General features: G+C 47.9%; 1 long non-coding RNA gene across 1 annotated transcript; it reads left to right on the forward strand.

The window, feature by feature from the left end:
- The first annotated feature begins 13,777 nt into the window (after positions 1-13,777).
- On the forward strand, positions 13,778-46,468 carry LOC147098568 (uncharacterized). The gene is made up of 2 exons (XR_015074164.1): positions 13,778-13,873; positions 45,986-46,468. It is a non-coding gene; the product is annotated as an uncharacterized LOC147098568 (long non-coding RNA).
- Positions 46,469-72,089: the final 25,621 nt, after the last annotated feature.

Below are 72,089 nucleotides of genomic sequence, written 5' to 3' on the forward strand. Positions count from 1 at the left end.
CGCAAATTGGCTGCCGCATTTCCCACATTACAACAGTGGCTACACTTCATTGGCTGTAAAAGCACTTTGAGATGTCCGGTAGTCGTGAAAGGCGCTATAGAAATGCAAGTCTTTCTTTCTTTCTTTCTCTTTATTTGATCAACAGTGCTGTGCAATTGTTCCTCCGAGCTTTCCTCTCTCTTGTTCCTTGCTCGGTCCTTGTGATGGGCACTCTTCTCTCGTCTTGCATCCTCACCGAAATGAACACCCATCATACTGTCTCCTGCTCGACCCCATTTTTTGTACCTCCTGCCCCCCCCGCCCTCCTCAGTCTTTCCTTTAAAACGGAAACTAGCGGGGGCATTTTAACCGAACCCGCCAGTCAGGAAACGGGTGGGTTTGGATCAGCTGCCTGTTTTACACCTTGCCCCATTTACCTCTCCATTGACTTCAATGTAAAATCAGACAGAGTGTAAAACCTGCAGTCAGTTTCCCTCCGGGTGGGTTAATATTATCCCCTTGGTGCCACCTAAACATGACATCTCAATTTAGTTCATATTCTTGCATATTCACAAAGGTGTCAGCCGTGACTCAGTGGGTAACACTCTCACCTCTGAGTCAGAAGGTTGTGGGTTCAAGTCCTACTCCATGAGACTTGAGCACATAATCTAAGTTGATACTCCCAGTGCAGTACTGAGGAAGAGAAAGAGCCAGCATAGACTCCCGGGCTGGATTTTCTCAATGGAGACGTGCTGGAGGCGGGACTTCTGGTTTTCGGGTATCAGTCGCGATGTCTATCCAACCCACGCTATTTTACCTTGATTGGCCAGCCAATTAAGGGAAAGCCAGTGACAGATGACGTAAGCATATGACGCTTCATCTGGCAAAGATTTTTTGACAGCTGAATTGTCAGCATTTGACAGCTTTGAGAAGCTGTCAAACACTGACAATCTCTGTTCTAAGGTGAGCCCTTGCACAAAGGCTCACCAAACCTCTCTCCTCAGCAGAAAGCAGATGGCTGCTGCATCTGAGAATGCAGCAGCCATTCTGCCATCTCTGCCGTTGAGATGAGGCACCTCTGGATCCTCAAAGGTTGAAGCCTGCAGAAAGAAGCAAAGGTAAGGAAACTTTTTCCAACACTTTACACTCACCTCTCATACCTGTCCACACTTGCACCCATCACCTCTACAGCTGATATTTCGACCCCTCTCACCCCCGCAGTCCCACTGCTCGCCTCGTTGACCCTGGTGAGGTTCGCAGCCGTCGGAAAGTCCACAATTGCAGGCGTAAAATGGGGAAAAACCTCAAATCTGCCTGTTAACTACCTGTTAACAGGCAGTTAATTGGCTCTAATCCCATTCCCGCCTTGAGGAGACGGGTCCCTGCATGACTCGGGGACCCGCCTCCCAGGAAGATGGCACGGAAGCGGGTTGGGAGCGAGGTCGGTACCCGCTCCCAATTTCTGCCATTTTCCCGGCAGTCCCGCCTCCAAACCCGCCTCCTCAGGGCTGGGAAAATTCCCCCCGATGTGCCGAATGGCCTCCTTCTGTGCTGCACTATCCTATGATTCTGTAAGTGCTGCACTGTCGGAGGTGTCGTCTTTCAGATGAGAGATTAAACCAAAGCCCCATTTGCCTTCTCAGGTGGATGTAAAAGAAGAGCAGGGGCATTCTCCCCGGTGTCCTGGCCAATATTTATCCCACAACCAACATCATTAAAACAGATGATCTGATCACTATCACATTGCTGTTTGTGGGAGCTTGCTGTGCGCATATGGCTGCTGCGTTTCCTACATTACAACAGTGACTCCACTTCAAAAAGTACTTCATTGGCTGTAAAGCGCTTTGGGATGTCCTGAGGTCGTGAAAGGCGCTATAGAAATGCAAGTCTTTCTTTCTTTTCAACCTTGGTGGTGACTTGCAATATGCATCTGAGAGGAATAGGAATGCTGGACATCAGCAGGTCCTTTGCGGGGAAACTCTGATCTTGCCCCCTTTCGAATGAAGTTTTATATTGAAAAGAAAAACAATGCTCTCAGATTTGAAGGTGCCATGATCTAGAAGCAGAAACAGTCCAGTGTGAATCCTGGTTCATTTCGGGGCAGTGCCATAAATGGAAGGAGCTCAAAGAGGCAAAGAGCCAGCTTTAGGCTTATTACTGATTGACGTAATAAAACTCACTACGCACTTGGCTTGAGTATAAAGCAAGGCTTTAATCAACTTGTTTCAAAACATGGAGGTGTAGGAATGGAGGTTCCTATCCGAATAATGAAGTTCGACTCAGTAGAACAAAATAACAAAATTTATTAGACAAACAACTTAACTGGTAACACTACAGGAGAAGATGTACATAGCTCTGTGCAGCCTCCCAGCACCTCAAAGACTGCTGCAAAGTACTGGAAGCTGACGTCATGACGTCATCACGTTCTCCGCGCCAACTGGTGGTCACGTGATCGGCGTCATGACGTCATCACGCGGAAATGCAAGAAAGTACATGCAGTTTAAAGGTGCAGTCCACAGCTGCACTACACGGTAGTTAAAGGGATGATTACTAATTGCCCTGGGTCTCTTGGTGGCTCCGCCACAGGCACCCCCCCCCCAGAATTCTCTTTAACAGACAGTGTCAACCGAACAGGAGGTTTGATGATCCTGCCCGAACGACTACGAACTTCAGGTAGTGGAACGTTGGGAGACGAGCCGGTGCTTGGCTGTGTCTGAAGCGGCGCATCCAGGGTGGAGGAAACAGTAGCAGAAGGTGTGGGCCAGGATGAGGCAGAAGCAGGCAGTTCAATGGTGGGCTGCTGCATAACTGGTCTGGCAGTCAACGGTGGTCGTCCACGGCGAGGTGGCTGGGCGGCAACAATTGGTTCACTCCGATCTAGATGGGCTGGTTTAAGTCGGTCGATAGAGATGGTATCGGACTTGCCTCCCACTTCGACTGTGAAAATTTTTTCTCCCGATGAGATGACACGAAACGATCCAGCATAAGGTGGTCTGAGTGTATCTCTATGAGCGTCCTGCCGAATAAAAACGTAATCGGAACTCATAAGTTCTGCCGGAACATGAGGCCTCTGTAGGCTGTGATGCGAGGTTGGAATAGGCAGGAAATTCTTTGCCACCTCTTGATGCTGAAGGAACTGCTGAGCAGGTGACCACGGTTCTGTATGTGGAGGGAGGAAGTGCCCTGGTACTCGAAGTGCTTGACCGTAGACTAACTCAGCTGATGAAGCCTGGAGGTCATCCTTGGGGGCTGTGCGGAGGCCTAGCATCACCCAGGGGAGTCTGTCCACCCAGTTGGGACCACGCAAGCTGGCACGGAGGGACGCCTTGAGAGACCGATGAAACCTCTCGCATAGACCGTTCGCTTGCGGATGGTAAGCGGTGGTACGGTGCAGCTTGGTACCCAAGCCCTGTGCAACTGCGTTCCACAACTCTGGCGTAAATTGTGGACCTCGGTCAGAGGAGATGTCAGATGGCACCCCAAACCGGGCCACCCATGACGAAATAAACGCCCTGGATACGTCCGCTGCAGTGGTAGCAACCAAGGGAATCGCCTCTGGCCACCTGGTAGTGCGGTCCACTATTGTCAGGAGATGCATGAAACCCCGCGAAGCGGGGAGGGGACCCACTAAGTCCACATGTACGTGATCGAAACGGCGTTCTGGCACCGGGAAGATGGCCACTGGAGCCTTAACATGACGATGGACCTTTGATTTTTGACAGTCCACGCAATTGTTTGTCCAGTCCCGAACGTCCGAATGCATTCCCTTCCAAACAAATTTGCGGGACATGAGCCGTTGTGAAGCTCGCATCCCCGGGTGTGATAAGCCGTGTATAGCCTGAATAATCTTCTTACGCCATTCGACTGGCACAATGGGCCGGGGCACTCCCATGGATGTGTCACACAAGAGCGTGGTTCCTGCATCGGCCACCTGCAAACTCGAAGGCGTAGTCCGATACGCCTGAACTTCGGGATCTGCCAGTTGTTCTTCCGCCAACCCGACGAAATCAATTCCCAGGTGAACTGCCTGGACTGGGGCACGTGAAAGGCAATCAGCCACGAGATTATCTTTGCCGGACACATGTTGTAAATCCGTCATAAATTCGGATATAAATGTAAGGTGGCGCTGTTGCCGAGCCGACCACGGCTTCGCCGTTTTGGCCATTGCGAATGTGAGCGGCTTATGGTCCACGAATGCAGTGAACGGGTGCCCTTCTAGGAGAAAACGGAAATGCCGGATGGCCAAAAACAGGGCCAACAACTCCCTGTCAAAAGTGCTATATTTTCGCTCGTTCTTGCGCAGTTGGCGGCTAAAAAAAGCTAACGGCTGCCAAGTCCCGTCGACCCATTGTTCTTGAACCGCCCCAATGGCGTAATCGGAGGCATCGGCAGTAAGGGCGATGGTCGCGCCCGGGAGTGGGTGTGCAAGCATAGTTGCGTCTGCCAACGCCGCCTTGGTGTCCAGGAATGCCTGGTCCATCTGCGGTGTCCAAATGATAACATCTTTACCCGACTTCCCTTTGAGTGCTTCGTACAGCGGCTGCATCAACTGGGCTGCCTTGGGGACAAAACGATGATAAAAATTTACCATCCCCAGGAACTCCTGAAGAGATTTGAATGTGTGAGGCCGCGGGAATGCCGTAACTGCCTCTACCTTGGTGGCCAGTGGGACGGCGCCTTCTGAGGTAATCTTATGCCCTAGAAAGTCAATGCTGGTTAACCCAAACTGGCATTTGGCTAGGTTTATGATGAGGCCATGTTGGCTGAGATGGGCAAAGAGTGTACGCAAATAGGCCATATGCTCCTTCGTATCCTTACTAGCGATGAGAATGTCATCCAAGTAAACGAAAATGAAGGGAAGGTCCCGTAACACAGAGTCCATGAGTCGCTGAAAGGCCTGAGCCGCATTTTTCAATCCGAACGGCATTCGGAGGAACTCAAAAAGGCCAAACGGTGTGATGACCGCCATTTTGGGGACATCTTGAGGGTGCACAGGAACTTGGTGATATCCACGGACGAGATCTACTTTGGAAAATACTGAGTTGCCAGCCAGATGGGCCGAAAAATCTTGTATATGCGGTATTGGATACCTATCTGGCATAGTGGCTTCGTTAAGGCGTCTGTAATCCCCGCAAGGCCTCCATCCGCCACCTGGTTTAGGTACAATGTGCAGTGGGGAGGACCAAGGACTATCGGAGCGTTGGACAATCCCAAGGCACTCCATGGTCTGAAACTCCGCCTTTGCAGCTGCAAGCTTTCCGGGTTCCAATCTTCGTGCCCGAGCGTAAACAGGCGATCCCGTCGTGGTGATGTGATGCGCCACACCGTGCCTCGCGACTGCTGCCGAAAATGTAGGCCTGGTGAGCTCCAGGAACTCGCCTAGTAGGTGCATAAACCCTTCCTGCCATGGAACCGCACAGGCAACCGACCAGGAGACAGCGGTGCTGCGGTGGCAAGGCACCGCGTGGAAAGTGGACGCATTAATGAGTCGGCAGTGTTGGACGTCGACCAGAAAGCCGTTGGCACAGAAAAAATCAGCCCCCAGGATGGCCTGTGATACTTTAGCTGTTATAAACTCCCACACAAAATGCTGACCTCCGAGAGTTAAATTAACTGTCCGTTTACCTAACGTGCGAATGGCTGCACCATTGGCTGCCTCGAGGGAAGGACCGTGACCGCTGGATTGCAGATCCAGCTTTGAAACTGGCAAAATACTGCACTGAGAACCAGTGTCACACAGGAATCGTCATCCTGTCATGGAATCCATAATGAAGAGGAGTTTTCCCGCTGAACCGACTGCCATGGTGAACTGGGTATGTTTTTCAGACCCTGTCGTATTCATCGCAGCTCGCGGGCCTGCTGGAGATTTTTTTTCAGCGAAACTGCAGGGAGAACGGCAGCGTCGAGCCTTGGTGCCAAAACGGGCGTGGTACATACACCAGCCTGCTGAAGGAGGGCTGGACTTCGCTCGCATAGGGGAAAGGCGCCTCGTGGCTGCACAACTCTGCTGTGTGACCATAAAAATCTTGTCTGCCTCTGCAGCGAGCTCGGCACAGTCCGTAATCGCAGAACTGGCCAAGGCTGCCTGAACTGGTTCAGGTAGCTGGCAGAGGAAAAGTTCTCGAAACAAAAAACATTGAGGCGCCGAACCCAAAAGCGTGAGCATCTGGCTCATCAATTCCGATGGTTTTGAGTCCCCAAGGCCGGGCATAGCAATAAGTCTGCGTGCACGCTCCGACTTATTTAAACCAAACAGCTGTAGCAAACGAGTTTTTAGAGCTTCATACTTGCCCTCAGCCGGTGGATTGCCAAGGAGGCTGACGACCCGCGAGGCCGTGGCGCTGTCGAGAGCGGAGACCACATAGTAATAACGGGTCGAATCCACTGTAATCTCCCGGAGTGCGAACTGGGCTTCTGCCTGGAAAAACCATGCTGCTGGTTGCTGTTCCTAGAACTGCGGCAATTTAAGGGCGACGGCGTTCGTATTCATTATAAATATCTCCGACGAGATCGAGGTCACCAATGTAGGAACGGAGGTTCCTATCCGAATAATGAAGTTCGACTCAGTAGAACAAAATAACAAAATTTATTAGACAAACAACTTAACTGGTAACACTACAGGAGAAGATGTACATAGCTCTGTGCAGCCTCCCAGCACCTCAAAGACTGCTGCAAAGTACTGGAAGCTGACGTCATGACATCATCATGTTCTCCGCGTCATCACGCGGAAATGCAAGAAAGTACATGCAGTTTAAAGGTGCAGTCCACAGCTGCACTACACGGTAGTTAAAGGGATGATTACTAATTGCCCTGGGTCGCTTGGTGGCTCCGCCACAGAGGTCTAGTTGAACTTCACTAGTTCCTGTCTTACAAAATGTCCCTGGGCGAGCTGGGCCCACGCCCGAGTATTTATACTCCTTGGACGGCGCCACCAGCTGGCCATCCAGCGTTATTTCATGAGCAGTTTCTTTATGATGATGAGATTTATAACATTGATCATGAAGTCCAAGTCTGTGTGGATAAGGGAGGTCAAGCATTCGATGGGCATATTTTATATTCAAAGTTCCAGCTTACCTGTTCATTAATTCATGGCAGGGCACAAGACTCCGCTGCTTGACCTGCTTTCAATTAGCAAACACAAGGCAAGCCAAAAGCTGAATCGCTTCCAGACCTTTGAATGTAAATCTTCAAGCAGGATAGGGTTAACTCTGAAAGGAGCCCTAATAAAACAGACGTTGGTGTATTTACAGAAGATTTAAGTTTTCATCTAGCATTTAACAAAACCTCAAAAATGTCCTGATAATTAAGATAAGTTCAATTTAGCCGCAGATCTAATTTAGCTTTACTTGTCCCATTCAACTGATACTATCATTCGTGAGAGACAGAGAGAGCGACCACTGAAAGCGAGGTCATGAGTAAGACTTCATTCTTAGACTCTTCCAACCAACCAATGTGTAAGCTAAGATTTAAAACAAAAAGAATAGGGCTTAACGTTTCCATAACAGGAGAATGTGCAATATTAATCAGTCACGGGGCGCATGTGATCATTAGCCATGGGGGTTATGGCAGGCTGCTTGTTGAATAGCTTTCCATTCCTGCGCGGGTTTTAACGGATAGCTAAGCCTCTAATTTCATAATTACTTGGAGTCTGGCTTCTGTGTAATGAATTGACAGGATATTGCATTTGATTTTAGCCGGGCTCTAGCTCCAAATTAAAAATGATCAAATTGTTTCCTTTAATGAAGGAAGCTGGAATGAGTTATATCGGCAGAACAACTAGATACGGCAGAACAGATCGCACCAAGAATTTGATACCTATTATCTGTCTCCAAGTGCCAGGGATCTGTACACGTTCGGAACTCCCGAAAACATCATATGCCTCTGAAAGATGAAGGGGGAAATTAAGTTCAAAGCTGCTTCCTTGGTTTGGCCTGAATTGTAATTCATGTTATTGAATGGTACGAAAAATCAAAGTGAACCAAAGCCCTATTTACAGAGCAGCTGGAAATTTTCTGCTTGTTACATCAGATGCTGTTGAACTTGATGACATAGGTCAGACCATACAAGCTTGGGCTGAGCAAATGATAACATATGCCAAGCTTTTAAATTCATTAACATCCTGCTTTAAAAATGCAGGCTCATATCTTTATTACACTCTTGTGACTGTATTATCCTGCAGTGATAACTTCACATTAGCCTCTCACAGTCTTCGATCAATGTTGATATGTTTTGTGGATACAATATACTAGCAGATATCCCATGGCTTTGCTCAGGGTGAGGTAGATGACATGTTGTTTTATGACAGAAAAGTTGTAGCATGTGACGCACGATGGGGGAGAAATTCCCCTCGAGGGCCATTTGGGGCGCTAAGTCAAAAATATTTGAAAAGTTAGTGCCAGGCGCTAATCTTTTCAAACATTTGAGAAATTCCCTCTTTTTGCTCCAAGAGGGAAGTGGGGCGCTAAATCAAACGCTCCGCTTACCTCCTGGAGCGCAAGAGGCGGGGAATGTCCCGATCTGGGGGCGATGTGCTCAGCAGCGCCACATGTGGCCACATGTGGCGCTGCCGCATTGCAGGAGCTCTTCCCTCAATTAAAGGGAAGGGCCCCATGCTGCGAGCTCTGCGTTTTTTTTTGGCACCTGCTGGAACACCGGGGTTGCGGGAGCGCCGTGCGATCAGCTGAGTGCCGGGCTGACCGATCACGGCTCTCAGCCCGCGTCCGGCGCTCAGAAAAAGTTTTTTTTTAAATCGGCAATTTTTTTTTCATGTCGGCTGAACCACCGCGCCTTTAAATGGTGCCCTGCGAACTACCCCTGCAGCAGTCGTTAACATCGCCCGGCGCTGCTGCGGGGCGCGAGGGGGAATTTTTCTCCCGGGGCGCTGCACCCGGAGATAATGGCCTAGAAATTCAGTGGGTTGCACCAGCCGCTAACGCCATAAAAGGGCTATATTTCCGGCGCTAGACACTTAGCGCCGACGCCCAAATTCAGTTGACATTTAGCGCCGGCGCAAAGTGTTTGCGCCCGCTCAGGTGCGCGCGCAGCTTATGACGTCATATCGTCGTGCAACGCTGTTTGTGCGCCCCAAACCGGAAATTCAGTGGCGCCCGCCCAATGTGGGCGTGGCGCTGCTAAGAACTGTGAGGTGGAACGCAAAAGAGGCCCTGTGGGCCTCGGGGAGCGCAAATTAAAGGGCACTTACACTGACCTATAAAGCCCAGCCATTTTGCTGCAATGACTTTACTGCTTTGGATTTCTGGACAGAGACCAAGGGACAGAGCTTACTGATTTGGGACAACATAGGAGAGGTATTTTTGGCTTCTGGCCAGTGCTTTGACATTTGATTCATTGTGATTTATCTGTTCTCAACTTTATTATGGGGGCTGTACGGGGGGCCAACCCTCAGTTGCAGCATTATGTGCGAAGGGCTCGCAGACGCTGTGAGAGAGGGCCAGCCATGCCTAGACGCAGAGGGGCCATCAGGCGTTGGCAACGTAGGCCTTACCCACTCAGGCAATACCGGCAGCAGGTGCCCTATCTCACCATGACTGCGGCGCATTGTGTGAAGAGGCTGCGCTTCAGAAGGGAGGTGGTTGCAGAGATCTGCCAGCTGCTTCACACAGATCTGCGTCCACAGCTGATGTGCAGGACGTCTCTCTTGGTGGAAGTGAAGGTCACGGTGGCTCTGAACTTTTATGCAAGCGGCTCCTTCCAAGCCGCTGCTGCGGACATAGCGAACATCTCCCAGTTCGCCGCGCATCGCTGCATCCGGCAGGTCACCGATGCCCTTTACGCGAGGAGACACCAATTCATCTCCTTCCCCATGACCCGACAGAGGCAGGAGCAGCGTGCAGTCGGATTTGGCAGGATCGCGGGCTTCCCCATGGTGCAGGGCGCCATTGACTGCACGCATGTGGCTATGCGGGCACCTATCCACAATGCCGAGGATTACCGCAACCGGAAGGGCTACCATTCCCTAAATGTACAGCTGGTGTGTGACCACAGGCAGCGCATCCTAGCTGTCAATGCCCGCTTCCCAGGAAGCAGCCACGATGCATTTATCCTGCGCCAGACTACTGTGGCTGACATGTTCGAGGCACAGCCTCCACCAAGGGGATGGCTTATCGGGGACAAGGGCTACCCTTTGTGTACATGGCTCATGACCCCGCTCCGCGCGCCCAGGACCCCAGCAGAGGAGGCATACAACGAAAGCCATCAAGCCACAAGGAACATCATCGAGCAAATGATAGGCATCCTCAAGCAACGGTTCCGCTGCCTGGATCGTTCCGGAGGATCTCTTCAGTATTCGCCGGATAGAGTCTCCCAGTTCGTCATCGTGTGCTGCATGCTGCACAACCTGGCTATCCGCAGGACTCAGGCGCTGCCACCTGGCATTGCACCACCACCTCAGGAGGACGAGCAGGAGGAGGAGGAGGAGGAGGAGGAGGAGGACCAGCCCAGGAGGGAGCGACAAGGGCCAAGGGCCGTCCGCCGGGGGCTTATTGATCGACACTTCTAGGCCCCCTGTCAGGGAATGGCCTGTGGCAATGAACGCACCTGAGGCAGCCGCTCCGCAAGCCCTCAGCCGGTTAACGCAACAACCACTTCAAACATGACACCTGGACATGCTGAATAAATCAAAAGCTTTATTTCACAAACTCAGGGCCCTTCCCACATGAAACAGAAAAACAGACAAGACCCCCAAAAAACAGTCAAAAACATCTGTCACTCCCAAAACCTGGGGAGGACTAACAAAACTTGCCCATCCAAAAGGCCTTCAACAGCGGCCTTACAAAAATAAGCCCCCCCCCACAACAGAGACACCCCCATGAAAACAAAAAATGCCTTGATCCTCGGCCTTAACAAAATAATGCCCCCCACAACACAAGCCCCCCAATATAAAACAAACCGCTCTCACCACACTCTAATGGGTGTGCCGAGAGGGCGAGTCCTTAGACAGGCTTCTCCGGCCCCTGGCCGACCTGCTGCTCCGCCTCAACCTGGGCCCTGCAGGTGTGGCGAGGCTGGGGGAAGGCTCATGAGGGCCACAAAGCGTGTCGGCAGATGCCCTTGGGGGTCGGCCTAGACGAGGCCTGGTCCGGGAGGGGCCGCCTGCTGACTGCTGCAGCTGTGGCTGGGCAGCATCAGTCTTAGCAGCAGCTCGTCGCACCTTGGCTGGGGGAGTGGCAGTGTCGGCAGCACCATTGGGGGCAAGCTGGCTGATGGCAGGTGCGCGCTGCTCGCCAGAGACACTGGCACTCGGCCGGGCTGGCAGTGTAGCAAGCGCAGCAATGTGGGGGAGGCCAGATCGCTGTGCTGCAGCAGGGCGGCGGGTGCCATGGCGATGCCTCCGTGCCACAGCGAGTGTGGCAGAAGTGAGTGCCCGAACTGCCCTGGTATGTGCCCGCATCAGCTCTGCCAGTGTCTGGACGGCACCACTCATCTCGCGAGTCGCGTCCTGCGCTGCCGCCAGTTGCTGCACACCCGCGTCCTGCGCTGCCGCGAGTTGTTGCCCACCCCTGTCCTGCGCTGCCGCGAGTTGCTGCACACCCCTGTCGTGCGCTGCGGCCAGTTGCTGGACACCCCTGACGTGCGCTGCCGTGAGTTGTTCGAACCCCCTGGCCTGTGATTCCCCGAAAGCCACCACACACTGAGCCAGGGACTCAATGGCGTGAGGCATCTGTTCGACCACCCCCATGAACTCTTGGTGGCGCTGCTCAGACGCCGCCGACATCTCATCGAGGACGCGCACCTCCTGGGCGAGGACCGTGTCCGGACTGGAGGGCGGACTCTCCCTCCGGGGAGAAGGCCGCCGTGCTGGCCGACCCTTCCCGCGTGCGTCGACCCCACTTGGGCCAGGTTCTGCCCTCCCCTCCATCACCTCCCCCCTCTGGGCAGAAGGCCGGCGTGCTGCCGGAGCCTTCCCGCGTGCGCCCACCCTACTGGGACCAGCTTCGGCCCTCCCCTCCAACACCTCCCCCTGGCTCTCCTGCAGGCCAGACGTCTCCCCTCCATTGCCATCCCCTGGCGCGGAGGAGGGTTCCCCCGATGTGCCGCCTTCCTCCTGGTCCTCGACGTCCTCCTCCTCCAAGGGCCTGGCTCTCTGCGCTTCAGGGACCACCTCCTCCTCACCAGCTGAAAGCAGGAAGGCACAAGAGTAGCTTTAGAGTGAGGACAGGCCGTCAGCGAGGGAGGCCTGAGTGGTGCATTATGCGCATTTGTCGGTCAGTGGGAAAGGATGTAGATCTGAAGCACGAGGGCAACGAGAGAGGTGCAACCGGTCATGTCCTTACCAGTGGGTACCAGTACAGGGTCCGCTTCGCCGATCGCGACAGGGCCAGTCACCCGGCCAGGCATGAGTCTTGCCACGCTCTCCTCCAGATCAGTGAGCGCCTGGTACTCGGGACGGCCTCCACCAGTGACAGCCTGGCTCCTTACATTGCTCGCCAGCTTGGCCTGCAAGAGAAAGGACGGCCTCTAAGTACAGTGTGGTGCCCTGTCGCTGTGTGCACTGCCTCCCATGGTGGAATAGCTTGGCCAGTGTGGTGCCCTGTTGCTTTGTGCACTGCCTCCCATGGTGGAATAGCTTGGCCAGTGTGGTGCCCTGTTGCTGGGTGCACTGCCTCCCATGGTCGAATAGCTTGGCCAGTGTGTTAAGTGCAGAAAGTGCTATTGATGAACATGCAGGTGCCATTGCTGTGGGAGGAGGGCTGCCCATTAGGCCTTTGAGCTCCCTTTGCCCATAATGTGAGGTGCACATGCAAGGATGAGGGGGACACTGGAAAGGGTACTCACCTTCACCATCCGAGTGAGGTCGTTGAACTTCTTGCGGCATTGGTCCGCACTCCTGGGGACATCACAGGTGGATGACACCCTGCGGGCGATTTTGCCCCAGGCTCTCCTGTACTGGCTCCTGGGAGCCTTCCTGCCACTGTCCGGGCACAGGATCTCTCTTCTCTTCTCCACACCATGAATGAGCACACTCAGAGCATGCTCTGAGAAGCGCTGCACTCGCTCACGGGCCCTCTCCATTGCTCCAGGCGCTATTTTGGCACACCAGTAGTGCTGAGGCCTAGCTGCAGGGCTCCAGTATGCAGGGCGTGGCAGCAGTCAAAGTTGACCCTTCCCCCTTTAAGAGCTGGCCGGCGTCAGGGTGTCTGCTGTCAATCAAAACATGACCGCACCTGCGCTGCGCCCGGCTTCGGCGTTATTAGGCCGCATCGCTGGCTTAGCGCCGGAACACAGCATTTCAACGCCAGTTTCAGCGCTCGGCCAAACTTAGGGCCAACTCTACTGAATTTCGGCGATGTGGCCTACACTTTCTGGCGGGCGCTAACTTTAGCGAGCGCCCGACTTTAGCGCCCCAAAAGTGTCCAGACTGAATTTCTAGGCCAATGTCATGATCTCTGTGCGCAGACGATCGGGGCGATACCCGGTAGCGCCGCCGCTAACCTCCCGTGGAATTTTGCGGGAGGAGCAGTTACCGGGGGGCGGGAAGCCATTTGCACCCCATTCGCGGAGGCGCTAATGATGGGAATTTCGCCCCCAATGTATTAAACCAAATGTATTAAACCAACTAGCTCCAAGGGGTAAATGTGTTTTGCAAAGTGTTTCATAATAAAAAGGATCAGTGGCTATGGTGTGAGATGCACAGTACCAGCATTTAACACAATGTTGTCCATCACATTAGCCACTAGCCTCAAGTGGCAAATTGGAAATCCAGATGTGGTCAATTGCATTTCTGATTAATAAATTAAAAAATGAGTAATCGACACCATCGTTAGACATGTGGTCTCAAACTATTAACAGCGTATGCCTGTGAACATTAACCTTTCTGTGCATTTGTTGGCAAAATGGTGAGAGTAAAGCAGAGCGTGCGAGTGTTCTTTGATCGGTGAGTGCTTTACTTTCTTGGTTACTGAATGGTGGTAGATGTTTAAGGAGATTCGCACATGTGAAATACATGCTACGAGGAAAGATTGGATAGACTGGGTTTGTTTTATTTGGAACAGAGGATGCTGAGGTGTATAAAATTATGAGGGGCCTAGATAGAGTGGATAGGAAGGACCTATTTCCCTTAGCAGAGGGGTCAACAACCAGGGGGCATTGATTTAAAGTAATTGGTCGAAGGTATGGAGGGGAGTTGAGGAGAAATTTCTTCACCCAGAGGGTGGTGGGGGTCTGGAACTCACTGCCTGAAAGGATGGAAGAGGCAGAGACCCTCATCGCATTTAAAAAGTGCTTGGATGTGCACTTGAAGTGCTGTAACCTACAGGGCTGGAAAGTGGGAATGGGCTGGGTGGCTCTTTGTCGGCCGGCGCGGACACAATGGGCCGAAATGGCCTCCTTCTGTGCTGTAAATTTCTATGGTTCTATGACTTGCCTGTATTACGTAAGGCGTTTTCTACCAAAACTAGTGCAGGTGGCTTAAACGGTGTCGGAGGAGCCACACCTATGTCTAGTCAGCAATTACTGGTGGACAGCACTGACTTAACAGATAGTCCCAATAACCATGGTACTTATAGAATCCAGGAACAACAGAATAGCTGATCCAACCATTGCGTACATGGGCTTTTTTTCCCCCCCAATTACTTCAACTCTGATGTGATACATCTCGGAGATTATCTTTTGTTTGTAATTGTAATGCACTTCAATAGTCTTTCAACAATTAAAATTCTTTTGTTGAAATTACTTTCAGTAAATTAAAGGCAAGGTTGATCTTACAGCATTATCACCGCCAATTTTATGAACAGAAATACACAAACACACACACGAAGACACAAAGCACTCCCACGCACCGATTTTGTGCCAAGCCACCTTTCTGGAATTTTTCACGGTCAGTCCAATTAATTATTCACGACGAGCTCTTGGCTCACGTTGGGCCTGGCCCTGGGAGCTCACCCAAGGAGCCGGGGGCGGAGTGTGAGTGGGAGCTGTGTGTCAGCAGCCCTTAAAGATCAGCTGGTAACATTTAAAAGGACACAGCCACTTGAAGGTAAGTGGTTGTCTATCTGGGGCAAAACAAATTGTGCCAGCCTTTGTACAAAAGAGTACATTTTCAGCTTTCACAAAGGCTGTTTGGAAAAGATGAGTGGCAGCCAAATTAAATGTGGAGGGAGAAAACGGAGTCTGTGAGCAAGTGATTGAGCGGTTGAAGTGGATGTGCTGTGGCGTGAGTTAGATGCTTGTTTGAAATTTCAGGCCACCTGCCCTGGAGGACAGCAGGGCCGCATACCTGACAGGAGATGGCAGCCGGGCCCAGTAGTGTGGGCACTACCTGCAAGGGTTGGAAACACCTGCACACCTTAAAAGAAACAAGGCACCCCTTAAAGAAGGCTGCTATGATAAGACTACCCATTTGCCAGGTAGATGCCCAGTTGTGCAGGCCGTAAGGTCTTTCTTGTCAACCTGTTCTGCATTTGCTGTTGGCCCGTGCCAAAGCCTCACGCAAGCATACAGCTTTTTGCATTTCTGACCATACATAGAAACATAGAAGATAGGAGCAGGAGTAGGCCATTCGGCCCCTCGAGCCTGCTCCGCCATTTAATGAGATCATGGCTGATCATCCAAATTCAGTACCCTGTCCCTGCTTTCTCCCCATATCCCTTGATCCCTTTAGCCTTAAGAAATATATCTAACTCCTTCTTGAATATATTTAATGAATTGGCCTCAACTGCCTTCTGTGGTAGAGAATTCCACAGGTTCACCACTCTCTGGGTGAAGAAATTCCTCCTCATCTCTGTCCTAAATGGCTTACCCCTTATCCTTAGACTGTGACCCCTGGTTCTGGACTCCCCGACCATCGGGAACATCCTTCCTGCATCTAGTCTGTCTAGTCCTGTTAGAATTTTATAAGTTTCAATGAGATCCCCTCTCATTCTTCTAAACTCCAGCGAGTATAAGCCCAATCGACCCAATCTCTCCTCATACGCCATTCCTGCCATCCCAGGTATCAGTCTGGTGAATCTTCGCTGCACTCCCTCCATGGCAAGAACATCCTTCCTCAGATAAGGCGACCACAACTGCACACAATACTCAAGGTGAAATTTACAATCAAAAGTCTGGGCACATTTGCAACTTCAGTAGGTTTCACGGATAAAAATGGAACACAACTTAGCTGCTTGGTGCATGGCCGCGTACTGAGGCGCTGGGTGGGATGCAGGTTGGGAAAATGTCCGTCCGCTTTTCCAAGACTACTTTCCTGCTCAGGAACACAGGAACAGGAGGAGGCCATTCAGCCCCCTCGAGCCTGTTCCGCCATTCAGTTGGATCACGGCTGATCTGTATCTTAACTCCATCTATCCGCCCTGGTTCTGTAACCCATAATACCCTTGCCTAACAAAGGAATATAGACCGGTTAAGTGTTTGGGCAAGAAGGTGGCAGATGTGGGGAAGTGTGAAATTATCCGCTTTGGTGGGAAGAATGAAAAAGCTGAATATTTTTTAGAAGGTGAGAGTCGGGTAAATGTTGGTATTCAGAAGAATTAGGGGATCCTTGTACATGAATCAGAGAAAGATAACATGCAGGTACAGCAAGCAGTTAGGAAAGCAAGTGGTATGTTAGCATTTACTGCAAGGGGGTTGGAGTATAAGAGTCAAGAAGTCTTGCTGCAATTATATAGGGCTTTGGTGAGACCACACCTGGAGTGCTGTGTACAGTTTTAGTCTCCTTATTTAAGGAAGGATATACTTACCTTAGAGGGAGTGCAACAAAGGTTCACTAGATTGATTCCTGGGATGAGAGGGCTGTCCTGTGAGGAGAGATTGAGTAGAATGGGCCGATACTCTCTGGAGTTTAGATGAATAAGAGGTGATATAAAATTTTGAGAGAGCTTGACAGGGTAGATGCTGAGAGGTTGTTTCCCCTGGCTGGAGAATCTAGAACTTGGGGTCATAGTCTCAGGATAAGGGGTCAGCCATGAGTCGAAACTTCTTCATTCAGAGGGTGGTGACATGAATCAACTGAGCGGCCTGTGGGTGGCGCTATCCAGGGAGAGTATAAATACTCGGGCACGGGCCCAGCTTGCTCAGGACATTCTTAACAGGAACTAGTGAAGGACACAACTAGACCTCCATGTTGTAAAACAGTTGATTAAAGCTTTGTTTAACGCTTAGACCAAGTGCCTAGTAGTTTTCTTACATCAGGTGGTGAATCTTTGGAATTCTCTGCCCCGGGGGGCTGTGGATACTCAGTCAATGAGTGTATTCAAGACTGAGAACGATAGATTTTTGGGCACTAAGGGACTCAAGGGATAAGGGGATAGGGCGGGAAAGTGGAGTTCATGTCAGCCATGATCTCATTGAATGGCGGAGCAGGCTCGATGGGCCATATGACCTACTCCTGCTCCTATTTCTTATGTTCTTAGATGCGGTCTAACCAGAGTTTTAAACAACTGCAGCATAACTTCCAACCCCTTTGTATCTTGCACAACAAGGTGGCACCTAATACAAAGAAAGACTTGAATCTCCATCAATATTTTTTAATTGTCCTGCCTTTGGGATGGAAAGCATGCCGTTAGATGGTCGGCCACTTCCTGAACTGCCCTGAAAGTTTCCCGTTGTGACGACTCGTTTTCAAATACACTCTTCATCTACCACTTTCCTGTTCTGTTGAAACTTTTTTAAATGCTTCAATTATAGTTGGCTTTCCGGCGATTTTGCAGACAATGTTCATCTGTTTTTGTTTACAAGTAAACATTCCCTGCAGGCCCCGACGCCAAAAAAAAGCAGAAAAAAAAATAGAACAAGTTGCAAAAGAAAACCAAACACAGGGGGAAAAGAACAACAGCGCAGACAAATGGCATGAAAAACCCTCGCTAAAAAATCAGCCGTGAAAAGCCATTGGGGAAAAACAACAGAAGAATATCCCTTCAACAAACCAGCGTTCCAGTTTTCCGGCAAGTCTTGGCTGTTGCAAGTGTCGGGTAGATTTAATGAATTTGCTCTCACAGTGGGTGGAGTAACTGCTGTCCTCTACCCCCAGATTCCCAAAACTATCCGTCAGGAGCACAACTCCCTAAAATCCACTCTTTTGAACATTCCCCCCAAAAAATTTCAAAAATGGTTAGGAGACAAAAATATTAATGCAGAAACAAAATGATTCTTGATGAGGTACTGGTAGGGGTGGGGAAGATTTATGTTGTCTGACATTTATAGTGAAATTGCAAACAGACATATAAAGAACCGGTCGTGATTTCACTGTTAATAGCAAAAATATTGGTATGGTTTCTCTGCTGAATTCTATCTCAGTACGAGTACAAACTGCTCAATAACATCTGTGAAATGACTATTTATGATGTCATTGTAGCATCTGTGATATAAAAGTCCCTCACAGAGTGGGGGCGATTTTAACCCTACTCGCTCCGCAGAAACCAGGCGGGCAGGCAGTTAAAATTGCCCCTGGCTCTTATCTGTCCGAAAGCCGGCATGGTCGCAACACCTGCAATTTTAACCCGCTCTCCTGAGCAGGCAGCAAGGACACACGCCCGGAGCCAACAGGGTCCTTCTTCACATGTGCGTGCTGCGGCCCCGGTGACATCATTGAGACCCGACTGTAATTTTGACTGGGGCCTAAGCAGGGAATCCACCTGGAGTTAAAATCGGGGCCTATTTCGCGATCAGACGCTCCTGGAAGGGAGGGCATGATTGACGGGAACGCAGATCGGAGATGGGGCTATCGCATTGTAGCGCTGATTCTCCAACCCAAGCTGGCTGTGCATGCAACCCATGCTGGGAGCACAGGATCGCGGAAGTAACCCTCAGAGTAACTCTTAACTGCCTTTTGCATGTCTCCACCTAATTAAAAGTAATCATAATAAGTTTGATTCCAGTTTGTAGATCAGGACATTTTCCCTACGGTATAAACACAACACTTTTGAAGATACTCAACGGTTTAGCAGCCTTAAAAGTGGGTAAATCCCCAGGCCCGGATGAAATGTATCCCAGGCTGTTAAGTGAAGCAAAAGAGGAAATAGCAGAGGCTCTGACCATCATTTTCCAATCCTCTGTGGCTTCAGGTGTGGTGCCGGAGGACTGGAGGACTGCTAATGTGGTACCCTTGATTAAAAAGGGAGAAAAGGATAGACCGAGTAATTACAGGCCAGTCAGTTTAACCTCGGTGGTGGGAAAATTATTGGAAAGAATTCTGAAGGACAGGATAAATCTTCATTTAGAAAGACACAGATTAATCAAGGGTAGTCGGCACGGATTTGTCAAGGGAAGGTCGTGTCTGACAAACTTGATTCAATTTTTTGAGGAGGTAACAAGGAGGGTAGATGAGGTTAGTGTGTTTGATGTAGTGTATATGGACTTTAGCAAGGCTTTTGATAAGGTTCCACATGACAGACTAGTCATGAAGTTAAAAGCCCATGGAATCCAGGGCAAAGTGTCAAGTTGGATTCAAAACTGGCTCGGAGGCAGGAAGCAGAGGGTAATGGTTGATGGGTGTTTTTGTGACTGGAAGGCTGTTTCCAGTGGGGTTCCGCAGGGCTCAGTACTAGGTCCCTTGCTTTTTGTGGTATATATTGATGATCTAGACTTGACTCTAGGGGGTATGATTAAGAAGTTTGCAGATTATACTAAAATCGGCTGTGGTTGATACTGAAGAAGGAAGCTGTAGACTGCAAGAAGATATCAATAAATTGGTCAGGTGGGCAGAACAGTGGCAAATGGAATTCAATCCAGAGAAGTGTGAGGTAATGCATTTGGGGAGGGCTAACAAGGAAAGGGAATACACATTGAATGGTAGGACACTGAGTAGTGCAGAGGAACAAAGGGACCTTGGAGTACATGTCCACAGATCACTGAAGGTAGCAGGCCAGGTAGATAAAGTGGTTAAGAAGGCATACGGAATGTTTGCCTTTATTAGCCATGGCATAGAATACAAGCGCAGGGGGGTTATGCTTCAACTGTATAAAACACTAGTTAGGCCTCAGCTAGAGTACTGCGTGCAGTTCTGGTCACCACATTACAGGAAAGATGTGATTGCACTAGAGAGGGTACAGAGGAGATTTACAAGGATGTTGCCAGGCGTAGAGAATCTTAGCTATGAGGAAAGACTGGATAGGCTGGGTTTATTTTCCTTGGAACAGAGGAGGCTGGGGGGAGACCTTATTGAGGTGTATAAAATTATGAGTGGCCTAGATAAAGTGGATAGAAATGACCTATTTCCCTTAGCAGAGGGGTCAAAAACCAGGGGGCACAGATTTAAAGTAATTGGGGGAAGGTTTAGAGTGGATTTGAGGGGAAATTTCTTCACCCAGCGGGTTGTGGGGGTCTGGAACTCACTGCCTGAAAGGGTGGTAGAGGCAGGAACCCTAACCACATTTAAAAAGTACTTGGATGCGCACTTGGGATGCAATGGGCCAAAATGGCCTCCTTCCGTGCTGTAACTTTCTATGATTCTGTGGTCAACTCTTCAACACGGAATTTATTCCATAAGGGAGTGGCACAGGATATCACATGAATAAAGAGATGTGTGCAGGGCTCATTGATAAAGGCATAAATGTCCATATTTAGCAGCTTATCATTGATTGGCTATTAATTTATAACACAAGCAGCTATTTCCAACAATTCCGTTTTCCCAATGCCAGGGGAAACAAAATGGTGGCCGGCCTTGCCCAGCAGCAGATGGACATGTTTGCATCTCTTTGCCACTGGTGGTGAGGGTGGAACTTTCTATCGAGATCTATAGAGATTTCGGTATCCTCATACAGGAAACACAGAAAGCGAGCATGCAGGTACAGCAAGCAATAAGGAAGGAAAATGGCATGTTGGCTTTTATTGCAAGGGGGTTGGAGTACAAGTGTAAGGAAGTCTTGCTACAATTGTACAGGGCCTTGGTGATGTATTGATTTCTTTGTGGGTTCAATAATGAGACATTTATGAAAGAGAATGTCTTTTAATCTAAAGTCTGTTCAACTCTTTACCAGCATTTACAGGAGTCCATCAAGCTAGTGATGCATCTAGAACGAAACTGAAACTAAACTGAACTGCCTTGCTTGTCTCGGTCACATGACCTCTGCTGGTCAGGCATAAGTAATCAATACCTGCAAACATGCTGATAAGGCATCATAATCAAACAGGCAAATAACATCACTATTTGCTGATATCATTACATCTCCTTTTCTTAAAACAAAAGTATTTTACTTTTAACTAACAACATGTTTTCTTTGTATTAATCTGCATTTTAACTGTAACACTTAATGAACTTACATTATCATTATCATGATCAAGGTTTTTTAACCTTGCTTTGTGTGTTCACATGAAATATGTAAATACACTAGAACTTGAAGAAAGAATAAGATAACATTACTTCCTTCTATAACAATAGTCCTTAAATTTGCTCAATGAGTCTCTCAGGAGGCTTCACGTGTCTTGAGGATTTTCTGATTGATTGTCCTTGAATCTGAGTTGTTGCCTCAGATGATTGGTTCTCAGCTGTGTGATCAGGTTGTTCAACAGTATCAGTCTCTTGACCTGCTGTGGCTGGTCCCATGAGAAGATCTCGACGATTTCTTCTCAGAACAGCACCCTCATCTGTCTGAATGGTGTATGATCTTGGTTGAACTTCATTCAGGACAGTTCCTTTCTGAGTCCATGTGTTTGTTTTGTCTTTCAACCTTACTTGGTCACTAGTGTGGAGTTCAGGTAGGTTTTGTATTCCTCTGTCATAGTAGTACTTTTGCTTTTCTTTCTGTTGCTCTTTGAACTTCCTCACTTTCTCCCCCTCTTTTGTTTTCAGGAGGTTCTCCGGGATGGGTAGGTTTGACCTTAGCCGACGTCCCATAAGGAGTTGGGCTGGTGACTTACCACACTCGAGCGGCGTTGTGCGGTATACAAGCATGCTCTGGTAGAAGTCAGTTCCACTGTCTTTTGCCTTGTACATCAGTCTTTTCACTGTCTGGACCGATTTTTCCACTAGTCCATTGGACTGTGGAAAGTGAGGACTTGACGTTGTGTGGACAAAGTCCCACTCTTTGGCAAAGTGTTGGAAACTTGCATTGTAAAACTGAGGTCCGTTGTCTGTGAAGACCTCGCTTGCCACGCCATGTCTGGAGAATATGGCTTTCATACATGTTATCACAGCATCTGCAGTGGTGGTGTGCAGTCTACAAACCTCTGGATACAGGGAGTAATAGTCTGTGACTACAAGATAGTCCTTCCCTTGACATACGAATAGGTCAGCGCCTACCTTCTGGTAAGGTCTGTCTGGTGCTGGGTGTGGCTTTAGTGGTTCTACCGGATTGCTTGCTCGATATTTCAGGCATATTGTGCAGTTTGACACCTCATTTGTCACATCTTGGTTGATTCGTGGCCAGTACATCACCTCTCGTGCTCTTTTCTTACACTTTTCGATTCCCAGATGTCCTCCATGGATCCTTTTTAGCATCTCTTTTCTCAGACTCTTTGGGATAACTATTTTACTTCCTTTGTAGATGATGTCTTCGACCACTGATAGTTCCGCCCTGCAGTTCCAGTACTCTGCCATGTCAGGTGAGCAGTCTTGCTTCATGTTGGGCCATCCATCCAAGATGCTTTTCCTCAGTCGTCTCATTGTTTCATCTTTGTTTGTCTCAGTCTTTATGAGCTCCATTTTTGCATCTGCTATGGGCAGTGCACTCGTGATCATGTCCACGTAGGCGTTCACTTTTTCATCCATTGTGGTGTTTGCGGGCTCACTTGGGTCTACAGCTCTGGACAACGTGTCTGCTGTATACATCAGCTTACCCGGTGTGTACGCAACATTCAGTGTATAGCTTTGCAGCCTGATCATCATTCTTTGTATTCTAAGCGGACAGCTATTTAGTGGCTTTTGGAACAATGCAATCAAGGGCTTATGGTCAGTCTCTACACTGATTGCTTGTCCTGCCACAAACTGGTGAAATCTTTCACAGGCGTATGTGATGCTGAGCAGCTCCTTTTCTATTTGAGCATATCGCGTCTCCGCGTCTGTCATTGAGCGCAATGCATATGCAATAGGTTGCCAGTAGTCATATTGTTGCAGAAGAACGTCACCGAGCCCACTCTGTGATGCATCTGATGATATCTTGATGGGTCTCGCTGGGTCATAAAACCTCAGAACTGGTTCCTCTGTGAGCAGTTTCTTTAGATCGCTCCATGACTTCTCATGCTCATGATTCCATTCCCATTCTATGTTCTTTTCAGTTAGTCTTCTCAGTGGCGCCATCTTTTCTGAGAGGTTGGATATGAATTTCCCCATGTAATTGATCATTCCATTAAACCTCTGCACATCCTTTTTGCATTGTGGCTTTGGCATATTCTCAATGGCAGACACCTTTCTGGGATCTGGTCTGATGCCCTCACTGCTAAGGATATCTCCCACGAATGTCAGTTCTGTCACCCCGAGCTGGCATTTCTCTCTATTCAGCTTCAGGTTTGTTTTCCTTGTTGCTTCCAGCACTTTTTTCAGTCTCTCGTCATGCTCAGTTCTCGTGGTTCCCCATACTATGATGTCATCCATTGATGTATCAACTCCCTCCAGGTGCTCATAGATCATATGGATAGTCTTGTGATACACTTCAGGAGCTGAGGCAATGCCAAATGGTAACCTTAGGAATCTGTATCTGCCAAATGGACTGTTGAACGTGCACAGTCTTGAACTTGCTTCGTCCAGCTTCATCTGCCAAAATCCTGATGATGCATCTAACTTGCTGAAATATTTTGTATTTGCAAACTGTGCCATGATTTCCTCACGTGCAGGAAGCTTGAAGTGCTCTCTCTTTATTGCTCTGTTTAGATCTCTTGGATCCAGGCAAATTCTGAGCTTTCCATTCTTTTTGTCCACTACGACGAGGGAACTCACCCACTCAGTTGGCTCATCTATCTTTTGAATCACGTTCAGGCTTTCCATCCTGTCCAACTCTGCCTTCAGTTGCTTTTGAAGAGCAAACGGAACTTTTCTGCATGGATGCATGACCGGTGTCATACTTTTATCTACTCTGATCGTGTGTTCTCCTGGAATGCAGCCTAGACCCTTAAATAGGTCTTTGAACTCTTTCATGAGTTCATCATAGACTGTCTCTCCTTCGCTTTCCACAACGAGGACTCTCTTTACCAGGTTCAGTCTCTCACAGGCTTTTAAACCTAGTATGGCTTGCACCTCCTTTGGCACCACGATCAATGCTAACGTGTGCTCTCTGTCCTTGTGTGTTACTTTGACAATGCATCTTCCTTTCACTGGTATTTCAGTACCTGAGTATCCTGTCACTTTCACTTTGATTCCATGTATCTTTGGTCTGGGTCTAATTTTCTTAAAATCAGTCTCTGATATCACATTAACTTGTGCTCCAGTATCCAATTTAAATGGAATGTGTATGTCATTCACTTTTAGTGTCAACATCCAGTCTCTTTCTTCTTTTTTGTTTTCAGACACAACATCTACATTGAACTCCTCTATGTCGCTTTCATCTACTGCATGGACCTTGCTTTGTTGCACTTGGTTCTTGCAGCAACGGGCATAATGGTTGTTTTTGTTGCAACTATTGCATTTTTTACCATATGCTGGACACTCTTTTGGTGTATGCTGTGTACCGCATCGACTACATGACTTTCGATTGTCCCTTTCATTTTCGTTCTCTGGCCACGCCTCTTTTTTCACATTGGCGCTCTTTTTGTTAAACGGTTTGTATCCGTTCTTTCTCACTGCATCCACGTTGCAGCTATTGTCACTGAACAGCTCCTTTGCCTGCAACTTCACAGTCTCTGTAGCCCGACACAGTGCTATGGCTTTTCCCAGGTCTAGATCTTGCTCTCTTAGCAGTCTTTCCCTTAGACCATTATCCGGAATACCACACACCAGTCTGTCTTTTATCAGCGAGTCTGTCAGTCCCCCAAATTCACACGATTTGCTTCTGTTTCTCAGTTCAGTCACATACTGATCAATAGTCTCACCCGTTTTCTGTACACATGTGAAAAATCTGTGCCTCTCAAACGTCACGTTACGTTTAGGTATGCAGTAGGCCTCAAACTGTTCCATTATTTTATCTAGCTTCATTTTGTCTCCATTAGCAGTGAATGTGAAGTTATTATACACCTCCAGCGCTTCATCACCCACGACATGTAAGAACAGTGACGATTTCCTTTTATTACTTTTCTCGTCAGCTCCGATTGCTGATAAATACAACTCTAAACGTTGTTTGAATCTCCTCCAATTTTCAGCCACATTACCTGTCAACTGAAGCATCGCCGATGGGAGTAAACCTTCCATTTTTCCACTTCGTTAGCTATTCTCCAATGGTAAGCAACGATGTTCACTTTTGGCTTGCTAATATGTGGAGAGCTGATTTCACTTTAGATTTTTCCTCTTCATCTCTTTCAATCACTTCTGACACCATGTATTGATTTCTTTGTGGGTTCAATGATGAGACATTTATGAAAGAGAATGTCTTTTAATCTAAAGTCTGTTCAACTCTTTACCAGCATTTACAGGAGTCCATCAAGCTAGTGATGCATCTAGAACGAAACTGAAACTAAACTGAACTGCCTTGCTTGTCTCGGTCACATGACCTCTGCTGGTCAGGCATAAGTAATCAATACCTGCAAACATGCTGATAAGGCATCATAATCAAACAGGCAAATAACATCACTATTTGCTGATATCATTACAGGTGAGACCACACCTGGAGTACTGTGCACAGTTTTGGTCTCCTTATCTCAGGAAGGATAAACTTGTCTTAAAGTCAGTGCAACGAAGATTCACTAGATTGATCCCTGGGATGAGAGGATTGTCCTTTGAGGAGAGATTGAGTAGATTGGGCCTATACTTTCTGGAGTTTAGAAGAATGAGAGGTGATCCCATTGAAACATGTAAGATTCTGAGGGGGATTGACAGGGTAGATGCTGAAAGGTTGTTTCCCCTGGCTGGAGAGCCTAGAACTCGGGGGCATAGTCTCAGGATAAAGGGTCGGCCATTTAGGACTGAGATGAGGAGAAATGTCTTCACTCAGAGGGTGGTAAATCTTTGGAATTCTCTACCCCAGAGGGCTGTGGATGCTCAGTCGTTGAGTATATTCAAGGCAGAGATCGATAGATTTTTGAATATTAAGGGAATCAAGGGATATGGGGACAGTGCAGGAAAGTGGAGTTGAGTTCGAAGACCAGCCATGATCTTATTGAATGGCGGAGCAGACTCAAGGGGCCGTGTGGCCGACACCTGCTTCTAGTTCTTATGTTCTTATGTTCTAAGTGCGCCAAGGACATGGGTAGGGTTATGCCTCCAGTGAGGGATGGCACACAAACTGCTAAAGGAAATGTTTGAAAGCTCTCAGATTAATTAAGCACTAAAGACGACAATGACTGTGATACTGCGCTTACTCTACGAGCTCCGCTCTGCAGATGGGCTTCTCTGCACGAACAATCCAACTCTTTAAAGCACACGACGATTCTTGTAAATCTTTGGGGTGGTTTTTTGTTCTAAATTGGAACAGAGGAGGCTGAGGGGAGACTTTATTGAGGTGTATACAATTATGAGGGGCCTAGATAAAGTGGATAAAAAGGACCTATTTCTCTTAGTAGGGAGGTCAAAAACTAGGGTCACAGATTTAAAGTAATTGGTGGAAGGTTTAGAGGGGATTTGAGGGGAAATTTCTTCACCCAGAGGGTTGTGGGGGTCTGGAACTCACTGCCTGAAAGAGTGGTAGAGGCAGGAACCCTAACCACATTTAAAAAGTACTTGGATGAACATTTGGGATGCTGTAACCTGCAGGGCTACGGACCAAGAGCTGGGAAGTGGGATTAGGCTGGATAGCTCTTTGTTGGCCGGCGCGGACACGATGGGCCGAAATGGCCTCCTTCCGTGCTGTAACTTTCTATGATTCTATGGTCAGCTCTTCAACACGGAATTTATTCCAAATTGGAATAAAGGGCAGAGCCGGCTCTTTTGCTTCATGTTTTCAATGGACTTTGAAATAATAACTCGCAAAGATTGGATGGTTCCTATCAGTCTGTTCGTCATAGGCATGAGAAACAAAGTACAATTGATTCCATAACCCCACACGGACTTCCTCTCAGGATAAAATGTAATTGGGAATTTTGTAGCTGCATTTCTGGTTGCTCTGTAATTAACACTGTTTATAGTTTAGTGTCCAATATACACAGTTATATATAATTAAGGATGGTGATTACGGAGACTTGGGACGTCATATAGGGGCTGCTACTGAGGAACAGGCAAAGTGAGAGAAACTTACGTTGAGCCTGGGCATAGAACAATGATACTCTCAACTTGTGCAAACACCCTCATGCTTTTTTTTACCATATGTATCAAGCCTCAAAAGAGCACAAGAGCAGTCAACATCCCCCGCCAAGCACCGCTGACTCAAATGCTGCAATGTCTATGCAGTCCTGCTACCACACAACGACAGTGACTGGAGAGCGGGAGGGTGGCGGGGTGGCGGGGGCAAGAGGTGGAAATGCCTGGACCAGCCTTTCTTCTTCATGCACACTACCCATTAATATTTGCTATTGATGCTCAGTAAGATCTTCACCAAATGAAGGATCACGGCGCATATCAACAGCAAGAACACGTCTGAGTTTCCCTCATAAACACTGAGGTTAAAGTACTTGGTCGTAAAACCACTAGGCAATACATGTTGGGCAGGATTTTCATTGGGCCGTGGAGGCGGCATTGGAGGCGTGTGGGGGGTTAAAATCCCGAAATCGGGGGGGGCACGAACCCATCCCGCCCCCAACCTGCCTCCATGCCAGTTTCAAAGGAGGCGGGTACCCGACCCACACTGGGACCCGCCTCCCCGAGGCGGGAAGGGGATTAGTGCCAATTAACTGCCTGTTAACAGGTAGTTAACAGGCAGTTTTTAGCCTAATCCCCATTTTTATCCCTGAAGTGTGGGATTCCCGACGGCTCCAAACCACGGCAAGTTAGCGAGGCGGGCCGTCGGTCTGAAGGGCTTGGAGGGGTCGAGATATCCGGTGTTCAGGTGAGTGATGGGTGCATGAGTGCAGAGGTAAGTGTGTTTGGTGTGTGTAAAGTGTTTGAAGAATTTTTACTTACCTTTACAGCCTTCCTTCCTTCAGGTCTCGGGTGTAGTGTATGTACCTTTAAGAGGAACTATGTTTTTGAAGCCCCTGTATACTGTAGTACCAGTAGTGACCACTCGGGTATATAAGCCTGTGTAGCATCTTGTGTAGTTAGTTCACCTCCAGACTTTGTTCAGTAAACACTTGTTAAATCAACTCCTGCATTCCGTGTCTCCATTAACACATGGATCTAACAGTGGCGACGAGTTAGAAACGAACTTACCTGCAATTCGGCAGCACCTCAAGGGGATCGATTCCTCAGACGAAGGTCGAAGCCAGAAGCAAGAGAAAATAAATAAATAAATAAATAACTCGAAGAAACTCGAAAACGAGGGCCAGGCTTGGTCTCCAGTCTGTGGTTTCCCCAGCTAAACGGGCTGGTGGCAGGTAGTGCACTGATCCTTCCTGGGCTGCGGCGGGCTAGAGCTCGATCGGGTGGCTCTGCAACAGGGCCGGGCAGCGAGTCGGGAAGCAGAAGCAAAGAGAGAGAGAGGGTGGAGCACTCAGGGCGCGTCCGGTGCTGCAAAGCATGTCGGCGTTCGGACCGAGCAGAGGGAGGGGAAAGTCCCAGAGGGTCCACTCCACGATGGGAACGGTTCTCCAAGTAACGGAGAAACTATTGAAGCGATATAAAAAAAAAAATTCTTTTTATAGAAATACCGCGAAAAACTGCAGGTCGCAACGGGAACCGCGGAGAACAGCATTGGCAGCAGCAGCAGCGGCGGGAAAGCGCGGGAGGCGCCATCTCAACTTGGCGGGGAAGAAAGAAAAGCATGGGAGGCGCCATTTTGATCCATCGGGGACGGAGGAAAAGCGCGGGAAGCGCCATTTTAGATTTTCAAGATGCCGAAGACTGGCAATATTACTGCTTTCGATAGTGATATAGAAGATTGGACCACATATGTGGAAAGAGTGGAGGTATATTGCAAGGCGAATGAAGTAGCGGATGATAAAAAGGCATCGGTACTTCTAAATCTGATGGGCGCAAGGACATACGGGCTGTTACGAAACTTGATCACTCCAGCCAAACTGATGGACAAGAATTTTAAGGAGATTGTTGATACCTTACAAGAGCACTTAAACCCAACACCGCTGCTGATAGCGGAACGATTCAAATTCTTCAGGAGGAATCAGCACAAGAATGAAAGTAACGCTGATTACCTCACCGAATTACGAAAGCTGTCAAAGTACTGCCAATTCGGGGCAGGACTGGCAGATTCTCTACGAGACAAATTCGTCTGCGGTCTCCTAAGTGAAGGAACACAGAAAAGACTACTTTCTGAGAAAGATTTGACACTGGACAAGGCTTTCAGTGTGGCTGTATCATAAGAAGCAGCAGCAAGAGGAGCTGCAGAGATACAGCAAAAGCCACAGGACTTCGGCACCCATGAAATGACACGGGGTTTCGAGAGATGTTATCGCTGCGGCAGATCCACCCATGACCAGAAGGACTGCTGGTTCAAGGACAAAGCATGCAGGCAATGCGGAAAGATGGGACACATTGCACGTGTATGCAGATCTGGAAAGAAATCCGCTGACAGTAAAAAGGTCAATAAGGAAAAGAACAGAAAGGTACAAATGATGACGGACAGTAGCTCCGAAGACCAGAAGAGCAATAGCGACTCCAGAAACAAGAGACTAAGCTGTCTCAAATTACATAATGTAATTGCCAAAGAAGATTACCAGACCATTTGGGTTACACTCATGATAGCGGGGTCCCCAGTCAAAATGGAGCTAGATACAGGATCAGCTCTGACCGTCATGAGTCGACGGGATTACGAGCGGCTATTTCCGCATATACCTTTGAAAGACACATCCATTATCTTGAAGACATATACGGGGCAGAAAGTATACCCCAGAGGGAAAGTAAGGGTGCCTGTTGTATACAACGGCAAGGAAATACAGAAGTTGTATTTATATGTTCTGCAAGATGGTGGTCCACCGTTGTTGGGACATAAATGGATCAGAAAGATACGTTTAGACTGGCACTCCATTCAGGCACTGACGGTGACCATTAAGAAAAAAAACGATGATGACGTCATACCTGGACGATTAAAAGAAATCTTGGCTAACGCCAAAGAAGTGTTTCAACAGGAACTAGGAACCCTGAAAGGCGCCACCACCTCAATAAAAGTGGAAGATGCGGCAATTCCCAAGTTTTTTAAGGCAAGGCCGGTGCCATACGCAATTCGTCCAGCCGTCGAGGCAGAGCTGGAGAATTTGGAAAAAGCAGGCGTGTTATCCAAGGTAGATTGGAGCGAGTGGGCAACACCCATCGTCCCAGTCATGAAGAAAACATTGAATAATGATAAATCTGAAGAACAGAGAAAAGTTCGCATCTGTCGGGACTTCAAGGTGACTGTAAACCCGGTTCTTCACACGGTACAGTATCCTCTTCCGAGGATAGAAGATATTTTTGCCTCACTATCCGGAGGGAAACGTTTCACCAAAATTGACTTAGCACAGGCATATCTACAGATGGAGGTTGAGGAGGCCTCTAAAAAGTATCTCACGATAAACACACACAAAGGCCTGTACCAGTATAATCGACTGGTTTTCGGAGTGGCATCAGCTCCGGCTATCTGGCAAAGAGCTATGGAGCAAGTCCTGCAAGGGATTCCGGGGACTCAATGCTGCCTAGACGACATCCTTGTAACAGGAGAAAACGACAACGAGCACCTTGCCAACTTGGAGCAGGTGCTCACTAGGCTGAGAGAACGGGGCCTACGAGCAAATCGCCCCAAGTGCGAATTTTTCCAGAAACAAATATCATATTGTGGCCATGTCATTAATGAAGAAGGGTTGCATAAGTCACCTGAAAAAATTGAAGCGGTCGTAAAGGCCCCAGCGCCTGAAAATGTCTCACAATTAAGGTCATTCCTGGGATTAGTAAATTACTATCATAAATTTTTACCAAACTTGTCGACGGTTCTGCACCCGCTTAACGCACTGCTACAAACGGGAGTAGTTTGGAAATGGAGCGAAGACTGTAAACGTGCCTTCCATAAATGCAAAGGCTTGATCACGTCCAGGGAAGTGTTGGCTCATTACAACCCATCACTGCCAATCAGACTGGCGTGCGATGCATCCCCTTACGGCGTGAGAGCGGTATTATCACATAGATTCCCTGATGGCTCGGAGCGGCCGATAGCTTTTGCGTCACGCTCATTGAACTCAGCTGAGCGTAACTATGCCCAGATCGACAGGGAGGCACTCAGCCTGGTGTGGGGGGTGAAGAAATTCAACCATTACCTACACGGACAAAAATTTACCTTGTTGACTGACCATCAACCCCTCGTCTCCATATTCAACCCTAAAAAGGGCGTTCCCATTATGACAGCGCAAAGGCTACAGAGGTGGTCCCTTTTCCTAGGGGCACACCAATATGATATAGAATACAAAGGAACAAAACAGCATGGGAATGCTGACAGGTTATCGCGCCTACCGTTGCCAACGGTAGAAGAGGCGCCTACAGTGGACCCAGTGGAGATGTTCCACTCGACCATAGTGGAATGTCTACCGGTGACAAATTCTACCATTGAAAAGGAAACGCGAAATGACCCGACTCTCTCACGAGTCTACGATTTAACGGTGAAGGGATGGCCAGCACATGGCGAACCACTGTTGCCAGCATTCTCGCAAAGAAGAGAACAGCTGTCAGTGTGCCGAGGAACCTTGATGTGTGGATCCAGAGTGGTGATTCCACCCAAACTCAAGGATAGAGTGCTAAAGGAGCTTCACGAGGGGCATCTGGGTGGAGTGAAAATGAAGAACTTAGCCAGAGCGTTTGTGTGGTGGCCAGCTATCGATGGAGACATCGAAGAAATGACCAAGAGCTGTCTAGGATGCCAGAAGGTCCAAAACGCCCCACCACAAGCCCCTCTACATCCATGGGAGTGGCCCTCATCTCCATGGCAAAGGGTACATATCGACTTTGCTGGTCCATTTATGGACTCAATGTTCTGAATCACGGTGGATGCACACTCCAAGTGGCTGGAGGTAATAAAGATGTCCTCCACCACCACGGAAAAAACCATCACAGTATTAAGGACCATATTCGCCAGGAATGGGCTGCCTGAACAGATCTGTTCTGATAATGGACCGCAATTTGTATCCGAAGAATTCAGGAAGTTCTTAAAAAACAATGGGGTTAAGCACTACACGTCCGCCCCATACCATCCCGCCACCAATGGATTGGCTGAAAGGTTTGTCCAGACCTTCAAGAAGGCCATAAAGGCCATGGGTAATGAAGACATAAATCTACAACATAAGGTAGATAACTTCTTGTTTGCGTACAGGAATGCAACACATGTGGTTACAAACCAAACCCCCGCCATGATGTTTTTCAATAGAAGACTAAGATGCCGGCTGGATTTGGTCAAGCCAAACGTCAGAAGGGACGTAGAGAACCGGCAATTTCAAAGCATGAATGAAAGGCCAACTAGAACCTTCCAGATAGGTCAACCAGTTTTGGCCCGGGACTACCGTACCGAGAAATGGCAGCCTGGAACTATTTGCACACGACTAGGACCGCTGATATATACTGTGGACATTGGAGAAAGCATAACAAGGCGCCATGCTGACCAGATCATAGAGTCATCCGAAAAAGGACAACCTACACCACAACTCTATACGCCTAGTGATGAAGCAGAGATACCCATAGCATCTACCTCCGATCCGGTGATACTGGAACCAGATGAACCCGACACTGGCATTGAAGCCGAATCGACCTTGCCAAAAGAACCTACTACACCACCGAAACCTACTACACCACCGAGGTGTTATCCGGACCGAGTCAGGAAGCCTCCAGAGAGACTGAATTTGTAATTGATTAACTTCAGCAAATGTGTATATTATTGTTCTTGTAAAAATGTTATTTAACGATTACTTAAAATGTTATGTACTATTTATCTAAAAGGGGAGGAATTGTAGTGTATGTACCTTTCAGAGGAACTATGTTTTTGAAGCCCCTGTATACTGTAGTACCAGTAGTGACCACTCGGGTATATAAGCCTGTGTAGTGTCTTGTGTAGTTAGTTCACCTCCAGACTTTGTTCAGTAAACACTTGTTAAATCAACTCCTGCATTCCGTGTCTCCATTAACACACGGATCTAACATCGGGAGTCCCTCATCTCACCGGCACAGAAAGCAGAATGGCCGCGATCTGTCAAAAATTGCAGCATTCAGCTTTCTGTTCTGGGGAGATCTCTAAATCATCCTGAGAGGAAGGAATTAACTTAGAGTACAGATTGTCAGTGTTTGACAGCTTCAAACAGCTGTGAAACGCTGATATTTCATCTGTCAAAAGGTCTTGACAGATGAAATGTCAATCTGTGACGTCACCTGTTGCTGGGTGGCCCTTAATTGGCCTGCTGAGCCCGCTGGGCGGGCTCAACAAGGTCAATCAAGTCAAAATCGCATGGGTTGGCTAGAACTCGATGGAGGCGGGACTACAACCCTGAAAGTTGTAGTCCCGCCTCCTACCCGCCTCCTCAATGAAAATCTAGCCCGTTATGTTTTCTTCTGTTGCACTGATTACTACTGTAGTTAGGAAAAGTTGTAATGGTATTGCTTGTTTTAAGGAGACAGTGGATAATTTTGGTGTCTCCACTGTTGGCCTGTCCAACATCAGCTAACTCAGTACAGACTTGGGATTATTCTGATGCTGCACTAACCCAGCAAACAACTGAAGGAGCCGGAAACATCTACAACTGAAATGCTCCTGCCTTCTCCCAGTGTCCACCAACATGGGCACTTTTACGGGGTAGGGGCGCTGTAAACTGATCCGTGTTACTGCTCCTGATCACTGCCCAGTGGCTTTGCTCTGCCGAAAATGCCCATGTTTGCAGACAGCTGGTAAAGACAGGATCAAATTGATCATTGGTGCTTCACTGTCTAAGTCCACACATAAGAAGTAGGAGCAGGAGTAGATCGTTCGGCCCTTCCGCCGTTCAATAAGATCATGGCTGATCTTTGACCTGAACTCTACTTTCCCGCCCGATCTCCATATCGTTGGATTCCCCTCGAGTCCAATAATCTATCGGATCTCAGCCTTGAATATACTCAATGACTGAGCATCCACAGTCCTCTGGGGCAGAGAATTCCAAAGATTCACAAACCTCTGAGTGAAGAAATTTCTCCTCATCTCTGTCCTAAATGGAGAAGAGTTATCTAGGTGAGGCATCAGAGAGCTTGTTGGACTACACCACAGCTTGAGTCAGCACCTGCAGGCCAGGGGAGGTAAAGGGAAGGATTCCAAAGGAGAAAAAATAAATAAATAGGACTGATTCTCCAATCAGGCATACTGAGGAACAGCACTGAGAGGAAAATCAGGTAGAGACAATTGAACACCCATAACGGAGCCTGCTCGATTTGATCTCCATTTAAATGAACGGATAGAAAAATGAGGTGGGTTCCCATTGTGGACATACGGTCTACCCCACCCAATGTTCCTCTCTGTGCTGGGCCCAAGTGCAGTGACAAGAAGATTTGTTCCAATCTCTCCTCCTTCACAATCTTGAAGGCTTCTATCAGGCCACCCGTCAATGTCTGTAGCTCCAGTAAAAAAATAAGCTACCTTCTTGAGTTTCTCTTTCCAACAGCAAGCACTCATCCCTGGTAACTTTCTGGTGAAACTACGTTGAATCTTTTCAGTGTTTTTATACCTTTCCTATAATTGCTGGCAAATTTATGCTACTTCTTTTGCTCCTGTTCTTGATGTAGACTTCTGCTGATGATGTCATGGGGTGAACCACTCACGGCAAGAGTGGAGGAATGCATAAATTTGCCAATTGAATAAGGTTTGCCATGAATTTGCAACTTTATCAAATACAATAGTCAATCAGCCTTAAAATATGGCAGAATTTTTATTTGTTGTGGTGACCAATCAGGAAGGCGCATGTGGAGATGACAAAAAGTGACCCTATGAAGACCGCTTTCCCAGTCTTAAGCATTAAGCAGCAGAACCAAAGGGCTTGGCGCTGGCCAATCGGACGGGGCTTCCTGAGCTTGACCTCTTTACACATGCACAGTGAACTCCCGGCCCGGATCGGGCCTGCCAGCCAGGAATTGCCTGTCAGACCAAGGGTGGGAGATAGCACGTGGCTGCTGCTCTTAAAGGCTGCAGCTGCTGTTGTTCAAAGAGCCTGCTTTATTATTACCAGAATTCCCTGTCTGACCTGCACAATCACCTCTTGTAAGCTTAGTCCCTATCGGAACTACTTTTTAAATGCTGTTTCACTTTCCTGTTTGTTCAACTGAAAGAAATAAAGTTGTCAAATCCTACTATGGTCCTAATGTGTGGACAAGGTGAAGAGTACGACTGGATGTAAGTTTTGGCCTGAAACATAACAGAACATCCATGCAAAAATGACTTGCTTGTCAGGAATTTACACTTAAATCTATTTAGTTAACTCGGGGGAAAAATATAGTAGAAAGGGAGAATTTTTTTTCAATTGCTGTCTACTTGAAATCTTCACTTATCAGGTAATTCACATAAATGGAAGCATCTGTTTTAAGGCTAGTTGTAATATGTGTTAATAAAATCTGGCTGTGTTATGTTTATAGCATCAAAACCCATCTTAAAAACACTTTAAGGGCCAATGTTTCATATTGTTTTAAGTACCTTATGATTATTTATCTTAATGCCATGACGCCACTTAATTAATGTTTAAAAGCCGCTGCGGCCCGTGTAATATAGCGAAGCTTAAAGCCTCTCAGCATTCCTTTCAACATACATTAGCTTTGCCACAAAGTTAATAGTTTGAGAAAAGATCTATGAAAGCTTGGTGGAATAAATATGACAGCTTTAATCAAGAGAGATAATTATAAGCCATTGACATGTCTGCTGCTTAATCGTTTTTTGAAGGTACAAATTAAAATAAAATCAGCAGGAACAGTTCCAATTTTTGTTTGAGAGCAAAAATAGCTGCTGAAATTAAGCCAAGCCATGTAATATGGTGACCTCTGATAGCAAACGTTACTTCTGTAGTACTGTAGGCTTGTCCTTGAGTAGCCAGATTGACACCATGGCGTGCGGGATGTGTGAATGGTGTCTCTGTTCATGCTCTAAGACTAGAAAGGACTGTTATGGTACGGAGGTGTTCACCCATGTAAACAGGTTAGTGCCTCTGTTAAAATAGCAGAGGGAGAAATTTGACACAAGAGTGTTAAGTGTTGGTGCGACAGTCTACCCAACACTATTTCCTACCCTTTAGTCTGGAGCTTAAACAAGATTGCAAACTGGCATGGGACACAGCCAATTAAAGCACAATGCAAGAACCAAGTGTTTTGTTTTATTTTAAATTTATAGGTTCTTTCACTAGAATTCCCCCAAACCCCTCATGGGTGCTTCCTGCTGCCATGGTTTCTTCAGCCAGGAGAGAATGCCAGTGTTCCCCGTGGTCTTCTCCATGGCCACTGCTAACACCTGACGAGCGGACATGTTGTTGGTGTTGGAGTGGTCCTGCTGGGTTTTCCTCCCCCCTCCCTCTCTCCCTCCCTCCCTCCCTCAAAGATGCAGTTCTCAGGATGTGGGCATCATTGGCAAGGTCAGCATTTATTGCCCATCCCTGGTTGTCCTGGTTTGATACAACTGAGTGGCTTACTGGGCCACTTCACAGGGCAGGTAAGAGTCAACCACGTTTGTGTGGGACTGAAGTCACATATAGGCCAGGCCAGGTCTAGAGAGCATGGTCACACTCACCATCAGGGATCGTGTACATATCGCACAATCACATACACCAACAGGTTTCCTTCCCTAAAGGGCATTTGTGAGTTTTTACGACAATCTGACAGCTTAATGGTCACTTTTTACTGATGAACTGAATCCAAATCCTTAAACTACCATGGTGTGATTTGAACTCGCACGTCTCATGGGTTAATAGTCCAGGACCTCTGGATTTCAAGTCCAGTAACATACCCACTACACCACCGTAATGGAGTCTCTCTCTCCCAACTACATTGACACCTTAGAGAAAAAAACCATTTACAGGAAACTTTTTTTTATCCGGCACGGACAGGACCGACGTGGTGCCGGTTCATCAAAAATTCCGGATAACCGAACGCTATAATAAAAGATAGGGAGAGCTGACAGCTCCGTATAAAGCAACAAACCCTGTTGCTTAGCAACAAGTGTAGAACAATGGCCACAAGTTCCAAGCGTCTCTGTAGCTTAGCAACAGCTGCAGCCACACCCTTGCACAGCAACAAATGGAGGAAGGCAAGTACAATATGAAGTAAAACCTACTCCTGAATTTTGCCGGTTAACCAAGATTTCCGGTTATTTAGGTGCCGGTAAATCGAAAGTTTCCTGTATGTTGCTCAATTAATCGTGGGCAAAGCCACAGGCAATTTACTAGATGCACTGAAAGAATGTCTTGCTTTTGTGGCTGTAGCCATGCTTATTTCCAGGTTTCTCTGCCGCTCTGACCCTTTTAGCATGTTTCTGAAGTTTCCTGCATTCTGTATTAAGAGTTAATGAGTACATGCTCCTCCTGGAAAGGAAGCGTCAACTACCAACAACTGCAGAAACAACAAAGTCCATTTTGAGATTACAGTCGTTCCATGGAAAAGACTCACAAGCCAATCAAATGTGCAAATACTTGAAAGAAAGAAAGACTTGCATTTATATAGCGCCTTTCACAACCACTGGATGTCTCAAAGCGCTTTACAGCCAATGAAGTACCTTTGAAGTGGAGTCACTGTTGTAATGTGGAAAACACAGCAGCCAATTTGCGCACAGCAAGCTCCCACAAACAGCAATGTGATAATGACCAGATCATCTATTTTTGTTATGTTGGTTGAGGGAGAAATATTGGCCAGGACACCGAGGATAACTCCCCTGCTCTTCTTCGAAATAGTGCCATGGGATCTTTTACGTCCACCTGAGAGAGAGAGAGCAGACAGGGCCTCGGTTTAACGTCGCATCCGAAGGGCGGATATGTCTGCAAAGGAATTGTTACGCTTTATCTAAAAGCAGTAATGAGATGCAGGTCATGGGTTCAAGTCCCACCCTAGGACGAGAGCACTTAACATAGGATGACACTACAGTGCAATACTAATGGAGTGCTGCTTTGTCTGAGGTATCATCTATCAGATGAGATATTAAATGCCGTCTGCCCTCTCAGGGGAATGCAAAAGATCTCATGACACTAGTCCATGAAGAGCATGGGATTTCTGCCATTGTCCAGGCCAATATGCACCACTCCATGAAAACCACCAAAAGACCGATTAACGGGACAGTCATCTCATTGCTGTGTGTGGGACCTCAATGGGTGTAAACTGGCTGCTGCGCTCGCCTACAAAACAATCGTGACTGTTCTTCAAAAGCACTTCATTGGATATGAAGCGCTTTGAGACATCATGTTGATGTGAAAGGCATCACCGAAAAAAAGTCCTTTTTTTTTAGCGTTTAAGCAATTAGTAAATTGTCTCCTTTGAAAACATGCCCTAAGAAAATACTGTTAATTGTGACCTTGTAAAAGAAAGACTTGCATTTATATAATGCATTTCACAACCTCAGGGCATCCGAAAGCACTTCACAAGCAATAAAGTACCCTTGAAGTGTAGTCACCGTTGTAATGTAGGAAATTGTAAAGGAAAAGCAATTAACTTTTTAGGAACTGCAAGGAGGAGGAGACTCGAGTGGAGCTTAAACACCGGCATAGACTGGTTGGGCCGAATGGCCTGTTTCTGTGCCGTATATTCTGTGTAATTCTATACAATGACAGCACTTTATTATTTTTTCACACTGAAGCCTTCACATGAATGTAAGGCCATTCCAACAGGGGAAAAAGTCATTTTCTTTTTACTTATTTTCCCCCCAGTTCTCCGGTGTCCTCCCCTGAAAGTGCTCCTTCTTGTTGGCGCAGTGTTAGCAGCCCTCCAGTATCTTATTCAAGTGGCTGTTGCTTCATGTGGGAACCTAGATAGTGAGTGCCGGCAGACTATTTGCACTTGGTGGACAGCACGGCAAACTCAATCCCGTTCTCACCCGGTGTTTGACACTTTCCAGGGAGCACCACTGGCTAGCTGTCAACAACAACAGCAACTTGCATTTATATAGCAGCTTTAACGCAGTAAAACATCCCCAGGCGCTTCACAGGAGCGATGATCAGACAAAATTTGACCCCGAGCCACATAAGGAGATATTAGATTTATAAAATTCTAACAGGACTGGACAGACTAGATGCAGGAAGGATGTTCCCGACGGCAGGGGAGTCCAGAACCAGCGGTCACAGTCTAAGGATAAGGGGTAGGCCATTTAGGACTGAGATGAGGAGGAATTTCTTCACCCAGAGAGTGGTGAACCTGTGGAATTCTCTACCACAGAAGGCAGTGGAGGCCAATTCATTAAATATATTCAAGAAGGAGTTGGATATATTTCTTAAGGCTAAAGGGATCAAGGGATATGGGGAGAAAGCAGGGACAGGGTACTGAATTTGGATGATCAGCCATGATCTCATTAAATGGTGGAACAGGCTCGAGGGGCCGAATGGCCTACTCCTGCTCCTATCTTCTATGTTTCTATGTTTCTATATTAGGGCAGGTGACCAAAGGCTTGGTCAAAGAGGTAGGTTTTAAGGAGCGTCTTAAAGGAGGAGAGAGAGTTGGAGAGGCCGGAGGGGGTTAGGCAGGGAATTCCAGAGCTTGGGGCCTAGGCAGCTGAAAGGAGCAGGAACATGGGTTTTCTTTCTCTCTACCCTAGATGCAGTGAAGCCAATTCATAGCCTGCCAAATACTGCCCCTGCTGGGATTAGCTGACTCAGCATAGACAGGATATGGCACCTGAGCTCTTCTCTCTGTCTGGCTTCGCGCTGCACCACCCACATGGCAGGCAGGGCAGCTCATGTATTTTTTTTGGTGAATTGTTAAAAACTCTTAACACAACAAGACTGATGTCTCTGTGCTGGCGAAGTCACACAGACTACTGCGGGAGTTCTGCCTGCAATGTAGGAGGTGCGACAGCATTTTTCAGTCCTTATTATGATGTGCATATTGGTCAACCTCCTTGGATTATCAAAGGTTTATCAAAGCGTAAACATTGTAATTGCAATTTAATTATATGGAGTCATGCACATGTTCTGAGATTGAGACATAGATACATCTGGAATGTTTGTTTTTAACAGTAACAGTCCTCAATAAACATCTTATAATGAGATTACCATACAGTTTTCCTGCTTACAGCTTTGGTGTATCTTTTTTTCATGGTATTTTACAGGGACTAGGTGATGGGGCAGGTTAGTACAATTGCCTTTCACCACTGGGATCTGGGCTCATATTGAATCTAGACTCACGGAATCAGGGTCTCCTCTTTTGATAGCTAGAACAGTGCTGTGTGAAATAACCTGGGCATTTTCAAACCAGTTCCTAGTGAATGTAGGCAAACAAAACTGACCCTCAATGCCTTACTCAGGGAGGCCACAAGGATAGTTGTTGCAAAATGAAAATGTCACACAGGTGCAGTAAGGGGTGCTCTTCTGAGGTGGGGCAGAGGGACCTTTACTCTGCAACTGGTTGAATTCTGAAATGGGAATGTTCAGCACTGGCATTAACAGCACTAATATCCCTCAACTGGATAAGTCATCGGCCTAGAAATTTGGTGGGCTGCGCCACCAGTTAGCGCCTAAAGAGGGCACTCAGTGGCTTTAGCGCCACTGGCCACGCCTCCAGCAATATTTAGCTGGGGCGCTAATGGCAGCGTTAGGCTGTTGTGCTGCACCGCCACCGATGACATCATCGGTGTGCGCAGCACCCCGCTACCACCCCGATCTCGATATTCGGTAGCGCCCGCCTCTGTAGCGCCGTTCGCAAATCGCGCCCGGTTCACAGGGCCTACCTGTGGCGGCAGTGGCGCAAATTAAGGTGGAGGTGCGGGGCGGCCGTTTTTTTCGGCAGCCGCCTGCCAGCACCTCCATCCCCGACCTCCTGATCTCCCCCCGTGGCAGTGCTGGCTGTTTTCCAAGAGTCCGGCACTTCTCCTCAGTGCCGGGCTCTTTTGCCGGCACCCGCGATCTCTGTTCGCGCTGGTGCAGGCCCCTCCCCCTTAAGAATGGGAGGAAGGCCTGCAGTACCGCAGCGCGCCGTGCCGCAGCGTGTGGCGCTGCAGCACGTTGCGCTGCGATATTCAGTTTCAGCGCCCTAAGAGGGACGCGGAGCGCCTCGAGCCTCGCCCCGTGTCCCTCTTGGGGCGCTCAAGCTTAATTTCCGGCAGTCGCAACTGCTCCGATCGCTGCGCTAATTCCGGCGCCCAGGCGAGCTTGGCGCCCCGTTTGCGACTCCACCGAATTTCTCCCCCATAGAGTCATACCAGCACAGAAGAAGGCCATTCGGCCCATCTAGTCCATGCCGGCTCTCTGTAGAGCAATCCAGTCAGTCCCATTCCCCCTCTCAATCCCCGTAGACTTGCAAGTTTATTTCCCTCAAGTGCCTATCCAGTCTCCCTTTGAAAACATTGAGTGTCTCCGCTTCCACCACTTCCGCCAGCAGTGAGTTCCAGGTCTTCACCACTCGCTGTGTAAAAAAGTTTTTCCTCACATCCCCCTGTATCTCTTGCCCAAAATCTTAAATCTGTGTCCCCTTAATCCTTGTACCATCAACTAGTGGGAACAGCCTTTCTCCATCTAGCCTATTCAAACCCGTCATAATCTTATACACTTCTATCAAATCACCCCTCAACCTCCTTTGCTCTAATGAAAACAAATCCAGCTTCTCCAACCTGTCCACTTTTAAGTGTAAAATTCACTTAAAAATAAACAAGTTGCCTTACTGGTGAGAAGGAGATTTTTTTAAATCATTCAACTCCGCTGGACTGCTGGTCAGAGTTGACATTTCCTATCAATTCCTGATTTGTAATTTCCTCGGATGATGGTGAGACATGGCATCCACTCCTCACCCAATCCTCCCAGTCACCCCTCCCCCTGCTGTTCATCCTGCTACAAACCGCCTGTTAAATGGAGCATCAGTCCAGCCACTGAGAGGAGGTTCTATTTATGGTAAAAGTTCTAATCAGAGTTTACATATAATGGAATCTATAAGCTTCTCTTCCTCGCCAACATCATCAAATGGGCCATTGTCACCCAACTCTAGAACCTCCTCTCCCATCACTTCCTATCTGAATCCCTTTTATCTGGTTTCAGGCCTGCCCACAGCACTCTTCAACTTCTTCTTAGGCAGTCCCTCGGAACCGAGGATGACTTGCTTCCACATTAAAAATGAGTTCTCAGGTGACTGATGTGTCCAATGCGGGACCTACAGTCTCTGTCACAGGTGGGGCAGACTGTGGTTGAAGGGGCGGGTGGGTTGGGTGCTTGGGTTGACGTGTGCTCCTTCCGCTGTTTGCGCTTGGCTTCCGCTTGCTCCCGGCGAAGAGACTCGAGGTGTTCGGCGCCTTCCCGGATGCTTCTACTCCACTTTGTGCGGTCTTGGGCCAGGGATTCCCAGGTGTCGGTGGGGACGTTGCACTTTGCCAAGGAGGCTTTGAAGGTGTCCTTGAAGCATTTCCTCTGCCCACTTGGGGCTCTCTTGCCGTGCCAGAGCTCCGAGTAGAGCGCTCGTTTTGGGAGTTTCGTAGCAGGCATGCAGACGATGTGGCCTGTCCAGTGGAGCTGATTGAGCGTGGTCAGAGCTTCGATGCTGGGGATGTTGGCCTGAGCGAGAACACTGACGTTGGTGCGCCTATCCTGCCAATGAATCTTGTGGAGGCAGCATTGGTGGTACCTCTCCAATGCTTTGAGGTGCCTGCTGTACATGGTCCATGTCTCTGAAGCATACAGCAGGGCAGGTATCACTACTGCTCTGTAGACCATGAGCTTGGTGCTGGGTTTGAGGTCCTGGTCTTCAACACTCTCTTTCTCAGGCGACCGAAGACTGCACTGGCACACTGTAAGCACTGAGACTGCCCTGGTTAATGTCAACAACAAAATCCTGTGTGACTGTGATCAGTGCATTCTCTGTCTTTATCCTCCTCCACAATCACTACAATTGATCACTTTATCCTCCTCCACAATCACAACAATTGATCACTTTATCCTCCTCCACAATCACAACAATTGATCACTTTATCCTCCTCCACTATCAATACAATTGATCACTTCATTTTCCTGCCCAGCCTCTCCTCTGGGCCTGCCTCAATGTTTCCATTCCTACCCCATCCCAATATGGAGCGTAAATTCATCTAATGGCTTCTCCTCCCATGCGCACACGATCAGCTGCAGTGTTCCCAGAGGTTTCATCTTTGGCCTCCTGTTCCTCATTTACATCCTGCCTTTCCCCAACATTATCTGTAAGTGTGAGGTCAGGTCCATAAATATGCTGAACATTTATGTTGCCTGCCCATTGCCACACTCAACTCCATGACTGTTGCTGTGCTGTCCAGGATGAGCCACAACTTTTTCCAGCTCAGCATTGACAAGAACAAAGTCACGCTATTTGGCTCCCCCAGAAATGTTGTACCTTATCCCCCAACTTCATCCCCACCTCCTGGCTGCACACATGGACTGAACTGACGATGTGTAACCTTGGCATTCTGTTGATCCTAGAATGAGCTTCAGTTCCCAAAACTGGTCTATCACCAAGACCATCTACTTTCACCTCTGTAATATCGCCAGCCTCCATCCCTGAATCACCCTCAATGTTACTGACACCCTTGTCCACACATTCACGACCTCCAGGCTTAACTTGTCCAATGCACTCCTGACCTCCAACCTACAAGTTTAGCTCAGCCAGAACTCCGCAGCCCACATCCTGTCCTGTACTAAGTCCACTCGCCTACCACCCATATTCTTAGTGACCCCCCACTCACTCCCTGTACCCCAATGGATTGAATTCGAATCCTCATCCTCCATGTGCTTCCCCCATCCTCTATCTGCAATCTCTACATCCCAGTTCACATTCGCTGCCCTGCCCCCTCCCTACTCCACCACTAATGGCAGAGATTTCACCCCCGCAAACTTTGTAAATTCTTCCACCTTGCCTCGTCATCCCCTACCTTCCAAAGCTTCCTAAAAAGCTACCTCTTTGACCTCTCTGATGTTCACCTTCCCTCGCTCCTCTCCCAATTCCTGCTTGCTATCCCATTGTTCCCTCTGTAAAATGCTGTTTTCCTGTCTGGAGGAAAAATTGACCCAATATGCGGGTAACCCCGTTAAACAGCATTCTCACTATTCCTAATTTAACTGAGCCTTCTTGGATTGGGCAGTGCCATCACTGCCTCTCATAGACACTAAAGTTCTGCAAGGATGCACCAATGCGAAAGTATTCTTCCTCATGTTTTTCCATTTTGAGCTGGTGAGTACAGATACACCGTTAGTTTCATTTGTTCACTGGATGTGGCTAACACGTGGCCAACACTAGCAAGGCTGCTTCATTGCCCATCTTTAGTTGCCCTGCGAAGGAGGCAATGGGCCTTCTTCTTGAAGCTCTGCAGCCCTTGCAGGAATGGTACTTCCACAATGATGTTGGGAAGGAGATTCCAAGGGGAACATTTTGACTTTAGACGCGAGTGTGAAACGTGCGATAGCGGCTCAGCCACCCGTTAGACATCTCTCCTGAGTTCGGGCGAGGTGTAGAACGTGTGGCCAAGCCGATATCTCCCGTTTCACACTTGCCCCCCAGGAGTTCAACCCGACCAATGTGCAAAAATGGCAGTGGGTCCACCTGTACAGAAGCAAAAAACTTCGGATGCTGGAAATCTGAAATAAAAACAGAAAATGCTGGAAACACTCAGCAGGTCAGGCAGCATCTGTGGAGAGAGAAACAGAGTTAACGTTTCAGGTCGGGGAGCTTTCAGTTCTGAAGAAAGGTCATTGACCTGAAACATTGACTCTGTTTCTCTCTCGCCACAGATGCTGTCTGACCTGCTGAGTATTTCCAGCATTCTCTGTTTTTATATTATATTAGAGGGAACACCTGAATCATAGATCAATAACCGCTTTAACCTTTATTCAGCATTTTGTCATAATCTGCACCTGTGGTGATTGTCAGTCTCTTTTTTCACTGCCTCTCCCTGTTCTCCACATTTAATTCTAATAACCACCTTTCTGTGGGCTGTCAATATCCCACTTAATATCACCTAATTGTTATTTCCTGACTTATCTCAGCTTTTCTTTGATTCATTTCAACTTTGGCATGACCTGCTCCATGGGCCTTGACCCATCCCTTCCATTTTCAATTTTTTATATAGATATATATATAAAATTATTATCGAGCTATTTGGGAAAAGAGCGCCCCTCCCCAGAACAATTGCCCTCCTCCCACCTTCAGATGACCCAGGACTTTCCCTCTAGGGATAGGGCTAATCCGAATATCAGTTGAAGCTGGAATTTGAACTCTGGGATCTCCCTGTTGACAGTCTAGCATTGTAGCTATGGGGGCCTTCTAGTGCTGCCTATAATGCCGTATTATTCCACAAACTTTACATTTTGATGAGCCTGATGAAACCTAATCATTTTTTTGTGTTTAAAAACAATTACATCAGCTCCAAGTCAACATAACAAACTGTGTCTGTTCATTAACTTGCTTTACAATGAATGGTTTCCATTAGCAGCTAACAGCAGGGTTGGCTCTCTTTGTACAGGACAAGATATCTTGGTGGCAGACTCGTACAAAGATAACTACAATTATTGTCTCTCAGCAGAAGCGCCACTGGGACTAGAATCTGTATCATGAGTCTTGATTGTACCTACCTGGTATCTAAAGTATATATCTCTTACCCATTGTTTACTGTAGAATTACCTTGAACCTGTAGAGCACCCAGCTGTCATTCTGAATTGCCTACATGGCAGATACTGTCTGGGTCACAGAGTCACCTGGCACCAGGGGTAATGAGCACCTTTGTTGGAAGTTGCTGCTATTTATCATCGTAAATAATGGTGCTGAAACGTACACTGTTTGATGACAGGCTCATCAGCTGATGGCAATTTAGTCTAATTTGTGTGGACCACTCTTTTACAGTCGGGGCTGGTAACTGAGACAGAGGCCGCAATGACACAGCAGACAGCCGATGACAGCCATCAGGTGACTACTGTATGGGGGCTTGTTATACTCCGCCCTACTGGAACAGCGGGATTGCCAATTAGAACTAGCTGCTTTGAATTAGAACATTTCAAAGAGACCACGAAGAAACCGTTCCTGAAGTCGAAGAGTCTCAACAAGGAGACATTAAATCCCGAGTGATAGCTGAAGGGGAAAAGCAGCCAAACAGAGAGGGATGTTGTATTACAAGAACTCTCCTTACAGCACTTGGGACTGACTGTCAGGCAATTCAGCTGAAGTGCTTCAATGTAACGAGAATGGATTGCCACGTATTTTTGCTCCCTCTGTCTGTGATTTATGTGGGCTGCTCATTCAGTTGTATGCGCCTTTTCACAAAAATAAAACTGAAACAAATCCTGAGCGCAGAAAAAAAAAACGCTGGAACTGTTTCTGTGCAACTAACTCCTGTTTCTGTTCTGAATTTAAAGAGCGAATCCGCACGCACTCAAGAGAAAAATGCCAAACTGCTTTTAAGTGCGGAGTCCAGCAAAGTCACTGGCTGCTTATTTTAGTCGTTTAGGTAAGAAATACAGGAGCAGCAGTGCTTTCAAACACATTCTCCCAGCACTGAGAGGAGTAATGCTTGTGAACGCAGGCCCGGGGTGGGCTAGGTAGGTAGTGACAAACGCTGCACTAACTAAGATCAGTGCTGTAAACAAGGCCAGCAGTGTCATTGTCCGCATCCCATTAGCTCCGTATTGTGACGTCTGGAAAAGTGGTTACCATGTAATGATCTGGTATTATTGGGGCATACGTAACACCAGTTCAAAGCAGCCACCCCAGTCTCTGGCATTCCAGCAGTGAGTATGGGCAGGATTTTCATTGGGCCGTGGAGTCGGGGTTGGAGGCGTGTGGGGGGTTTAAAATCCCGAAATCGGGGGTCCCGACCCCATCCCGCCCCCAACCCGCCTCCATGCCAGTTTCAAAGGAGGCGGGTACCCGCCCCGCACTGGGACCCGCCTACCCGAGGCGGGAAGGGGATTAGTGCCAATTAACTGCCTGTTAACAGGTAGCTAACAAGGCAGTTTTTAGCCTAATCCCTATTTTCATTGTTGAAATGTGGGATTCCCGACGGCTCCAAACCACGCCAAATTAGCGAGGCGGGCCGTCAGGATGAAGGCTTAGAGGGGTCGAGATGTCCGGTGTTCAGGTGAGTGATGGGTGCATGAGTGCAGAGGTAAGTGTGTTTGGTCTGTGTAAAATGTTTAAAGAAGTTCTACTAACCTTTACTTGCCTTTACAGCCTTCCTTCCTTCAGGTCTCGAGAGTCCCTCATCTCACTGGCACAGAAAGCAGAATGGCCACCAGCTGTCAAAATCTGCAGCCTCTGCTTTCTGTTCCGGGGAGATCTCTAAATCATCCTGAGAGGAAGGAATCAACTTGGAGTACAGATTGTGAGTGTTTGACAGCTTCAAAGAGCTGTCATCTGTCAAAAGGTCTTGACAGATGAAATATCAATCTGTGACGTCACCTGTTGCCAGGTGGCCCTTAATTGGCCTGCTGAGCCTGCTGGGCGGGCTCAACAAGGTTAATCAAGTCTAAATCGCATGGGTTGGCTAGAACTCGATGGAGGCGGGACAACAACCGCAAAAGTTGTAGTCCCGCCTCCTACTCGACTCCTCAATGAAAATCCAGCCCTATGTGTTCATGTTTCTTGGCCTGGTGTGAGATGCATGTCTAAACTTGGCAGGCGGGAGAGTTTGCTAACGACAAGGCCTTATCCTTGAGGACCAGTGGTGAGTATCCATTCATTTCTCCCGGTGATGCAGTGATGGATTATGAATCTTGAATTTCCATAATGGTGTCAGGAAGCTGACGTTCTAATTGTCCAACTGGTTGCTGCTGGAGCAGAGCTGACACTTTACCCCCAAGCACTATCGTACTAAGAAAGAAAGACTTGCATTTCTATAGCGCCTTTCACGACCACCAGATGTCCCAAAACGCTTTACAGCCAATGAAGTATTTTTGGAGTGTACTCACTGTTGTAATGTGGGAAACGCAGCAGCCAATCTGCACACAGCAAGCTCCCACAAACAGCAATGTGATAATGACCAGATAATCTGTTTTTGTTATGTTGGTTGAGGGATAAATATTGGCCAGGACACCGGGGATAACTCCCCTGCTCTTCTTCAAAATAGGGCCATGGGATCTTTTACTTCCACCTGAGAGAGCAGGCGGGGCCTCGGTTTAACATCTCATCCGAAAGACAGCACCTCCGACAGTGCAGCGCTCTCTCAGTTACTGCACTGGAGTGTCGGCCTAGCTTTATGTGCTCAAGTCTCTGGAGTGGGACTGGAACCCACAACCTTCTGACTCAGAGGCGAGTCTGCTACCCACCGAGCCACAGCTGACACTACAGCAACAGTATCATCCTTCCCTAGTGAGACTCGTGACTTGGCCAGCGAGATTTGTAAATCCTTCAACCTAAGGACATCTGAAGCCAAATCTTGACACATCTTAAATTCTCGTGCAGCACTCTAATCCTACCCAGGCTACTAGCCAAATGCGGAATACTGAGCGTGCAAAGAAAATAGAGTAAAACAGAACTAACTAGAAGGAGCGTTTGCAGCTTTGCCAACACTTGCACCTTCATTATTTATTGGTATTTCACTATTGTTTATTTGTATAATTTAGCAAGGGAGGAGAGAGAAGAGAAGGGGAGAAAGAAGAGAAAAGAAAAGAGAGGAGGAGAAAGAAGGGAAGAGGAGAAAGGAGAGAAGAGGAGAATTAACCTTTTTGCATCAGTGCTGGTGACTCATATGCATTACAACAATTGTATAAAACTACTGTAGTAAGTAATGTGAAAAATGGCATCTTCTTGTGAATGCGTGGATGATGGTGGCCTCGTTTGCAAAGTTTTGGACATTGTGCAAGCCAGTGCAGAGGATTTGGGTAGTTAGAGACACCCTGGAGAATTGGCAAGAACCTGGAGAGATTTTCACGTACATCAAAGTGGACATTAGGGTGGAGAGGGGGAGTGGGAAGAAATTGTGAGGTGGTTTACTACTGAGGACTGCAGTAGAATAACTAAATGTCAGGAGAGGTGGGGGTGGAGAAGGGGTCGGGGGGTGGGGGGTTGGAGAAGGGGTCGGGGGGTGGGGGGGGCGTTGGTGGGGAGGATAAGGCCGCTCAGGTGAATGCTCCGAGAGAGCCAGCAGCCTGTGCCACAGTGAGTTTGACGGAATCGGTCCAGGTTAAATGAGGGAAAGTGGTGCGAGAATATGGTGAGCCTGCCTCCGTGCTGGCAACATCTATGTAATCTCCTCACCCCGGCTCCTTTTGCCTCTTGGTTGGCCTGGCAGGGAATCCATAACAGCCTCTCCGCGCAGGCCTCAGATTAAAATTGTAGTCGGGTCGCCATGATGTCATCGGAGCCCGATCTGCACATTTAAAGAAGGACCCCACTGCTTTCCAGCGTGTCTTCCTCTCGCCTGCTCAAAAGAGCAGGTTACGATTGCAACCTGCAGGAAGGCACTGGGACCGGTGGGGCGAAGTCACCACAGCCATTTTAACTGCCCACCCAGCTGTCGCTGTTAAAATCAACCCTATCATCTTTGAAAACAGTCTGGTGTGGTCCTATAGTAATATAGGAAAAACATTACTGGGCTATGAGGAAAGAGTAGGCGAGTGGGATTAATTGGACAGCTCTTCCAAAGAGGCGGCACAGGCACAATGGGCCGAATGGCCTCATTCTGTGCTGTATCATTCTATGATTCTATGAACATAAGCACAAAACAGCCGATAGTATAACAGTGGACCTTTATTGCAATGTTACTGGGCTACAATTTGTATAAGTAACATCTTTAGTATCCTTTTCCTCTCCTTCACTAATGAACACTCATGGACCTGGTTCCAAGGAAGGTAACAAGCCTTTATAGTATCCTACCCAGATGGTCATTCTCCATACGGGAGGTACACCCCTGAGTTTTGGCAAGACCTTTTCACTTTGGGGGTTGGGGAACATCACAGCCTATCCTGAGCTTTATCCATTATTATCAATATAAAGGGGTTGCCAGAAGTGGCCAGTGATAACAACAAGAAGCAGCACTCTGGCTGATTTTATTTCAGCCACTCCCGAACTTTGGGATGCTTAGGCCAATTGCAGAAATGTTGCAGATGCTGGGGTCTGTATGAAAAACAAAAAACAGACAAAAAAACATTTTTTTTTGCTGGAAATCACAGCAGGTCCGGCCGCATCTGTGTAGAGAGAACAAGCCAACGACGACTCGAGTCTGGATGACCCTACGTCAGGTGGGGTTACATGTAGCGTGACATGACAGCAAAAAATCGCATAGACCTCCTCAGAAGACAAACATGGGACACAACCAACAGAGTACCCTTCATCGTCCAGTACTTCCCTGGAGCGGAGAAATTACGCCATGTTCTTCGCAGCCTTCAACATGTTATCGATGACGACGAACACCTCGCTGTTTTTTGTTTCTCATACAGACCCCAGCATCTGCAACATTTGACACCTTGTGACCCCATCTCATTGTTCTTTGATGTAATGTTTTCCTGACTAACCTGTTTGGACACCATTCACACCTTTGATTGCTGTGATTATCTCTCTGCTGAGGTGTGATAAATGGCAGTTAGAAAGATTACCTGTAATCATCTGGCATTATTCTCTGACTATATAAGCTGTGTCTTTATGCATCTCTCCACTTCACCTGACGAAGGAGCAGCGCTCCAAAAGCTTGTGATTTCAAATAAAACTGCTGGACTATAACCTGGTGTTGTGTGACTTCTTACATTAAAATATGGTCAAAATGAAGCGACCTCTCAATTCAATTCAATTCAATTTTATTTGTCATATATGCAGCAGACGTGTGTACTGCACAATGAAATGTTGATTTTTACGAGTCCTCCCAACATTGGAATAAATATGGCATAACAATGATAAAATACTAATAGAAATACAGTAATAATAAATAAGACAACAGTAATAAATAATAATAAATTATACGTTCATGAGTCTTATGGCCTGGGGGTAGAAGCTGTTTCGAAACCTTCTGGTATGAGACCATATGCTTCGGTATCTCTTACCGGACGGGAGCAGGGCGAAGAGGTTGTGGCTGGGATGGCTCACATCTTTAATGATTCTCAGGGCCTTCACCCGGCACCTCTCGGGGTAGATATCCTGGACAGCAGGTATTTTAATTCCTATAGTACGTTGTGCAGCTTTCACCACCATCTGTAGAGCCTTGCGGCCTGTGGCGGTGCAGTTGCCATACCAGGTAGTGATGCAGCCGGACAGGATACTCTCGATGGTGCACCGGTAGAAGTTGGTGAGAATCTGGGGGGCCATTCCAAATTTCTTCAGTCTCCTGAGGAAGAACAGGCATTGGCATGCCTTCTTTGTTATGACGTCGATGTGATTTGGCCACGTTAAGTCTTCCGTAATGAATACACCCAGGAATTTGAAGCTGCTGACCCTCTCCACCTCAGCCCCTTCGATGTAGATTGGGGTGTGTCCCTCCCCCTGCCACTTCCTGTAGTCCACGATCATCTCCTTTGTTTTGCTGATGTTGAGGGAGAGGTTGTTGTACTTGCACCATTCTGCTAGAGCTCTTACCGCCTCCCTGTAGCCTGTCTAGTCGCCATCTGTGATCAGGCCTACAACGGTAGTGTCATCAGCAAACTTGATGATGGAGTTGGAGTTGTGCGTGGCCATGCAATCGTGAGTAAACAGGGAGTACAGAAGGGGGCTGAGCACACAACCCTGGGGAGCTCCCGTGTTCAGGATCAGTGTTGAGGAGGTGTTACTGCCTATTTTCACCACCTTGTTATCTGTTAGTTTTAGAATCGTACAGCACAGAAGGAGGCCATTCGGCCCATCGTGCCTGTGCTGGCTATTTGAATGAGCTCTCCGATTAGTCCCACGCCCCCGCTCTTTCTCCATAGCCCTGAAAATGTTTCTTTTTCAAGTATTTATCCAATTCCCTTTTGAAAGTTACTATTGAATCTGCTTCCACTGCCCTTTCAGGCAGCTGTTCTTTAAATAACGCTCCTTGTTCCATATCGTTTCTGGCTCTGGTTTCCATTACACTGCTCGCTAACATATTTTAGGTAGTTAAGCAGATACTGTGTCTCGATAAAGTAAAATTTAACTTTCATTAAAAAAATATTGGCATCACTTCAACTCCCCAGGAAAAAAAAACAAACAGAGGCAAAGTGATTCTAGTTTCTCCCTTACTTTAGTGATTATATAATCGCTTAGCCAATTCAGTGGAGAATGGAAAGTGAAAAGTGAGAAGAGAGGTTCAGATCGCGCTCCTAATCTCTTCCCTCATTTTCATACCATTGCTGTTTGCCAAGTTTGCAACCCTGGAGGTTGTACGAGGGGCTGTGTGTTCTACTGAAAAGGAAAATGTGTCTGGAAAAATGGTTCATGGTGATAGCATGGGGAGACACTGAGCTCCTCACAAATGAAGCAATTCCAGCTTTACTCAGACACTTTGCTCCAGTTTTGCTGAAGTAATGCAGCAGCTGCTATTCCGTCCCATGTCGCCCTCGTGTCAAGCTACTGTTTATCTATATACCTGTATATAAATAAAAGAGTTGGTTTGTCTGTTTGTCTGTCCGGTTGTCTGGCTGTTATATCAAAAGAAAGCTTATCATTAGGGGAGTCTAATAGGCGTATTTACTTTTTGGTCAGACAAAAATTGTTCGGACACTATACAAAAAAGTTCAAAAAATGGCAAAATTCCGCTCATTAGCGTTGAGTGACGTGATGGTTGACCAATCCTACAGTTGAGTGACCTGATGGTTGACCAATCGGTGCATCACGGGGGGCGTTTCATTGCGTGTGTGGGCGGGCCTAATCCTTCTGAGCTGAGGTGAGTGGCCGCCCTCTTGATTCCTAACTATTGATTTATTTTTCCCACTTTCTGTGTGTTTATTTTGAAATATAGATTTCCAGCAAAAAAAATGTTGGTTTTAAAAGAAAAAAATCCTTTTGCAAAGGGGACTCGGGCTTTCCCCCCCTCGGCGGTGGATGAGCTGCCTGCAGGCCTCAGGCCTTGAAGCCTCGGCCTCTCCTCGCCAGCCACGCCCGAGCTAGGCACCGCCTGTCCCGCAGGGCCCGCCCCGCGATCGCTGCCATCTTGGTAAAGGCTGGTGGGGCGGGAGACAGCGCGCGCGTGAACGTCGGCGGCGGCCCGGAGTGCGACCTGAGCTAAGGTGAGTCCGGCCGGGGCTCACGCGCTAGGCCGCACACCGGCCGGCCCTGAGGCGCTGATCCGCACACGGGGGCTTCGGGTCACCGCGTCCGGGCTCTGAGGAAAGGGAGAGAGAGAGGGGGAGGGAGGGAGAGAGAGGAAATCAGGGAGAGACAATGGGGAGGGAGAGGAGAGGGGGGGGGAGGGAGAGGAGAGGGGGGGAAGGGAGAGGAGAGGGGGGGAGGGAGAGGAGAGGGGGGAGGGAGAGGAGGGGGGAGGGAGAGGAGAGGGAGAGAAGAGGGGGAGGGAGAGGAGCGGGGGGGAAGGAGAGGAGGGGGGAGGGAGAGGAGGGGGGAGGGAGAGGAGAGGGGGGGAGGGAGAGGAGAGGGGGGAGGGAGAGGAGAGGGGGGAGGGAGAGGAGAGGGGGAGGAAGAGGAGGGGGAGGGGAGGAGAGGGGGGAGAGGGGGGAGGGAGTGGAGAGGGGGGAGGGAGTGGAGAGGGGGGAGGGAGAGGAGAGGGGGAAGGAGAGGAGAGGGGGGGAGGAGAGGGGGGAGGGAGAGGAGAGGGGGAGGGAGAGGAGAGGGGGAGAGAGAGGGAGAGGGGAGGGAGAGAGGGAGAGGGGAGGGAGGGAGAGAGAGTAAAGCACGGGGAGGGAGAGCGGGGAGGGAGAGAGAGGGTGGGAGGAAGAGAGAGGGGGAGGGAGGGAGAGGAGAGGGGGAGGGAGGGAGAGGAGAGGGGGAGTGAGGGTGAGGAGAGGGGGAGTGAGGGTGAGGAGAGGGGCAGGGAGGGAGAGGAGAGGGGAGGGAGGGAGAGAGAGTAAAGCAGGGAGAGACATGGGGAGGGAGAGAGAGATGGTGAGTGTGGTGTATGTAACCTGTACCACCTTAAGAGAACTACCTTAAGAAGATGGACTACTTTCTCTTGCTACTGTATATTGTAGTACCGGTGGTGACCACACCGGTATATAAGCTCTGTGTAGTAATTTGTAAAGCAGTTCAGCCCTGACCTTCAAGTAGTAAAGACCTGTTTAAGTTTTTCCTGTTGTCTGTGTCCAGTTATTTAAAATAAGTATATCTGGAACACACAGACTCAACAGTGGCGAAGAATCGATCTTACCCAACGGCAATTGCATCCAAGGCAGCTTCGTCCCCAGAACGGGCGTCGAGAAGAGGCATCCGCCCTCATCATCCTGCTGAGCACCGCATTCGCACGGGAGGCATCGAGAACCCGGGTTGGAATTGCTGACCACGAAGTCCACCATCAGCGACAGGCAGTGATCATCCTTCTTCCACGGCGGTGGGTAAGCCGATCTAGCGACACGGGCAGAAAGTCGGCCGCATTGTCAGTGGAGGAGGGGGGCGAGACCGGAGGAAAAAGGGCGGAGAACTCGACCGCAGCCGGTGTAAAGGGCCGGGCTACAATCGGAATAGACGCGCAGCAAGAAAGGAAGCGCTAATACCCACGAGGACAGCGGGGAGTAAAAGCAGCAGCGTCGGGGGAAATTAAGGACCGCTGGGAGGCGAGAACGGCAACAGCGCGGTAATCGCCATTGTAACCAGCGGGGGAAGAAGCCAAGCGCGGGAAGCCGCCATTTTAGTCGGCGCAGGAAGAAGACAAGCGCGGGAAAAGCCGCCAAGTGCGGGAAGCCGCCATTTTGGAAAAAAATTAAATACTTAAAGAAACTTACAAGGATGCCTAAAAACGGTAACATCACTGCTTTTGATAGCGATGTCGAAGATTGGGCCACTTATGTGGAGCGTATTGAAATTTATTGTACAGCAAATGAGATACCGGCTGAAAAGAAAGTACTAACCCTATTAAACTCGATGGGTGCGAAGACGTACGGGTTATTAAGGCACCTTGTAACACCAGATAAACCGGCGGATAAGACTTTCGCGAATATTGTTACTATCCTGCAAGAGCATTTAAACCCCACGCCACTGCTGATAGCGGAACGATTTAAATTTTACAGAAGAACGCAGCTGAAAGAGGAAAGCAACGCTGAATTCTTAATTGAACTGCGCAAGCTATCAAAGTACTGTCAGTTTGGTACAGGACTAGCAGATGCTCTGAGAGGTAAGTTCGTGTGTGGACTATTAAAAGAAGGAACTCAGAAGCGACTGCTAGAGGAAAAGGACCTTACACTAGATAAAGCTGTCACCATTGCAGCATCGCACGAGGCGGCAGCACGAGGCACCGCGGAAATGCAGCTAAGGCCATCGGAACTCAGCACCAATCAAATGGCATTGGGTGCAGTAAAGTGCTATCGTTGCGGAAGGACAACACACGATCAGAACCAGTGCTGGTTCAAAGATCAAGAATGCAGAAAATGTGGCAGACTCGGTCACATAGCGAAAGTATGCCGGTCAGGAAAGAAGACCAGCAACAAAAAGTCACCACAGAAGAAGTACAAAAAAGTACACAAGGTGACAGAGAACAGTACGGATGAACAGAAGACGGATTCAGACTCCAGCAGTAAGGAACTGGGTTGTCTAAGAATACATAATGTGGGTAACACAGCAGACCACCAAACTATTTGGGTTACACTCCAGATAGCAGGAGTCCAAGTGAAGATGGAATTGGACACGGGATCGACATTGACGGTCATGAATAAGCAAGATTACAAAAGGTTATTCTCACACATTCCCCTAAGGGATACGGAGATTGTATTGAAAACATACACGGGGCAAAGAGTGTACCCCATCGGAAAGATAAAAGTAAAGGTGGTCCACAAGGGTAAAGAAAGCAAAGGAATGGACTTGTATGTGTTACCTGAGGGAGGTCCACCACTACTGGGACGGGAATGGATCAGGAGAATAAATATGGACTGGCATTCCTTAAAAGCACTAACTGTAGATTCCGGTAAAAAGGACGATGTCAAACCTAAACGACTGTCCAGAATATTGGACGATGCTAAGGAGGTGTTCCAACAGGGACTGGGAACACTGAAAGGAATTACGGCAAACATCAAGGTTGAAGAACATGCAAACCCGAAATTTTTCAAAGCCAGACCGGTACCTTATGCGATACGACCTGCTGTGGAAGCTGAGCTGGAAGGGCTAGAACGTTCAGGAGTACTGTCAAAGGTGGACTCGAGCGAATGGGCCACGCCCATTGTTCCCGTCATGAAGCGTTCATTGAGCAACAAGCCGGGGGAACTGGGGAAGGTTCGCATCTGTGGCGATTTCAAGATCACTGTTAATCCGGTTCTTCACACGGTGCAATATCCGCTTCCGCGGATTGAGGATATCTTCGCTTCGTTGTCTGGCGGGAAACACTTCACCAAGATAGACCTGGCGCAGGCGTACTTACAGATGGAAGTTGATGAAGCGTCACGCCAGTATCTCACGATCAACACGCATAAGGGCTTATATCGGTATAATAGACTGGTTTTTGGAGTGGCATCGGCTCCAGCGATTTGGCAAAGGGCCATGGAGCAGGTATTACAGGGAATTCCTGGCACACAATGCTATCTGGACGACATTCTTATTACAGGAGATGATGGTGAGGAACACCTTGCTAATTTGGCACAGGTGCTCACCAGATTGAAAGAGTATGGACTTCGAGTTAATCACCAGAAATGTGAGTTCTTTCAGAAGCGAATCTCGTACTGTGGCCACGTCATTGACCAGGAGGGGCTTCACAAGTCACCTGACAAGATCGAAGCTGTTGTGAAGGCTCCCGCTCCGGAAAATGTATCCCAGTTGAGGTCGTTCCTAGGGTTGATTAACTATTACCATAAGTTTCTGCCAAATTTATCCACGGTGCTACACCCGCTGAACGCTCTTTTACAAAAGGGAGTGCCATGGAAGTGGAGCGAGGACTGTAAGCGGGCTTTTCACAAAAGCAAGGCATTGATCACCTCTAAGGAAGTGTTGGCTCACTTTAACCCAACGCTGCCTATTCGTTTAGCTTGTGATGCTTCTCCATATGGTATTGGGGCAGTGCTATCACATAAGTTGCCAAATGGCTTGGAAAGACCAGTCGCGTTCGCATCCAGATCATTGACCGCCGCTGAGCGCAACTATGCTCAGATAGATAGGGAGGCTCTCAGCCTCGTGTGGGGAGTAAAAAATTTAATCATTACCTGCAAGGCCAAAAGTTTACGCTGCTGACAGACCACCAGCCGTTGGTTTCCATTTTTAACCCTAAGAAGGGTGTTTCGGTGATGACAGCGCAGAGGCTCCAGAGATGGTCCCTTTTCCTAGGGGCACATCAATATGAGATCGAATTCAAAGGTACAAAGCAACATGGTAATGCTGATGGGCTGTCGCGCCTACCACTACCTACAGCAGAAGAGGCACCGACAGTTGACCCTGTTGAGTTATTTCACTCGACCATCATCGAATGTTTGCCAGTCACCAATGCGAGTATTGAGAGAGAGACCAGGAATGACCCGACACTGTCTCGGGTCTACGAATTGACAGTGAAGGGATGGCCAGCACATGGCGAACCACTGTTACCGGCATTCTCAGCCAGACGAGAACAGCTGTCCGTTTGTCAAGGAACATTGATGTATGGAACAAGGGTGATTATTCCTCTTAAATTAAGGGAGAGAGTTCTAAAGGAACTGCATGAAGGTCATCTGGGGGGAATCAAGATGAAAAGCCTTGCTAGGGCTTATGTGTGGTGGCCAGGTATCGACAAACAAATAGAGGATCTGACTAAAAGCTGCTCAGGGTGCCAAAAAGTTCAAAATGCACCTCCAATTGCACCGCTGCATCCATGGGAATGGCCTTCAACCCCATGGCAACGTGTACATATCGACTTTGCAGGTCCATTCATGGATTCCATGTTTTTGATAGTGGTAGACGCACATTCTAAATGGCCAGAAGTGATTAAGATGGCGACCACTACCTCGGAAAAGACGATCGCAGTTCTTAGAACCATATTTGCAAGAAATGGATTGCCAGAACAGATATGTTCAGACAACGGACCGCAGTTCGTGTCAGAAGAATTCCAGAAATTCATGAAGAAGAATGGGGTGAAACACTATACACCTGCCCCATATCATCCGGCTACAAATGGGTTGGCCGAGAGATTTGTACAAACATTCAAAAAGGCGATAAAGGCCATGAGTGAAGACCATATTCCACTACAACACAAGGTGGACAATTTCCTAATGGCACATCGAAACACCACACATGCAGTGACAAATCAAAGTCCTGCCATGATGTTTTATAACAGGAGGTTGCGGTCCAGGTTGGATTTGTTAAAACCAAATGTGCGTAGGGAAGTCGAAAACAAACAGTTCCAGCATGTAAATAACAAGACCACTCGGAGTTTCGAAATAGGACAACCAGTGTTAGCCTGGGACTATAAGAATGAGAAATGGCAATCTGGAACAATTCATGCCAGACAAGGACCCCTGATGTACACGGTAGAGATTGGTGAAAACGTAATACGACGTCATGCTGACCAACTTGTAGAATCGAGAACAAGGGTCGAACCCATGGCTACGGCAGAGACACCAGTGGAAGAAATTATTGAACCTGTAGCATCTACCTCAAACGCGAACGTACATGAGGATGTTCAATCCATAAGAGATCAATTAGAGGAGTCACCCCAGCAACCAGAATCAGAGACCCCTGAAAGGCGTTATCCAACTCAGATCAGGAGGCCTCCTCAGAGACTGAATCTTTGAACAGTTGCATGAAAGTTGTATATATGTTATCCATGTTATGTTTAAATTGGGGTGTACACTGTTAAGCTAAAAAGGGAGGAATTGTGGTGTATGTAACCTGTACCACCTTAAGAGAACTACCTTAAGAAGATGGACTACTTTCTCTTGCTACTGTATATTGTAGTACCGGTGGTGACCACACCGGTATATAAGCTCTGTGTAGTAATTTGTAAAGCAGTTCAGCCCTGACCTTCAAGTAGTAAAGACCTGTTTAAGTTTTTCCTGTTGTCTGTGTCCAGTTATTTAAAATAAGTATATCTGGAACACACAGACTCAACAGTGAGGGAGGGAAAGAGTGAGGGGGTGGGAGAGGGAGGGAGAGCTCGCCTTCTTCCTTCCTTCCTTCACAGGGGTCCATCGGGCCAGGCCTGAGACGCTCCTTCCCCCCCTCTCTCTACAGGCTAATCCCGAACTAAATCCAGCAGTCTCTCTCTCTCTCTTCCCCCCCGTCTCTCTCTTCTCCCCCCAGTCTCTCTCTCTCTATCTCTCTTCCCCCCCGTCTCTCTCTTCCCTCCCCCCGTCTCTCTCTTCTCCCCCCCCCCCGGCTCTCTCTTCTCCCCCCAGTCTCTCTCTTCTCCCCCTAGTCTCTCTCTCTCTCACTCCCCCGTCTCTCTCTCTCTCTTCCCCCCAGTCTTTCTCTCTCTCACTCCCCCGTCTCTCTCTCTCTCTTCCCCCCAGTCTCTCTCTCTTTCTCTCTCTTCCCCCCAGTCTCTCTCTCTTTCTCTCTCTTCCCCCCAGTCTCTCTCTCCCCCCCAGTCTCTCTCTTCTCCCCCCCAGTCTCTCTCTTCTCCCCCCAGTCTCTCTCTCTCTCTCTTCCAACAACAACATGCCCTCAAAAAACCCTTGGCACCGCCGGGCACTCCAGCTAGTTGTTAATATTTGGACTGGTTCTGCAGGTGCATCAATCTGATTCCAGAGTGACTTCCAAAGCGCTGAATTCTAACGGAAGCTATGAGCTTCTGTGAAGAAACGATCTGACTCGGCTGGGAGGGTGCCCGTGTTTATCGGCTGTGAGGACCTCGGGATGCAAACGGAAATGGGGAACTGGAAACCAGGGCATGGATTTCCACCGGGGCATTGGGAGGAAACAGGGCTGTTACATCCTTAGAATGGTAGGGACAAGCCTAGAGACCCGTTCCTGCCCCCAAATCATCCATCCGCAACTCCGGAAGGACCCGACATTGGGCGGCCAGAGCACCTGGCTGAGTCAGGCGGTAGCCCCTTTTAATATGCAAATTGGGGTCCTGTGACCTACATAGGATCCCAACTGTCATTCCAGGACTCTGCTGGGACGAGCGTGCGCTGTGCACACTCCCCACAGTACCAGCTGGCGATTCAGCCAAACAGGAGCCCAGCCGCTAAAGTTTAATTTATTCTTGTGGGGCCGGGAGGAGCAGGAGCGTTCCATCAGGCTGTACAAAAATAACCTGGGCCGCTGCCGCTCTGGGTTACCCCCTCTCCCCGAGGATGGATCATCCATCGGTAGACAACTTTCTACCAGCCCGGAGCTGGCCGGCTGCCCGGGGACGCTCGTTTTCTGCCCACCGGCCCTATGGTAATGATGCCTGGGCCTCTGGTCGGGAGTATTGGGGGAGCCTGGGCCTCCGGTCGGGAGTATTGAGGGCGCCTGGGCCTCCAGTCGGGAGTATTGGGATTCCTGGGCCTCCGGTCGGGAGTATTGGGAGGCCTGGGCCTCCAGTCGGGAGTATTGGGGGAGCCTGGGCCTCCGGTCGGGAGTATCGAAATGTTTTTGTTCTCATCACCCGTATTGTGATCGTTGAGCTGTGTGTAAATGTTCTGGTGCTTCATCTTTAAGCAGCCTTTCTTCCTCGTTGTATTGTTTTTTTTCCTCATTGACTATTTGGATTATTTTCTAATTATTCAAATTAGTCACAACCTTTCTCCACAATTTCCATTTTCTTTCCAGTAACATTCCGCCAGGTAAACTACTCAATTACATTTCAGTGAAGAAGAAATGCCTCGTCTTACTGCAGTAAAAAAACCAGATGCTCCATCATCTTCTGCCCCAGCGTAGACCGAGTGGAGGGTTTTTCATTATTGTGTTGCTTTAAATATCATGAATTCTGAGATTTGTTGATTTTCATATGCGCATCATAATAAAATATCAGAGAGGTTATCTGCACAAACCTGTAACTCCATTTACAGTGCACTGATGTGGAGATGCCTTGGCCCTCCATAAACCTCACACTTGATTTAAGGAGGCCGAGACCCATTCCTGCCTCTGCTCTTCTCCCCAGACCACCAGTGACCTCCTTCTGGGCTTAACTTTCTACTTTAGTTCTTTCTTTTGTAAATTGATCCGACCTCCCAGTGCCCTACCTGCTGCTCTCATTGCTCAAACATGAACCCAGCACCCTTAGGCCGTGGCAATGGCCTCCACCTTTCACCTGGACCCATCTTTCCTGTGTCTGGCTCTGCTGGACACAAAGCCTGACCTCTTCCTCAGGCCATAAGCAATGTTGCAAGGTCATAAGAACATAAGAAATAGGAGCAGGAGTCGGCCATTCGGCCCCTCGAGGCTGCTCCGCCATTCAATAAGATCATGACTGATCTTCTACCTCAACTGCACCTTCCTGCCCGATCCCCACATTCCTTGATTCCCTTAATATTCAAAAATCTATCGATCCCTGTCTTGAATATACTCAACGACTGAGCCTCCACAGCCCTCTGGGGTCGAGAATTCCAAAGGTTCACCACCTTCTGAGTGAAGACATTTCTCCTCATCTCAGTCCTAAATGGCTGACCCCTTATTCCGAGACTGTGACCCCAGGTTCTAGACTCCCCAGCCGGGGGAAACATCCTCCCTGTATCTACCCTGTCAAGCTCTGTAAGAATTGTGTATGTTTCAATGAGATCACCTCTCATTCTTCTAAACTCTAGAGAATATAGGCCTAGTCTACTCAAACTCTCCTCATAGGACAATCCCCCCATCCCAGGAACCAGTCTGGTGAACCTTCGTTGCACTCCCTCTATGGCAAGTATATCCTTCCTTAGGTAAGGTGACTAAAACTGTACACAATGCTCCAGGTGTGGTCTCACCAGGGCCCTATATAATTGCAGTAAGACGTCTTTACTCTTATACTCAAATCCTCTTGTAATAAAGGCCAACATACCATTTGCTTTCCTAATTGCTTGCTGTACCTGCATGTTAACTTTCGGTGATTCGTGTACAACAACACCCAGGTCCCTCTGAACACCAACAGAAATCATACCAGTCTTTTATGAAGATCACTGAAAATATTGTTTCAATTAGACATTCTATTTACTTTAATATGACGATAGATAGAGGGAATTGGATGGCACAGTCAGGTAAATAATACTTGTTGTGCCTCTTGCTTTCAACACAGCCCAGACTGGTGCCCAGACCCCTCTCTGGTGGCCGTAAGGATCTATATGGGATAAGCTTATGCAGGCCTAACCCAGTTACCTGTGGACACAAGTCCTCAGTACAAAAATGACCAGAATTCCATGCAAATGGCACCAAATTGTCTTATTGAGACGAGTCACAGGGTGGTTGGTGTGGGACTTAGACATGTCACTCTGATACTGAAAACAGGTACCTTTCTGCATTTGGGGTGACAGTACAGGAAACTCTCGATTTACCGGCACCTAAATAACTGGAAATCTCTGTTAACCGGCAAAATTCAGGAGTAGGTTCAGGTAAGTTTTACTTCATATTAGTGGCCGTTCCTGGATCTGTGGCCATGTAACCGGGGTTCCTGCACCAGTTGCTAAGCAACAGGGGCGCCTGGATTTGTTGCTGTGTACGGAGCTCTCGTACCTTTTAACTATACCTCTCTGTAATCCGGACTTTTTGATAAACCGGCACCACGCCGGTCCCGTCGGTGCCAGATAAAAAAGAGTTTCCTGTACAATGTAGAGAGAATTTCACTCTCGGCTTGAGCTGTGAGTGTGAAAAGATATGTTTCATTTCCTCACTTTTATGCACTTGAAGTGCCATAACCTACAGGGCTACGGACCAAGAGCTGGAAAGTGGGATTAGGCTGGATAGCTCTTTGTCGGCCGGCACGGACAAGATGGGCCGAGTGGCCTCCTTCTGTGCTGTAAATGTCTATGAAATCCCTTACACCGAGGTGTATAAATCCACCCATTTTTTTTTAAGCTGCTAACAGCAGTTGGTTTGAAATCCATGTGATTATCAGAAATCTGAGAAATGATGCAGAAAAAACAGGAGAGTTTAAAATCTACAAAGAAACAGATGAAGAGTCAAAGAGCAGGAAAGGCCTATCAGCCCATCATGCCTCATCAGCCCCTTTAGCATCCATCTGTATCTTGAAAGCCTTTTGGTGTCTTTGTCCCCACTACCGTGTGTGATGTACTGGGGTAGAAATTTTGAGGGGGCTTACGCAGTTTTTTTTTTCCGGGGTTTCAGCCGATCTTCCACCAAAGTTACAGCGGGGGGGATCGTGAAAATCACCGCAGAAATCACAGCTGAATATTCCGAGTACTTATCATGCACGCACTTGTTAATAGGATGATGTTTGTGCGTCATTGACAAAAAAAGACTTTAATTTTTATGAAGCCTTATGCTGTCTCTCAGAAATAATCCAGCAACAATGAAAGGCAATGGCCGTTGCCATGGAGTCAAAATGCAGCAGCCATTTTGCAAGAAGAGCAAGATCCAACAAACAGCAAAGAGGTGAATAACCGGTTAATCCACTTTTGGTGGTTAGAGGAGGAACATTGACCACGATGCCAGGAGAAATCTCTACGCTTCGCCAAACGATGCGGCGGGATCTTTCACAGCCACCTTGAACCGCCAGGGCAGGCAGCATGAATGCCAACCGTTGACATTTGCAGCTGACGGCGTTTCAGCTCATGTGTCAGCTTGTTTGTGTTTCACAAGAAAACTCCACTGGGATTGGAAGTTGTGTTACTTTATTCAGCTGTTGGTTGAGCCAAAAGCCTGTGGCAGAAAAAAATTGAAATGAGCTAATGACTTTCGAGAATCACCATTACTGGTGTGTTTAATAGTGTTTGCCCTGAAATAAATTATATAAAACAAATAAGCCCCAATGTTTTCAGTGCCTTCCTCCCAGGCCTCCTGAGCTCCATATCATTCACCGATTAGCACATCTTGCTGGCCTGTATTCCCCCTCCATCCCTCAGTGCACTGACTTCCAAATCGTTGTCCTTGTTGTCATATCCCTCCACGGTTTCACTCCACCCTATCTCTGAAAGCTTCTCCAGCTCTACGTCCCATCTCACACCCAATGCTCCTCCAACTCTGGTCTGTTGTGTATTCCTCACTGTCTCCACCCTACTATTGGTGGCAACAAGACCTGGACGACGTTCAGCGTTCAGGCTTGGGCTGATAAGTGGCAGGTAACATTCACGCCACAGAAGTGCCAGGCAATGACTATCTCCAACATGCAAGAGTCTAACCACCTCCCCTTGACATTCAATGGCATTACCATCGCCGAATCCCCCACTATCAACATCCTGGGGGTCACCATTAACCAGAAACTTAACTGGACCAGCCACATAAATACTGTGGCAACAAGAGCAGGTCAGAGGCTGGGTATTCTGCGGCGAGTGTCTCACCTCCTGACTCCCCAAAGCCTTTCCACCATCTACAAGACACAAGTAAGGAGTGTGATGGAATACTCACCACTTGCCTGGATGAGTGCAACTCCAATAATACTCAAGAAGCTCGACACCATCCAGGACAAAGCAGAGCAGCCCGCTTGATTGGCACCCCATCCACCACCTTAAACATTCACTCCCTCCACCACCGGCGCAACATGGCTGCAGTGTGTACCGTCTACAAGATGCACTGCAGCAACTCGTCAAGGCTTCTTCGGCAGCACCTCCCAAACCCGCGACCTCTTCCACCTAGAAGGACAAGGGCAGCAGGCGCCTGGGAACATCACCACCTCCAAGTTCCCCTCCAAGTCACACACCATCCTGACTTAGAAGTATATCGCCGATCCTTCATCGTCGCTGGGTCAAAATCCTGGAACTCCCTCCCTAACAGCACTGTGGGAGTACCTTCACCACACGGACTGCAGCAGTTCAAGAAGGCGGCTCACCACCACCTTCTCAAGGACAATTATGGATGGGCAATAAATGCTGGCCTTGTCAGAGACGCCCAGATCCCATAAACGAAAAAAAAAAGGGCCTTCAGTCACCTCAACCAGCTTCTCTGGAAAGCTACCTGAAACCCTTCCATTTTATCCCACCCAACCTTCAAAAAACGTCCTGAGAAACGACTTCTTTGACCGCACTTTCGGCCTCCTCCTGTCAATCCTCTGTTACTCCCGCTCAAGTCTGGCATCGAACTGTGAAGCACCTTGGGACGTTTGGCTACGTTAAAGCTATTGTATAAATGTAACATTACCACTGTGGAACAAATGCCAGTCTGTGAATTAACTCGAAGGTGCTCTGTATTATTTTACAGTGATGTAGTCTTCTTCACTTCCCACTGTAAGACTTGCTTATGATTTGGATCAAGACTGGGATCGATAGATGTTTGTTAGGTAAGGGTATCAAGGAGCATGCATCAATGGCGGATAAATGGAGTTGAGGTACAGATCAGCCACGATTAAAGGCAGAAAAGGGTCGAGGGGCTGAATGGCCTAATCCTGTTCCAATGTTTCTATATGAAACTTGAACTGAACTGTATGGATTGAATTCATTACAGACCATTTTAAAAAATCCATATATACTGTATTTGTATAAAAGTTTCCTTCCGATATACAGATGAAATATTGGTAACTCAGTTTGCACTTACCTTCCTTTGCTATTGATCAATTTTAAATCAGATTAATACATCCTTCCATTTCGGTATCACTTGATCAAATGAGAAAATTCAGCGTTTTGGCTTTTTTTTTAATCCAATTTGGCAAATGTTACCTGAATTTAAATGGATATTTCTCACCTTTACCATTACCCTCTCACTGCAATTGCCATAACCTCTTAATTCAAAGTGGCATTTTAAGCATTTGCTCTTGGGATGTGGGTGACACCATTTATTGTGGGTGGCCCTATTTATTGGCCAATCCTAGTGGCACTCAGAAGGTGCTGGTGGGACTTCTTCTCGAATTGCTGCCGCCCTTATGGTGATGGGGTTCCCATTATGGTGTTAAGTAGGGAATTCTAGGATATTGACCCAGCGACGGCAAAGACACGGCCGTGTATGTTCAAGCCAGGATGGTGTGTGACTTAGAGATGATGGTGCTCCAATGAATTTGGCAGCTCTTGTTCTTCTCGATGGTAGAGGTGGCCAGACAAGTTAGTGCTATTGTAGAAAGATCAAGGAGACTTCTACCCAATTAATAGGAGCAGATACAAAGCCTACTACATAAGAACATAAGAACATAAGAAATAGGAGCAGGAATAGGCCACTTGGCCCCTCGAGCCTGCTCCGCCATTCAAAAAGATCATGGCTGACCTTGGGCTCAAAGCCACTTCTCTGCCCGCTCCCCATAACCCTTCACTCCCTTATGTTGCAAAAATCTCTCTATCTCCACCTTAAATGTAATAATGACCCAGCCTCCACGGCTCTCTGGGGCAGAGAATTCCACAGATTTACGATCATCTGAGGGAAGAAATTCCTCCTCATCTCAGTTCTAAAAGGGCGACCCTTTATTCTGAAACTATGCCCCCTGAGTTCTAGATTTCCCCACGAGGGGAAACATCCTCTCTGCATCTACCTTGTCGAGCCCCCTCAGTATCATATGTTTCAATAAGATCACCTCTCATTCTTCTAAACTCCAATGAGTATAGGCCCAACCTGCTCAACCTTTCCTCAGAAGTCAACTACTCCTCAGTATTATGTTTTGTGCAATTGGAACATCATTCTAGGCCACCACTAACATTTGCTATGTTTTTCTCCAAAAACATACAGGAAAAGAATATTTTAAACCATCACTAGTTCATATTATCATCCAGCACTTTGAGTGTCCCCAGAGGTACAATGAGGGAAGGTGGTGCGTGCTGTCAGTGGAACAGTACCGTATATTACCTCATCTTCCGATTAGGCACTTTACAGCCTTCCGGGCTCAATATCGAGTTCAACAATTTCAGATCATAACCTCGGCCCCTATCATATTTTTATATATTTTTATCCACACCTTTGGTTTGTGCCTTTTCCTTTCCTCTCTCTCCCACATGGCAGCTGTCTCTCACTCTGCCAGCGCATTTCACACTTCATCTAGAGCCATCCTTTGTCTCTTTACCTGTCCTATTACCATCTCGTCTCGCCTTGAATATCTCTTAATGTCTCTTCACCTCTCCCAGACCTTCCCTTTTGTTCTTTCATCCCCTCCCCCATTTCCCAGCCCCCAAACTTGCTTCTTAATCTGTTTCATTTCCTGCTTTTTTCTCTCAGTCCTGACGAAGGGTCTTCGACCTAAAATGTTGACTCCGTTTCTCTCTCCATGGATGTTGCCTGGCCTGAGTTTTTCCAGTGTTTTCTGTTGTTATTTTGGATTTCCAACATCCGTAGTATTTTGCTATACTTCACTTGCATTTAATTATGATTAGCGCTGCTTCAATATTACCTGAAGCCCTACTGAGATGTTCCGAAATCCCTTTAATGCTTGCGATAGGGAACTCATATCACGTCCTGATCTCCTGTGCAATGGTTTATCGTTTATTCAGCATAACTGAGGATTGTGACTTTCAGTTGCAAAAAAAAATGGTTTATGAGCTGTCGTAAAATGAGCATGCATTAAACAAATTTTACGAGAGGTTGCTGTTGCTAATGAGCTGTCACCTAATATATCCAAAGTGCGGGGAACATGAGATCTGCACCCTGAGTCTGTACGAGAGGTCAGTCCGCAGGTTAATCAACCGGAAGACTGCTTCAGAATTAGTGCAGAGGAGTCACAACTCTACCTTCACAGCAGCAGCTTTGGAACGATTTTACACATTCTATGGGAAGTCGGGTGTCATTGCCTGTAATCATGCCAACCTACCATTCTGTGACTAGCCTTGACCTTTTAGCAAATAATGGACTATCTTTTACATGTAGCTTCAACATCCTGGTCAGAGATTAATAAAGATGTGGAAGTATTGCATTGCATGTTTTTTTTTTAAAGTGTCCGTCTAATAAACAGATTTGTAAGAAATCGTGGATTGAAAGAAATTATAGTCTGTCACGGGTTCCCTAGATTAGCAGTTTGCCTAAGTTGATGACACAGAAAGATTCCAGTCATGTCAGAAAAATAGCTGTACAGAGAGCTGAATTACGAGGTCAGAACACAAAAACAGGCCTTCTAGTGGGCCTGATAAGGGATGCAGCAAGGAGCTGTACGATAAACAAGCTGTCTACAAGAGGGCAACAAGACCTTTAGAACAGAGGTAAGGAGGAAAATGACCTCATGAAGCTGGGAGGGGGCTGTCATAGGTAGCCTCTCCTTTGTAATTGGACAATGGGATGGGTAAAAATGATTGACACCAGGGGCTGGATGTTGTCAATGGGGAGCTTTTGGAGGCGGGACTCCCACTTGTCGGGCTTAGCAGGCCAATTAAGGGAAAGCCGGTTACAGAGAACGTCAACGTATGACGTTTCATCTATCAAAAATTTTTGACAGATGAATTGTCATCATTTGACAGCTCTGTGAAACTGTCAAACACTGACATTCTCTGTAGTTTGGTGAGTTCTTAAATTCAAGACCTCATCAAACCTCTTTATTTAGCAGAAATTAGATGGTTGTTGCATTGGAGAATGCCGCAGCCATCTGTCATCTCTGCCGCGGAGGTGCGAGACTCTCCACATACCCACCGACTAAAGCCTGCAGGAAGAAACAAAGGTAAGTACACTTTTTCTAACACTTTCCACTTACCTCAGATACTCACCGCTGCACTCTTGCACCCATCACTTACCTTCAAAGCGCACATTTGCACCCCTCCGACCCCCGCCGACCCCCTACTCGCCTTGGTGACCCTGGCGGGTTTCAGAGCCTTCGGGAAGCCCGCACTTGTGTGGGCAAAAAGGGGATAATCCTATTTTCTGCCTGTTAACTACCTGTTAACAGGCAGTTAAGTGGCTGTAATCCCTTCCCGCCTCCAAGGAGACGGGACCCAGCGTGGGACGACTACCCGCCTCCTGGCAAGATGGCACGGGGGCGGGTTGGGGGCGGGTTGGGAATCCGACCCCAAATTCTGCCATTTTCCCTGCAGACCCACCTCCAAACCCGCCTCCCCAGGGCTGGCAAAATCCAGACCTAGGTATCCACCTGCCCATCGATATAACGTATAAAAACAGACGACCGAGACAAGAAAACAAGCAGTTAGGGGCGAAGGCTTCCCCGAGGTGGCTACGGCCCAACACCTTGGTCAAGTTTAGCCGCTGAGGTGGATCAATGCTGGCTGACGGCCTAACACCTCCAACAGCTCGAGGGATGACCCAATGGAAGCAACCGCTGCCACAGACTGCAGGAATCCACCCAGTCCGGGACCACCATTCTGCCTCACCGTCCATTTTGTTACGTTCCAGGGCCATAGATCGCCCTCATCTGTCATGGGTTGTATGTCTACTCTATCTATTTCAATCGCATGTAGTCGTATCTGAATTATGCTTAAACTGTAGCTCTCTAATAAAAAGCCTTACAACTCCTAAGACCCTTTGGATAATCTGTGTGTGAACCTGTGACCCAAATCTTACAGATTTTAGTCCTCCTTTCAAACCAAAGAAGCCAGTAATTGAAATGAAAAGGTACCCCTTATCTGTGCCCGATTTTAGTACTGGAGCGGAGGAACTGGGTTGTGGTTGGACTAGTTGAACAGTCAAAGATCTAACGCTGACTTTATGGCATGTATAAACATCATTTAAAATGATAAATGCTGCAGGACATCGTATGGTCCGATTTATAGTGAATACCAACACCATTATCAATGGACTATCTCACAGGGCAGGAACTCTGGCACCACTGCCATTATCTTTACAGGGTGCCCAGGATATTGTTTCAAACATAGATCCTGCACTTGGCTGGCGTATGGTCTAAGGAAAGCAACACTGGAAAATGGCTTGCTGTTCTTCTATATTGAAACAGGCAGATTTATTAGTAAAAGGAGGATAGAAGAATGCCAGAATATACTGTACATAAAATCACATGAAATATAATAAAAAGGGCCAGCAGGCTGTGATCTCCAGTGGTTCTATCTGATTTGTTTTGTAGACTAAGCACATTCTTTGTTTGTTGAAAACTGACAGGAATTGGTTTTTTTTCCCAAATAGTTTGTATTTTATTGGAAAGATTAATGCAGAGATAGCGTGGGTTTTAAAAATTTATTCTGGAGAACCTCTGACATTTTTTTTATTATCTCTACCTCTCTCCACACAGCAAGGAGCGCTTACTCCAATAAAACAGGTTCTACCTTTTGAAGTAGATTTCATGCAGCCAGGGCTTCCAGCTGGGAGGCAACCAATACCTTCAGATAACTTTAACCTTCTGAGGCTCAATGTTAGGGAAGACCTGAAGTGCAGTGGCATAGCTCTTGGTCTAAGAGACGCATCAAGTTGTGCTGAACCTTTATAAAGCACTGGTTAGGCCTTGCGGGCTCCGTGCATACCAGGCAGCTAAGTGTCCTTTGCTGCTTGGTGCGCTCGGCTCGTTAAGAAAAAAGCATTTCACTGACTGGATTTCACTTGTTGTATTTGGTTATGTGACAAATAAAATTGAAATTGAAATTGAAATTGAACTGGAGTATTGCGTCCAGTTCTGGTCACCACACTTTAGGAAGGATGGGAAGGCCCTCGAGAGGGTGCAGAGGAGATTTACCAGAATGGTTCCAGGGGATGGGGGATCTTAGCTACAAGGGCAGGTTGGAGAAGCTGGATTTGTTTTCATTAGAGCAAAGGAGGTTGAGGGGTGATTTGATAGAGGTGTACAAGATTATGACGGGTGTGGATAGGCTGAGCGGGGAAAGGCTGTTCCCACTAGTTGATGGTACAAGGACTGGGAGAGACAAATTTAAGGTTTTGGGCAAGAGATACAGGGGGAACATGAGGAAAAATGTATTTATGCAGTGAATGGTGAGGACTTGGAACTCGCTGCCGACGGAAGTGGTGGAACCGGAGACACTCAATGTTTTCAAAGGGAGACTGGATAGGCACTTGAGGGAAATAAACTTGCAGGGCTACGGGTATAGAGCGGGAGAATGGGACTGACTGGATTGCTCTACAGAGAGCCAGCATGGACTCGATGGGCTGAATGGCCTCCTTCTGTGTCGTTAGGATTCTAGACTCTATGACCTCAATTAACCATGTAGTTGTCTAATTCCCAAACCATTTAGTGCGCTGTAATAATTGTGCCCATAGAGTCTCACAACCTAAAGTAAAAGATTATCGGCCACATGTGGTGAAGGGCCTTGCCTCCAATGTTGGCAGCAGCTGCCACAAGTTGTAACTTGAAGAAAAAGATGATGGTCTAGAAATTCCCGAGCGCCCGTGCTCACCCTGCGCACGAATGGTAGGGTCCGTGAACCCGGAATATTGGGCATCGGGCCTCATTCCTAATGAACGGCGCTGTGGGAGGAGGCCCAAAAGGTAAGCGATGGCCTCGGGCGAGGGAGGGGGGGGGATTGCGGGTCCTCCCAGCTCCACGTTCAGGTAAGTAACTTACCTTTTTTCTTGCAGGCAAGGGTGCCGGGCGCCTCAGGGCCAACCAGCCTAGCAACGGGGACCTCAAGCAGGCGCTAAGGCCCCTTATTTGCACATGCAAATGCCTACCGCCTGCTCCAGGCGTGGGTAAAGGACGAGTCTAGCTGGTCCTTACCCAATATGACGGGCACCTGCTTCCTGCCTGCCATTCGGGGACTTAGGAGGCCACGCAGATCCTGCAGCTCTGAAAGGTCCCGGGCTCGAGCCCCAATCTGTGATGACTATTTATATATTAAATATATTTTACTGATCTCAGCCAGGGTAGTAATTGAGGGACAACAATTGCTGCTGCGTTAGGGAGGGAGAAAATACCTGGTCGTAATCCAGTGACTCCTGCTGGTCGCTGAGGACAAGGGCAGGTTCAGTCAGCAGCGAGTTCCAGGTCCTCACCACTCGCTGCGTAAAAATGTTTTTCTCACATCCCCCTGTATCTCTTGCCCAGAACCTTGAATCTGTGTCCCCTAATCCTTGTACCATCAACTAGTGGGAATAGCCTATCCAAACCCGCCATAATCTTGTACACCTCTAT

This window comes from Somniosus microcephalus, chromosome 29, assembly GCF_052327205.1.
Source record: "Somniosus microcephalus isolate GS21.2 chromosome 29, FLI_Smic_1.0, whole genome shotgun sequence".
Classification (NCBI taxonomy): domain Eukaryota; kingdom Metazoa; phylum Chordata; class Chondrichthyes; order Squaliformes; family Somniosidae; genus Somniosus; species Somniosus microcephalus.